At 40.1% G+C, this 57,744-nt stretch overlaps 1 pseudogene; it reads left to right on the top strand.

Annotated features, from left to right (window-relative positions):
• The first annotated feature begins 450 nt into the window (after positions 1-450).
• On the top strand, positions 451-49,159 carry LOC117097400 (annotated as a pseudogene).
• Positions 49,160-57,744: the final 8,585 nt, after the last annotated feature.

Raw genomic sequence — 57,744 nt, 5'->3', positions numbered from 1 at the left:
GTATGCATGAACAAATAGGAAATTTCAACTAAATATCAGTAATTATGTGAATAAAAATGAACTAAACACTGCATTCAAAAGGCAGAGATCAGGAGAATGGATTTAAAAAAATAAATATAGGCCAGACATGGTGGTTCATGCTTGTAATCCCAGCAATTTGGGAGGGCAAGGTGGGCAGATCACTTGAGGCCAGGAATTTGAAACTAACCTGAACCATAGTGAAACCCTGTCTCTACTAAAAAATACAAAAAATTAGCCGGGCATGGTGGCACGTGCCTAAATCAAAAAAGAAGAAAAACTTCAAATAAACAACCTAATGATACATCTTAAAGAACTGGAAAAGCAAGAGAAAACAAAACCCAAAGTTAGTAGAAATAAAGAAATAATAGAGATCAGATCAGAAATGAATGCAAAAGATCAACAAAACGGGGGGTGGGGGAGAGAAATGTCATGACTCGGGATGGAGAAATTTACTGTATAAACAATAAGAACAAGACCACCTCTTGGCTAGACCCAAGGCTTGACCCTCGTTTTGCTAGGAACCAGAGAATCAGAGTACTCCAGTGAAACAGCCACCACCCCTGGTTCCCCAGAGCCCACAGGGAGGTGTCATGGTGGCAGCAACTCCAACCAGCAGCAACAGATGCAGCAACTGCAGATGGAGGAGAGGCTGCGGCTGAAACAGCAAGAACTGCTTTGGCAGAAGTTAGCACTGCGTAGCCAGTTACCAACACTGGAGCAGGACGGTGGGACTCAAAATCCAGTGTCTTCACCAGAGATATCTCAGGATGAGAACAATGACGACCAATAGCTCACATCTTTTCCTTAACAGTGGCACTTATCATTCTCGAGATGAGTGTACAGACAGTGGACTAAGCATGGGCAGCTAGTGTCCCTCGCACCACAGATGACATCCTGAACAGCATTCATGAGATGGATACAGGTGATACTATCAACCAAAGCACCTTGCCCTAACAGCAAGACCGTTTCCCCGACTACCTGGAAGCCATTCCTGGGACAAAAGTGGACCAAGGAACACTGGAAGGAGATGGAGTGAACATAGAAGGAGAGGAGATGATGCCAAGTCTGCAGGAAGCTTTGAGTTCTGACATCCTTAATGACACGGTTTTGTTGGATCCTAGGCAAATGACCATATTAGTGAATCTGTTCATAGTTGTAGCTTGGGACAGTTATTGTAGTTGTTTTGGTAAAATCTTCATTTCCAATTTTTTACCACCTTATTTAAATCTTGATTATCTGCTCTCTATTTTATATACATACACACACACAAACATAACATTTATAAGAGTGTGGTAGCAGAATGTATCCTTTTTTTAGGTTTCCCTGCTTTCCAGTTAATTTTTAAAATGGTAGCACTTTGCGTGCATTTAGAATACATGACGAGTAGTTTATATTTCACTGGTAGTTTAAATCTGGTTGGGGAAATCCACAGACGTTTGAAGTAGTTCAGTGTTCTAGAAAGAGCTATTACTATGGATAGTACCTAGGGAGGTGCTCCACGCCCTCTGGGCATATGATAGGTATTATCCGATGAATTGGAAAGGAGCAAACCAGAAATAGCTTTATTTTCTCCCTTGGACTAATTTTTATGTCTTGGTTGGAAATCACTGAGTAGGTTCATAATGTTCATGACAGAAATAAGCTTTATAGTGGTTTACCTTTATTTAGCTTTGGAAGTTTGCCTTTGCCTTAGTTTTGGAAGTAAATTCTAGTTTGTAGTTCTCATTTGTAAAGAACACATTAAAGACTAGATTAAAATATTGCCTTCAAGATTGTTCTTACTTATAAGACTTGCTCCTACTTCTGTGGTGAAAACTGACCCTGGATAGAATACTATAAGGTCATGAGTTAGCCGGAAAAGTGATCAGATTAATAATGTATATTGACAGTTGAATTTAGCAAAGAAATACAGATAATCATGATTATATCTTTATTTTTACAGGAAGAGATTATGTAACTAGAGTATGTGTCTACAGGGATGATAATGGTTTCCAAAGAGTTTTTGTTTTTTTTTTTTTTTTGAGATGGAGTCTCGCTCTGTCATCAGGCTGGAGTGCAGTGGCGCAATCTCGGCTCACTGCAACCTCTGCCCCCTGAGTTCAAGCAGTTCTTGTGCCTCAGCCTCCCGAGTAGCTGGGATTACAGGCACATGCTACCACACCCAGCTAATTTTTGTATTTTTGATAGAGATGGGGCTTCACTGTGTAAGCCAGGATGGTCTGGATCTCCTGAGCTCCTGATCCACCCGCCTCGGCCTCCCAAAGTGCTGGAATTACAGGCGTGAGCCACCGCGCCCGGCCCCAAAGAATATTTTTTTAAAGGAACAAAATGAGCATGAATTAACTCTTCAGTATAAGCTATGAAGTCAAAGTTGGTTGTGAATTAAAGTTGCACTGGCTAGCACCTCTATGTTTTAATGGTCTTCCAATATATCTAGAATAAGCCCTTATTTTCAAGGGTTTATAACAGACATAAAATCTCTTCTGGCAAAAGCTGCTATGAAAAGCCTCAGCTTGGGAAGATAGATTTTTTTCCCCCAGTTACAAAATCTAAGTATTTTGGCCCTTCATTTTGGGGGAGTACAAAAGTTGGAAGTAAGAAGTTTTGTTTTAAACATTTTCAGTGCTCAAAAAAATGCAATCACTATGTTGTATATAATAGTTCATAGGCCGATCACTCATAATAATTGACTCTAAGACTTTTATTAAGAAAACAGCAGAAAGATTAAATCTTGAGTTAAGTCTGGGAGGAAATGGCCACTGTGCAGATGGAGTTTTAGAGTAATAATGAAATTCTACTCAGAATGCAAAATTGGGTATATGAATTATATAGTGTGTGGTTGGGAATTTTTTTTAATGTGCAGAAGATCAAAGCTTCTTGGAAGAAGTGCCTATAATTTGCCAGTAGCCACAAATTAAGATTATATCTTATATATCAGCAGAGTAACTTTAGCTTAAGGGGAGGGTGGGAAGGTTTGGGGGGTTGTGAAGATTTCAGGGAACCATGATAGAGAACCTTATAAACTTCTTTCTCTTTAATAAAGACTTGTCTTACATCTTGCTGTCATTAAAGGCAGCTGTTCCTAGAATTTCAATCACTTAAGTACACCCACAAAACAAGAATATGGAGATCTTCATTTCTCCTCGACTTTAATTTGCCCATTTATACCTCAGTGTTGTAGCAGTACTGTGATACCTGGCACAGTGCTTTGATATTATGATACTCTCTGTACTGACCTGAAGGAGACCTAAGAGTCCTTTCTCTTTTTGAGTTTGAATCACTGCCTTGATGTGGTGTCTGGTTTTATGTCCTTGTTCCTGATGTAAAAGTGATTAACTGCTTCTTGGTTGTATTGGGTAGCACTGGGATAAGATTTTAAGTGGGTATTCTTGAATTGTTTTTATAATAAACCAATTTTATAATCTTTAAATTTATCAGCTTTTTACATTTGTGTTCTTTTCACTCAGGGATTCTTAGATCTACTTATGGTTGATGGAGCACATTGATTTGGAGTTTCAGATCTTCTAAAGCACTATTTGTTGTAATAACTATTTTCTAAATATAATGCCTTTAAAGGAAAAATGAACATAGGGAAGTGACTTTGCTATAAATAATGTAGCTGTTTTAAGTATTCATATTAAATAGATGCCTTCTGTATGGAACATGGCAGAAAGACTGAAAAATAACAGTAATTAATTGTATAATTCAGAATTCATACCAATCAGTGTTGAAACTCAAACATTGCAAAAATGGGTGGCAATATTCAGTGCTTAACAATTTTATAGCATTGGTGTATGTGAGAAATGAGTGATCAGATGAATTTTATCCTTTCAAGCATGTTTTTATAAGAATTGCAGTTGTACCTATCATAACAATTGTTTTCTGTATCTTGAAAAAATATTCTCCACATTTTAAATGTTTTATGTTAGAGAATTATTTAATGCACATTTGTTAGATAGATAGATAGAGAGATAGTACCAATGTTACCTTTTTATTTTTTGTTTTAGATGTAAGAGCATACTCATATGTCAGATACTCACATAAATTGTTACATTATTTTTTCTTATGTAATACCTTTTTGTTTGTTTATGTGGTTCAAATATATTCTTTCCTTAAACTCTTTTTTTTTAAAAAAAGGAAGTGATTGCTAATGGGTTCAAGGTTTCCTTTTGGGCTGATGAAAATGTTTTAAAATTAGATAGTGGTAATGATTTAAGAATATGTAAATATAACTAAAAATCACTGAAAAGAATGCAATTTATATAATGTGAAATATTTACCAAAAAAATCAAGGAAAATTATTGAACCACAAAAGACCCCAAATAGTCAAAGCAACCTTGAACAAAAAGAACAAATCTGGAGGACTCATACTATCCAACTTCAAAATATACTACAGAGTTATAGTAACAAAAACAGCATGGTACTGGCATAAAAACAGACATATAGACTAATGGAACAGAATAGATAACCCAGAAATAAATTCACACATTTGCAGTTAATTTATCTTTGTCAAAGTTGTCACATACACACAATAGGGAAAGGATAGTCTCTTCAATAAATGGTTTTGTAAAAACTAAATATCTACATGCAGAAGAATAAAATTAAACCATTATCTTACATCATATACAAAAATAAACCCAAAATGGGTTAAATGCTTAAACACAAACCTGAAACTATAAAACTGACAGAAGAAAACACATGAAAAATGCTTCTTGACATTTGTCTAGACAAATGTCAATATCCAAAGGACAATGACTTTTGGATATGGCACCAAAAGCACAGGCAACAAAAGCAAAAGTAGACAAATAAAACTGTATCAAACTAAAAAGCTTCAGCAAAGGAAACAATCAATGAAATGAAAAGGCAATCTACATAAAGGAGAAAATATCTGCAAACCATGTATAAGTGGCTAATACCCCAAATTAAACACAACTGAGTAGCAAAAAACCAAAAACTTGATGTAAAAATTGGCAAAGGACCTGAATAGACATTTCTCAAAAGAAAACGTACCAATAGCCAAGTTATATAAAAATATTCAACATTACTAATCATCAGGGAAATACACATGAAAATCACAATGAAATATCACCTCATACCTGTTAGACTGGCTGTGACTAGAAGGACAAAGGCAACAAGTGTTGGAGAAGATGTAGAGAAAGGATAACTCTCATACACTGTTGGTGGGAATGTAAATTGGTATAGCCGTTATAGAAAACAGTATGGAGGTTCCTCAAAAAATTAAAACTAGAACTACTGTATGGTCCAGCAATTCCACTTCCACTTGTGGGCGTACACCCAAAGAAAATGAAATCACCATCTCAAAGAGATATCTGCACTACCATGTTCATTGCAGCATAATTCGCAATAGCCAAGATACGGTACCAACCTATATATCTATCAATAAATGGATGGGTAAAAAAAGGGAACATATATAGAAAGATACATAGATAAGCACACATATATAGGTGTGTATATATGTGTATGTATATACACATACATATAATGGAATATTATTCAGCCTTAAAAGGAAATCCTACCATTTGTGACAACATAGATGAACCTGGAGGACATTATGCTAAATAAGCCAGGCACAGAATAAAAATGCTGCATGATGTCACTTATATGTAGAATCTAAAAAGTTGAACTCATAGAAGCAGAGAGTAGGGTTATTGCCAGGGACTGAGGTGGGGAAAATGGGGTGATGTAGGTCAAAGGGTACAAAGCTTTAGTTATGCTGGATGAACATGTTCTGGAGATTTGATATACAGCATGATGGCTATAGTTAATAATACTGTATTATGTACTTGAAATCTGCTAAGAGAATAGACCTTAAATGTTCTCACTACATGCTCATAACTATGTGACAGGATGGATATGTTAATTAACTTAATTATGATAATCATTTTGCAATGTCTACATGTATATCAAAACATCACATTGTATACTTTAAGTTTATAGAATTTTTATGTGTCAATTATACCTCAGTATGGCTGAAAAAATATATACTAGAAATAAAACACAGTAACACAGATGCAGACTACCTTCAATGGGATCGTTAGGAGAGTAAATACAGCTGAGGAAAACAATCAATGAACTTGAATATAGGTAAATAAAAATTACCCAAACTGAAAAATAAACAAAAAGAATAAAAATTTATTTCAAAACTGCAGAGAAAATAAAGAATTGTTTAAACTAACAAAAACTGAATGTCATTTTCTGTAGAATTGCACTAAATGAAATGTGAAAGTTATGCAGAAGAAATATGTTATCTGACATAAACTTGTGCCTACACAAAAATTAAAGAGCACTTGAAAGCACAGTGGCTCATGCCTGTAATCCCAGCACTTTGGGAGGCCGAGGTGGGTGGATCACCTGAGGTCAGGAGTTTAAGACCAGCCTGGCCAACATGGCAAAACCCCATCTCTACTAAAAATACAAAAATTAGCCAGATGTGGTGACTTATGCCTGTAGTCCCAGCTACTCGGGAGGCTGAGGCTGGAGAATTACTTGAACCCAGGAGGTGAAAGTTGCAGTGAGCTGAGATCATGCCATTGCACTCCAGCCTAGGGATCAGAGCAAGACTCTATCTCAAAAAACAAAAAGGTAAATATAAAAATTTTTAAACTTATTCTTAATTGCTCTAAGAGATAATTATGTGCTCTGTTGCTGGGTAAAATGGAGTATGCCTGCTCCACTTTGTCTTTCCAGCTAAATGCAAATATAAGAGATGGACAGAATGCAAGCAATGTTTGACAATGCAGGTGTGTTCAGTGTGGCAATCATCAAGTTGGAACAACTATGTGAGAACTCTGAGAAGTTAATAAAAGCAGTGAGATCATGGAAGAAGCATAGAATTTAAACTGCTATCAATCTGGCACCATTTCTCCCTGATCTGAATACAAAAACGTAGCATGAAACCTGGAACTAGGCACTTAGATAAAGAAAGAAATCTAGGAGTGGCCCCCTAATACTAGCACACAGAGTAGAAAAAAGAAACTCACAATGCCCAGAGAATGCAGATACCAATTAATTTTTATTCTGCCATATGATCTCTTATATTACAGCCTCGAAGCAATCCTGTGGGGACAATGGCAGAAGCCACCACAGAAGATAGTTTGAACCAAATCTCTAAGACAGGAAATTTTCCCCTCCAATCAGAGAACTCCAGTGCCTTTTTTCCCCTCTGTCTCAGTCCTTTCACCACTTGACCCCAGATGTGGATGCAATTACAAAATTTTGTGAGCATGTAGGTTAAATAAGAGATATCTGCACTACCATGTTCATTGCAGCATAATTGCAGCTTTCTGACTGTGGGACCAAATAGAGGAGCCCTAGAGTATAAAAAAGCTTCTCCAGACATGGAGAAGCTCAGCAAAGCAATCCTAGAAATTTGCTTATAAACACCTGGGCTCACCCCTAAGTTGTACATACATGAATCTGATCATAATCAGTATACACAAAACTTTAAAAGTGGAGTTAACCTGGGGTCCCAGAGAGAACAATGATTGGTGTACACATGGAATACATGGAAATAATCTCAAAGTCTAGCTAGCATTGGAATTGCAAGTCATAAAAGGTGGGTTAGAACTTGCAGCCTGAACTCAGACCTGGTCAATTGCCTCCTAAAACAAAAATATCCACATATTCATAATATTTTTAAAAGGCCCCCAGATCTCATAATATTCAAAATGCCTAAAATACAAACCAATATTACATGGCATCTAAAGATTTGCGAAAATATCAAAAGGAAAATCAACATATATGAATATTAAGGTAACAAAGATTTAGAATTATCTCATATAGACTTGAAAGCAGCAAGATGTGGTAGCTTACACCTGTAATCCCAGCACTTTGGGAGGCCAAGGCAGGAGGACCACTTGAGCCCAGGAGTTTGAGGCCTGGGCAGCATGACAAGACCCCATCTCTACAAAAAAATTAAAAATTAGCTGAGCATAGTGATGCACATCTGTGATCCCAGCTGCTCAGGAGGCTGAGGTGGGAGGATCACTTGAACCCAGGAGTTCAAGGCTGCAGTGTCCTATGATTGCACCTCTGTACTACAGCCTGGACAACAGAGCGAGACCCATCTCTTTAAAAACAGAAAGAGCTTGAAAGCAATTATTTATTATTATTGTTATTATTATTATTACAGATACTCCAACAAACAATCATGAACACAATTAAAATCAATAGAAAGCTAAAAACAACTCAACAAAAAGTATGCTACAAAGAATTACAAAATGACAATAAAATTTAAATTTTAAAATGACATAAAAAATGTGGCAGCAGAAAACTCATTGAATAGAATGAATAGAAGAACACAAACAAAAAGAAAACTGGAGTGCAGATATTAATATCAGACAAAACAACTTTCAGAGCAAAGAAAATCAACAAGGATCGAGAGAGACATTTCAGAATCATAAAAAGTTCAATGCCACAAGAAGACATTATAATCCCAAATGGGTATACACCTAATAACACAGCCTCACAATACAAAAAGAAAGCTGACAAAACTTGAAGGAGCAATAGACAAATCTACAATTATCATTGCATATTTAGACACTCTTATCTCAGTAATAAATAGAACTAATGGAAAAATCAGCAATAATACAGAAAAACTGAACACCATCATCAAAAACCTGGACATAATTGACACTCATAGAACACTTCACTCCGTAACAGCAAAATGCACATTCTTCTCAAGAGCACAAGGAACATTCACCAAGGTAGACCCCATCCTTGATTTTAAAATGAACCTTAACAAATTTAAAAGAACAGAACTCACACAGAGTGTGCTCTCAGATCCTAATATAACTAGACTAGAAACCAATAACAGCAAGACAACAGAAAATTCCAAACCTTTGGAATGAAACAGTACACTTCTAAATTATCCATGATCCTATCGGGGGAACTACCCCTGATAATTCAATGTAGGTTCTTTTCTATTTCCCTAAGTGTTGGCTGGTCTGAGAAATAAAAGGAAAGAGTACAAAAGGGAGAAATTTTAAAGCTGGGTGTCCAGAGGAGACATCACATGTCGGCAGGTTCCTTGATACCCCCTAAGCCGCAAAACCAGGAAGTTTTTATTAGCAATTTTCAAAGGGGAGGGAGTGTACGAATAGGGTGTGGGTCACAGAGATTACATGCTTCAAGGGCAACAAAAGATCACAAGGCAGAAGGTCAGGGCGAGATCACAGAGTCAGGGTGAAACTAGAATCACTAATGAACTTCCATGTCCTGCTGTGCACGCATTATCATTGATAAACATCTTAACAGAGTTCAAGAGCTGAGAACCGGTCTGACTAGAATTCACCAGGCTGGAATTTCCTAAAAGCCTGGGGGCGCTGCAGGAGGCCAGGGCGCGTTTCATCCCTTATCTGCAACTGCATAAGGCAGACATCTCCAGAGTGGCCATTTTAGAGGACTCCCCTGGGAATGCATTCTTTTCCCAGGGCTGTTAATTATTAATATTCCTTTCTAGGGAAAGAATTCAGCGATATTTCTCCTACCCGTTTTCGGTAATAAGAAAAATATGACTCTGTTCCACCTGGCTCCCAGGCAGCCAGACTTTAGGTTATCTCCCTTGTTCCCTGAAAATCACTGTTATCCTATTCTTAAAGTGCCCAGATTTCATATTGCTCAAACGCACATGCTTTGTGAACAATTTGTACAGTTAATGCAATCATCACAGGGTCCTGAGGTGACATACATCCTCCGCTTATGAAGATGACGGGATTAAGAGATTAAAGTAAAGACAGGCATAGGAAATTACAAGAGTATTGATTGGGAAAGTGATAAATGTCCATGAAATCTTCACAGTTTATGTTCAGAGATTGCAGTAAAGACAGGCTTAAGAAATTATAAACGTATTAATTTGGAGAACTAACAAATGTCCATGAAATCTTCACAATTTATGTTCTTCTGTTGTAGCAGGCGGGCCGCAGATGAAACCTCTCAGACACCAAGTTGTAAATTCAGCTGGGAGCATCGGCAAGCTACCATCTCAAAATCCGAGCTCCCCGAGTGCACAATTTCTGTCCCTTTTAAGGGCTCACAACACTAAAGATTTCATATGAAAGGGTCGTGATTGATTGAGCAATCTAGGGGATACGTGACAGGGTTTCATGCACTGATAGAGAGAACAGAACAGGGCAGGGAGTTTCACAATGTTCTTCTATACAATGTCTGGAATCTATGAATAACATTGGTTTCTAAGTTATGAATTGATTTTTAACTACTGGGTTTAGGCCAGGAAGGCCCAGGCCTGGTTTTGGGCCTGGCGCCGGGCTGCCTGTCTTTGGTTTTACTTTCTTGTTTTTTCCTTAAAACAGGTACTGAGTATAAAACAATATAAAAAATGTGATAGGGTCTTTTTCTTTCCTCACTGTCGTGGCTTCAGCAGATCCCTCCATTCAGGGTCCCTGGCTTCCTACAACAATCCCAAGAGGAAACTTCTAGGAAAATTAGCAAATATTTTTAACTGAACATAAATGAAAATACATCATACCACAATTTATGGGATGTCATTAAGGTAGTATCTAGAGGAACACTTTGCCATGTACTTAATGTGGTCAGCATCATTCTGATTATAAAGTGAGACAATGACATTCCAAGAAAGGAAAACTATAGACTAATACCTCTTGTGAAGACAGATGGAGAGTAAGAGAAAACAAGTCAGTGTCCCCATAGTTCCCTGAAGGGACAGGACCCCACTGAAGAAGAGGGGATTTCTCTGAGCAGTCTACTGCTGCCACTTATAGAAGCAAAAGAACTGAACCAGATCTCCATGCTTTCATATACATTATCTCCCTTTAACTCAATTAGAGGAATTTCCAAGGGGACCACAGAAGATTGACACTAAACCCAAAAACCAGAGAAGATGGATGGATACAGAGTAGACTATGTTTAAGAACTGCAGGCATATTTAGTGTAGAAATCACCAATTTGAGGGACAATAAATGAACTGACTATACATTTGATCACTACAGGCCAAAGAGTTCATCAATTTCTGCACAGCTTTAATCGAGGACAGTCCCAAAGGCTTTGGATTTATGCCATGACAGTTAATACTTACACACCACTTACTTGTGTCAAGCCCGTGTCAGTACTTTAAATATACAATTTCACTTAAGTATTCACAATAACTTTACAAGGCTGAGTAATATTACTATTCCTATTTCACTGATAGGGAAACTGAGGCTCAGAATATTTAAGTAGGAAAATCTTTTGACTCTAAAACCTCCAGAGGCTACTAACACTGTTCTCCACTCACCTCACACCATCCAAAAGAATGAAATTGTATCTTTTACAATTTTTTTAATGAGGTGAAATTCTGACTGTCCTTACAAATCTTGGTTAACAAAAACAATAGTCCTGCTGTTCTAAAATCGCTTAGAGCTGTTGTTTAGGCCAGAGAGTAAACTGGAACTTTGTTTTTGCAGTTCTTCTATCAGAAGTGTGCACATGTCTGTTCACCGGCAGCAAGCAAAGCCCAAAGTACTTTGCATGAGGATTAAAGTTTCTTTTGAATAAAAATTTTGATCAGTAAAAAAATATTTCAAGCATTGTGAGGTCATTGGTGCCACATACACTGGAGTTTTAAAAGAACTTACAGCTTAAAAGCAAAGTAGAAAAAGCAAATTTTTAAAAATGCCTAAAAATTGTTCACTGAAACTGAACTCCAATTATTATTTTGGGACTTTGAGACCTCTGTAAAATCCATGCTTCCTCTCCCCAATAATTTTTGAAGCACTCAGTGGTAACTCAAAAACAAGTCACACAACCTCCTTAAAGCACCCATCATGTTTTTCTTTCCAACTTAGATCAACTTGGTGGAAAATGCAAGCGTCCAATATATGCCCCCTAGGCCTCTTCCTAAGGCTAGAGCTAGGCAGGGACCTCTGAGGTCTCCTGGATGCTGGTGCCACCCTGGGGCCTGGGCAGAGTTTGCGGCTGCTTCTCTTGGCTGCCTCTGTTTCTCGACATGCTGAGATGGGGGCCAGTACTGCCTGTGCCCCAAAGCCTTACAGAATATTTGGTACCAGTGGCTCCCTTCCTTTCTATGTGTAGCCCTAAAGTGCAGGTTCAGGCACAGATCTTAGGGCTTGGATGAGGTTATTCTTTGCATTAGACATCTCATTAGCCTTTCTCACCTTCTCCTATTAGCACATATTTGCCTTCCTTCACTGAAACCTTACTGTTTTTCTTTCCTGTTATCCACCGCCCCCCGGGTTTCATAACCCACCCTTTAACATGAGACCTGGGCTTCATTTGGAAGCCATCACTGCATAAGTGCAAACGTTCTGATGTTTTCACTGGGTTCTGAAACCCAGAGTGGAGAGTGGGGATCCTAGTTGCCTCTACTATGTGCACGTGATAGGCTGTTTGTGTGGGTCAGCTGTCTTCTCAGAGGGTCTTCTATTAAAAGCACATGATTAGAGCATGCACCATCCCACCAAGAATTCCCTAATGGAACGCTCTTCCCTCTAGGTGACTACTGCCACTGCGCATCCTGTGCACCCTCGAGGCTGCAGAGCCTGTGAGTCATGGCACTGTTTGGATCTGCTCTACTTCAGGCTTTATGACTGTAGGGTGGAACTAGAGGCTTAACAAGGTTTGCACTCTACTTTTGAACGCCAAAACTGCGAAGACAGCCTATCACAGGGTTCTGATAGGTAAAATGCAAGAGCAACAACGATCAAGATAATTTCTCATTTTTTAGAAGACAGCCTAGAAACCATGCTCTAATCCTCATATTCAGAGCAATTATGAATATATTTACTTAGGATTATCCAACATCATAAATCTAATTCATTTCAGCAGCTCCACGGGAGCCCACCTGAAGGCCCCTTGCCTTTCTGTCATCTGACTTCCAAGCCCTGTATCTTCAGGCCTGCTATGAAGGTTTGCTCTCAGCTCAATCCTAATTCTCCCCGCTTCCAGAGGTCACTCTGACTTTGAACTCAAGTGTGTATCCTGATCAGACCTCCCTTTCTCGCATGGGTCACTCCAGCCTTAATGTTTTGTATAGACCCTGCTTCAATTTCACTTTCCCAAATGAATTGCCATGGTTTGAAATATATGTGTATGTTTAGCTTCCTCTGCACAATTGCCTCTTCAATGCCTCTTCCTTCATGCTTCCCTGGGTCTATTACTCATCCTCCTACCTCTGTTCTGGCAGCTGCTCTGATAGCTCCACTTGCTCCACTTTCACCCCTTTCAAACTCACTTGAGAATATCCCATCACCTTTTTTTCTAGTTATTCCTTCTGTACCACTTGTTCTTTATTTCCATCCTGTTTTTAACAAATGTGTCTTTAGACTTTCATGTTCAAAACAGAAGAGGCAAGCAAACTCACCTTCATTATGTGCCGGGGGCTTTCCAAAGTTCTCATTTAATATTCTTAACTATTTTATAAAAGAGCAATGATTGAGCGGAGGAGGAGGCTTGAGGTTTATGGAAAGAGGTTTAACAAACATGTCCAGGGTTATAAGGGGTGGAATTTAGATTTAGTCAGATGTATATGATTCCCAAACTCCTGTTGTCTTTTCCTCACACAACACTGCCTTTAAAACGTTATTTATATTAACAAAATTGAATTTTAACCAAAAGTAGCCAGAGACATTGATATGTTTGAGTTCTATTCGTAGTCCAGTGCAGTATTTCAAACTGCACAAAGGTGATCCCTTAGCAAACAATTTCTTAAAATCCAGGGTCTTAGGCATGGAAAGGACCTGAGAGACCATTCTATGTCATAGTTGAGGAACTTAGGAACCCTGGGAGATTGCATAGGTTGCAGTGCTGAGCTCCAAAAAGTCAGGTGCCCTTAGAAAGTGTATCACAGTTTTTACCATCTCTCGCCAGTTAGAATGGTGATCTTTAGGAAACAACAGATGCTGGTGATGATGTGGAGAAATAGGAATGCCTTTACACTGTTGGTGGGAGTATAAATTAGTTTGACCATTGTGGAAGACATCATGGCAATTCCTCAAGGATCTAAAACCAGAAATACCATTTAATCCAGCAATCCCATTACTGGGTATTTCCCCAAAGGATCATAGATCATTCTACTATAAAGACACATGCACACGCATGTTTATTGCAGTACTATTTACAATAGCAAAGACTTGGAACCAACCCAAATGTGCATCAATGATAGACTGGATAAAGAAAATGTGGCACATGTACACCATGGAATACTATGCAGCCATAAAAAAGGATGAGTTCATGTCATTTGTAGAGACAGGGATGAAGCTGGAAACCATCATCCTCAGCAAACTAACACGGGAACAGAAAACTAAACACCACATGTTTTCACTCATAAGTGGGAGTTGAACAGTGAGAACACATGGACACAGGGAAGGGAACATCACACCTCGGGGTCTGTCGGGGTTTGCGGGGGTAAGGGGAGGCAGGGCATTAGGAGAAATACCTAATGCATGCAGCGTTTAAAACCTAGATGACAGGCTGGGCGTGGTGACTCATGCCTATAATCCCAGCACTTTGGGAGGCTGAGGTAGGCAGATCACCTGAGGTCGGGAATTCGAGACCAGCATGACCAACCCCCACTCTACTGAAAATACAAAATTAGCTAGGTGTAGTGGCTCATGCCTGTAATCCCAGCTCCTTGGGAGGCTGAGGCAGGAGAATCACTTGAACTCGGGAGGTAGAGGTTGCAGTGAGCCGAGATTGTGCCATTGCACTCCAGCCTGGGTAACAAGAGTGATACTCTGTCTTAAAATAAAAACAATTTAAAAATTAAAAAAACAAAACCTAGATGACAGGTTGATGGGTGCAGCAAACCACCATGGCACATGTATACCTATGTAACAAAACTGCACATTCTGCACATGTATCCCAGAACTTAAAGTAAATAAATAAAATAATTTTTAAAAGTGTATCACGGCTTTGTGAGTCCAGGGAGGTGTCTCTTCTGGCTGGAGAGAATCTCACTCAGTGGCCCCACATCTTGAGCTAAAGCCCCCGGAGGGAGCTGAACCGATGGTCCGTTTTCCAAGACGCCCTCGGGTCTCTTCCATCACCCCAGCCATCTGTTTTCACTCTGTCACTACATGATGACAGAGCCAGATCACCATCACCACCGCGATTCCATTCCCATACTTATTCTCCCATTCCTTTCATAGATACCCCCAGCCCATGCATACACGTCTTCCGAATTCCTCTGTGCCTCCTAAAAGAACCATCATTAGCATATTTCCCTACTCCTCGAATGGTTCACTTCCTTCACTTAGCTACTCTTTGTCCTGACAGCACTTCTGCTGCAACCCTCAAAGTAGAAGCTGCTTTTGTTTCTCATATCCCAACTCCCCAAGGGCCTAGTAAAAGAGTAGGCATTCTGCTTAACTCTCCTTATTTTCTTGATCAAAATAACAATTAGATGGGAACTCCCTCATCTTCCCACCATACAATGTGCCAGCCTACCTGCATTGGACTGGTTTCTTCTGCCATGCTTCTGTCTCAGCAGGAATGTTCCGGCTCTGATGGGGACACCCTCCCTGCTTCTGCATGGGATTCTGTCTTTTGTGCCTCCTCAAGGACTTTGCCTCCAATCTTTCCCTCTCCTTCTATATCATGTCACCTCTCTCTTGTGTTCCCTTGTCATCAGCACACAAATAGGCTCTAATGTCTCCTATATTTAAACAGATACTCCCTTGACCCTGGGCCAAACCTCCACAGTTTCACCGTTTCACAGCAAAATTATTTGCGTTATCTGGTCTCATTGTCTCTATAATTTGTTTCTCTTTACTCTCACACATCTCACTTCCATTCTCTTAAAACTGCCGTTGCGGATGACTTCCAGTTTATCAAATCCAATGAGGTCTTCCCCGCTTTCAGTAGCCTTCAAGGTACTTTCTTCTCTTGGCTTCTAAAACACTACCTTCTAATTTTCTTCCTTCTACACTGGATTTTTTTCCCTGTCTTTGTTATTAACTCTTCCTATACCAATTGTATGACACATTCTCTATTTACACTAAAACCCTTGGTAATCTCATTTAACCCTTTGAACCCCATGACTTCAAAATTTGCCTCTTCAGCCAAGATCTCTGAATGACAGGATTCCAAATGGAGAAATGCATTTGACGTCACAAAGTTAACACATTCAAAACAGAACTTCTATGCTTTGGAACTAGCTAGAGGTGGAGGTTGCACAACATTGTAGATGTACTAAATGTCACTAAATGTTCACTTTAAAATAGTTTATTTTATGTTATGTAAATTTCACTTCAATAAGAAAAAGAAAAAAAAAAAACAAAACAGAACTTGTGATTTCCTTCTTCACCTAAACCTGGTCCTCTTGGTAGCAGCAGGAGGCAGACAAATCCTAGGCAGATGGGGTCAGTCCCTGGTGAAACCCGACCTTCAAGCTGAAGACAATTTAAAACCTAGTTGCCAGTCCAAATCTACGAACCAGATTAAGAACCTGCCTTATCCTTTGGCATGCTTTCCTCTGATCAGTCCTCACCTTCCATTTTACACATACCTACCTTCCCTAATTGTTTTTTTACACTGTCATGCCCACCTTTGAGTGGTGCCTTTGTTTTAATCTTTTTTTGCATACTTACAAACCAGTCAGCATGAACTCACCCATCCTGAGCCCATAAAAGCCCCGGACTCAGACACACAGGGAGAGAGACTTCAGATGGTCTGACTTCACAGTCCCTCTCTGCTGAGAGCTGTTTCATTGCTCAATAAAGTTCTTTTCCACCCTTCAACTGTCAGTGTAGCCTCATTTTTCTTGGATGCGAGATAAGAACTCAGGATCCACCAAACACGGGTGCAAAAAAGGTTATAATACTGTAGCCCCCTGCCCTCCAACTGGTGAAGGGCAACCACCCTATGTGATGGGAAGCAGTAGCATGGCCAAGCCAGCCCTGGAGCCCTGGGCCAGAGTGGGGCGACAGGACTCACTGAGATGTTAACATGCCACCATCCATCTGGCTGCAGACACTGGGACGAAAAGAGCTAATTAGCATAATGTAACATCCCCTCTGGGGCTTCAGGGTCACAGGCACCCCTGTCTGGGCACCACGACATTCCCCTTGTCTGGACTCTGGAGTCCACTGTGGGAGTTGCTTGCAACATGCCTGGTCCAGCCACAAGCCCTGCAGGGACCCAGCTCCTGTACCATTGCTTGAATGGCCAGCTGGACCCCACACTTGCTCACTCAGACACCCCCTACCACCAGGGGCTGAGCGCACAGTCGTGCTGGCCACAGGATCTGCACCAGACTGCGAACCAGGTGCAAGCCTAGAGGGCCGAGCATTCAGGGCATCTCCTGTGGTGAGCATGGGCTCAAGCAAGACTGGAAAAGTGGCCAAGAAAAATCTTGCATCACTTTCCTGGTATTCCCCATCTCAATAAATGGCACAAGCACAGCCACCTTCCTCAACCTCCCAAATCCCCTTAATTTCAAATTGCGCACAAGTGCTGTCACCTTCATCTCCATAGCTCCTCTACAAGCATCTGCTCCTCTCCTTTGCCATGGAGGCCTCTACCATCTACCCCTACAACTCTGACAGATGCCCTACTTCCTCTCTTGTCTTTCTATAGGATGTTCTCTGTAGCAGTCAACATGACATTTAAAAAATGTAAATCAAACCACCTTACTCCCTGGGGTTCCCATAATACTTAAAATAAAAGCCAACTCCTGACCATGGCCTACAGAACTCTGTGATTTGACCCCTGTGTGCTGCTTCTCTGATCTGAACTCTTGGCCCTTTTCTCTTCCCCCCACTATACCTCAATCACACTGCTCATCTTTCTTTTCCTTGAAAATGCCAGTTCATTTCTGCTTCTTTCATTAACTTGTGTGTCTTTCTTTCTCCTGCTGAAGGTAAGCTATAGAAACAGGGACTTTACTAGTCTGGTTTAGCCTTGTGTCTCCAGTAACTAAAAAGTCCTAGACACATAATAGGTGCGAAATAAATAAGTGTTAAATAAACAAATTAGGTCCACACTCTTTCTGGCTTTGTCTTTTCACAATAGCTTCAAAGATATTGTTCAAAGCACTATTATTTAAAAAAAAAAAAAAAAAGCTATAGAAACTAAAACAAAAGTGTAATTTCCAGATGGATTTGGGTTACATCAAAAGTAATACAGACAAACATAAATAAATATATTAGAAGAAAATGCTAATATATGTACAATTATCTAATGGTTGAAATTTTCCTTAGCAACAGAGGAAATTAAAGCCACTAAAGAATAGACAAGCATATTTACCTCTAATATACAGAAAATTGTATTATGCAGCATAAAACACAGTTAAGTTTTTTAAATTATATTGGGAAAAATATTCACAGCATGTATGATAAGATTAAAGGTAACATTTCTGGCCAGGCATGATGGTTCATGCCTGTAATTCTAGCACTTTAGGAGGCCGAAGTGGGTGGATCACTTGAGGTCAGGAGTTTGAGACCAGCTGGGCCAACATGGTGAAACCCCATGTCTATTAAAAATACAAAAAAATTAGCTGGGTATGGTGGTGGGCACCTGTAGTCCCAGCTACTTGGGAGGCTGAGGCAGGAGAATTGCTTGAACTTGGGCGGTAGAGGTTGCAGTGAGCCAAGATCATGCCACTGCACTCCAGCCTGAGTGACAGAGTGTGACTCCGTCTCAAAAAAAAACAGTAACATTTCTAATGTATAAGAAGTTTCTACTATTGGTGTTATGTACATGTAAGTTCACCACTTTATTTCTACTTTGATACATGTTTGAAATTTATGTAAAAAAAGAAAACAAACAGAATAAGAACAGAAAGATATTTTACATTGAGATGATGGCCTTAGAAAATTTATTTTTATTTTTATTTTACTTTAAATTCTGGGATACATGTGCAGAATGTGCAGGTTTGTTACATAAGTATACATGTGCCATGGTGGTTTACTGCACCTATCAACTCATCTTCTAGGTTTAAAGCCCCTAAGCCCCACAAGCATTAGGTATTTGTTCTAATACTCTCGCTTGCCTTGTCCCCCACCCTTCAACAGGACCCAGTGTGTGATGTTCCCCTCCCTGCGTCCATGTGTTCTCATTGTTCATCTCCCACTTATGAGCGAGAACATGTGGTGTTTGGTTTTCTGTTCCTGTGTTAGTTTGCTGAGGATGATAGTTTCCAGCTTCACCCATGTTCCTGCAAAGGACATGAACTCATTCTTTTTTATGGCTGCATAGTATCACATGGTGTATATGTGCCACATTTTCTTTATCCAGTTTTTCATTGATGGGCATTTGGATTGGTTCCAAGTCTTTGCTATTGTAAATAGTGCTGCAACAAACATGCGTGTGCATGTGTCTTTACAGTAGAATGACTTACAATCCTTTGGATATATACCCAGTAACGGGATTGCTGGGTCAAATAGTATTTCTGGATGTAGATCCTTGAGGAATCACCACGCTGTCTTCCACAATGGTTGAATTAATTTACACTCCCACCAAGAGTCTAAAAGCATTCCTACTTCTCCACATCGTCGCCAGCATCTGTTGTTTCCAGACTTTTTAATGGTCACCATTCTAACTGGCATGAGATGGTATCTCATTGTGGTTTTGATTTGCATTTCTCTAATGACCAGTGATGATAAGCTTTTTTTCATAGTGTGTTGGCTGCATAAATGTCTTCTTTTGAGAAGTGTCTGTCCATATCCTTCACCCACTTTTTGATGGGGTTTTTTTCTCTTGTAAATTTGTTTAAGTTCTTTGTAGATTCTGAATATTAGTCCTTTGTCAGATGGATAGATTGCAAAAATTTTCTCCCATTCTGTAGGTTCCTATTCACTCTTATGATAGTTTCTTTTGCTGTGCAGAAGCTCTTTAGTTTAATTAGATCCCATTTGTCAATTTTGGCTTTTGGTGCTATTGCTTTTGGTGTTTTAGTCATGAAGTCTTTGCCCATGCCTATGTCCTGAATGGTATTGCCTAGGTTTTCTTCTAGGGTTTTATGGTTTTAGGTTTTACATTTAAGTCTTTAATTCATCTTGAGTTAATTTTTGTATAAGGTGTAAGAAATGGGTCTAGTTTCTGTTTTCTGCATATGGCTAACTTGTTTTCCCAGCACTGTTTATTAAATAGGGAATCCTTTCCCCACTGCTTGTTTTTATCAGGTTTGTCAAAGATCAGATGGTTGTAGATGTGTGGTGGTATTTCTGAGGCCCCTGTTCTGTTCCATTGGTCTATATATCTGTTTTCGTGCCAGTACCATGCTGTTTTGTTATTGTAGCCTTGCAGTATAGTTTGAAGTCAGGTAGCATGATGCCTCCACCTTTGTTTTTTGCTTAGGATTGTCTTGGCTATACGGGCTCTTTTTTGGTTCCACATGAAATTTAAAGGAAATTTTTATGATGTCTTCCAAGTCATTGTCTAGAGCTAGAGAAATGGGGGTTGGGAGATGATGGCTAAGTGGAACAGGATTTCTTTTGGGAGTAATTAAAATGTTCCAAAATTGATAGTGGTGATAGATATATAACTCTGTAAATATATTAAAAGCCATTGAATTGTACACTTTAAGTGATTTAATGGTATTATATGTTAATTACATCTCAATAAAGCTATTTTAAAAGGAAAAAAAAGAAGCCCCTACTAATTATCAAGAAAATGATATAGCCGGGCGCGGTGGCTCAAGCCTGTAATCCCAGCACTCTGGGAGGCCGAGACGGGTGGATCACGAGATCAGGAGATCGAGACCAACCTGGCTAACCCAGTGAAACCCCATCTCTACTAAAAAATACAAAAAAAAACTAGCCGGGCGAGGTGGCGGGCACCTGTAGTCCCAGCTACTCGGGAGGCTGAGGCAGGAGAATGGCACAAACCCGGGAGGCAGAGTTTGCAGTGAGCTGAGATCCGGCCACTGCACTCCAGCCCGGGTGACAGAGTGAGACTCCGTCTCAAAAAAAAAAAAAAAAAAAAAAAAAAAAAAAAAAAAAAAAAAAAATATACAACTCAAAATAAGCAAAATATGAATAAGCACTTCATAGAAAAGGTGATTCCAGTGGCAAATAACCTAGAAAGATGTTCATCTTCCTCTGCACTCATGGAAATATAAAAAGTAACAATGAATGGCCTGTTTTTACCTGTCAAATGAACAATATTTTCAAAAAGTTTTACAGAGTGATCCAGGCTGGGAAAGATTCAGGAAACAAGTTCTCTTTGTGTCACTGATAATGGGCATTTGGGGTATATGTGCTCTCCACCCCTCGAATCTGTGCCAGCCTTAAGTGACTTGCTTGACAAACAGAAAATGGAGGAAGTGACTGTATGGGGGTTTCAAGGTTAGGCTCCATACAGCCTGGCTCCACCTGAGCTCTGGGACTGCCACATTGGAGAGGCCTCTGTTTTGGAGGTGACATGGAGGTCCTGAGAATACATGGACAGAGAGAGCTGTCTGGCCAGACCTTAGCTGTTTTACCCCCAGCCATCCATGCTATCCCCCTCTGGGCCCAGACACTATGTAGAGCCAAAAACAAGCCATCCCCCACTTAATTCTGCTCCAATTGCAGACTCAAGAGGAAAGTCCTTAATTGGTTGTTGTTTTTAGATGCTGTTTTAGGGTAGTTTTTTATGTAGCAATGAATAACCAAAACAAGATTGACTTGCTACAACCATTATGTAAAGTAACCTGGTAACACTTTAAAATTAAAAGTATAACCTCCATCATATGAGAAATACTCCTCCTTGAAATCTATCTCAAAGAAATAAAAGCATCAGTACATAGGATGCTTATTGCAGCACTTTTGTTGCAGGGAAAAGCATAATCTAGGAAAAAGATGTAGTCCATCATTAAAGGAATATTGAGTATATTACAATCATGTTTTTTAAAAGGAACAGAGTGAAGCTAGTTGTCTTGGAGAGATTTCCACAAAGTAAAAGAGAAAGCAAAATGCATAAAAGCATGGGAAACAGAATCTTGTTTTTGTAAAACAAATAATGAAGGAAAAAAACCCCAAACATACATATGCCTACCCTATTTCGTTAAATCTCAGATGGTAAGAAATTGTAGATTCAGAGATATTAAAATGTGAAAAAAAATGACATCTCAGATTTGATGTAGTACAGTCTGTATGCATAGTACATCGACCAAATAAAAGCAGAAAGAGACACAGCAGTTTATTAACATAGCTTGAGAAGCCTCGTGTTTAAAGGATGAGAAAGTCCATAGGGAGACTAACAGAAAAGAAAAAAATAAATAAAAAATAAAGGCTGAACTTAACACACACACACAATATAATATTTCATTTCTATGAAATACATGTGTTTACAAGAAACTAGACTGAAAAAGAGATCTATGTCTGAGATTAACTTGTATGAATGTCCATGAGAAATTCTCCAAAATAAAACAAATTATAGGGTGACGAACACAGTATGATTCTATGTGGATAAAAACAAACAAAACACCTGCATATGCTCATATCGTTATGGGTATGAAGAAGGTTGTGGAAGATTATACTCTAGATTGGGCATAATTATTTTTTATATAGTCCCACTATTGATAAGCAGTACTACTTTGTGATTTTATGAAACTAAATAAAATAAAAATAGACAAAAATTGAGGCGTCTTGGACATCTTGCCATATAGCTAAAATACATTTGATTTTTTCATTTGTATTACAATTGTCTCTGCCAATAACCATTATTATCATCTCAAGACCATAATAAAGGAATGAGAGATCTGCTAATTCCTCAGTGATCAATGACAACATTCAATGAGGCAGTCCCCATGGTTTATATATCTTAATGTATTGTTAACATTCTTGTCATCCTAATTACTCAGTTCAAACATTTTTAAAAACTGCTGTTGATCATGCAAAAATTAAAGGCTTTACTCAGATCTTATAGAAAAAAAAATAGTTCGTTACTAGAAAGAAGAGACTAACACGGAAGTAAATTTGCCCCAGGTGTAACTTAATATTTTGTTTCCTGCATTGGGAGGTCACTAAAAGGCCGCTAAAACCAGAGTCAAGAGTTGAGGCTGATTCTCGGTTGTCTAGCTTTCCTGCTGTGTGTGCCATGGGCAAATCATTGCTCCCTGGGAAGCTTAGTAGGCCCCTTCGTAAAAGGACCATGAAAATCCTAGCCACGCCTATTGAAGGTATCATTATGAAGACTAAATGTGAACACTGTGAAAATGTGGGTGAAAACAGCTTTAATATGTCTGGCATCTGAGAGTACTTGCTAGATTCCAAGAGTCTTTTTATTTTATTTTTTATTTTTTTGAGACAGAGTCTAGCTCTGTCACCCAGGCTGGAGTGCAATGGCACAATCTTGGCTCTGCCTCCTGGGTTCAAGTGATTCTCCTGCCTCAGCCTCCTGAGTAGCTGAGATTACAGGTGTGCACCACCATGCTTGGCTAATTTTTGTATTTTTAGTAGAGATGGGGTTTCACCATGTTGATAAGGCTGGTCTCAAACTCCTGACATTGTGATCCACCCACCTCGGTCTCCCAAAGTGCTGGGATAACAGGCATGAACCACTGCGCCCAGCTTCCAAGAGTCTTATTAAGCATATAGTGGGAAGAGCAAAGGAGTGAGAATCAGAGACCAAACTGTTTTCTCAGCCACTGTCTCAGCGGGTGACTGTGGCCATCTCAGGTCACCTTTTGTGGACTTGATTTCTTCAGCTATAAAATAAGGGGTTGTTCTGATGATCTTTTCTAGTACTTTACTTCTAATATTTATATTAGGTTGGTGCCATTAAAAGGAATGGCAAAAACCATGACTACTTTTGCACCAACCTAATAGAAAAAATTCAATTCTCAAGTCTCTAAGTTTAGAAAATTTTTACGATTTGAACATTTGTATTTCCTTTTGGGAAGAAAAGAATTCTTAAATTCTTTAACCATCCCCGTAAACCTAAATATTACTTTAGTTGAATGTACTTTATGCACATTAAAGACACCAAAACTATTTCTTGATTACTAAATGATAATGAAAAGTATTTCACAAGGTCCAAATAACAAATGAAGACAAATGTTTCTATAATCCTCTTTCCTTGAAAGTACACAACCTTCATTTGTCTTCAGGGATGACATCTATTCCTTTAAAAATATTTCCTTTATTAGATGCATTTTAGTGTCTGTCTGTGCCTCTTCGTGATTCTTACATCTATTATAAACTGCCGAGCCCTCAAATCTCTCGGCTGAGACGCGGTTCTGCTGACTTCCCACATTCCGGTTGCTGATTGATGGGCTTCTTCCTAATGGAGCTGCCAAATGGGCAAAATGCACAAATTGTACTTTGCCCCTATTAGGACTGTGGTCCAATAGAACTCTTGTCAAATACTTTATTTCACATCTGCCTCTGCCCACTGAAATGCAGGTTTTATTTTATAATAAATAACATGTTTTTATATGAATATAGAATATTGCATTTGTGCTAACTTCTCAGTTTTTTCATTTTGTTTTGTTTGTAACTAATTCAGTATCTTTCTTGACACAGCCTTGTGTATATCACTGATCTGTCTAATACATCCAATGGCTCAGGCCAGACACCTCTGTGATGGTCAGTTTTGTGTGTCAATTTCACTGAGTGACAGGCTGCCCAGATATTTGGCCAAACATTATTCTGAGTGTGTCTGTGAAGGTGTTTCTTGGATAAGATATATATTTGAACTGGTAGACTGAGTAAAGCAGATTGGGTCTAATCTAATCAACTGAAGACCTGAATAGAACAAAAAGGCTGAGAACGAGAGAACTTCAAGCCTCGCCACTTGAGCTGAGACATTGGTCTTCTCCTGCCCTGGAACTGGAACTTACCCCATCAGCTATTCTGGTTCCCAGGCCTTTGGATTCAAGCTGGAACTGTAAGACCAGCTTTCCTGGGAATTCAGTTTATAGACTGCAGATCCTGGGTTTTTCTACTCTCCATAATTCTGTGGTCAATCCTTATAATACATATATATATATAATCTCCTATTATTTCTGTTTTTTTTTTTTTTTTTTTTTTCAGACGGAGTCTGGCTCTGTCTCCCAGGCTGGAGTGCAGTGGCCGGATCTCAGCTCACTGCAAGCTCCACCTCCCGGGTTTACGCCATTCTCCTGCCTCAGCCTCCTAAGTAGCTGGGACTACAGGCGCCCGCCACCTCGCCCGGCTAGTTTTTGTATTTTTAGTAGAGATGGGTTTCACCGTGTTAGCCAGGATGGTCTCGATCTCCTGACCTTGTGATCCGCCCATCTCGGCCTCCCAAAGTGCTGGGATTACAGGCTTGAGCCACCGCGCCCGGCCTATTTCTGTTTTTATGGAGAATCCTAAGACAACCTCTACCCAGGTTTCAAGGTCTTCCTAATTCAACCCCGTCCAGTCCCATTTCAAAAGATTAATATTACTATATTAACAGTTTACAGCATGCCAAGCACTGTGCTAAGGGTTTTATATGCATGATCTCAATTAATCTGTATGACAATACCCTGAGGTAGGCCTATTTTTATTTCCCTTAAGAGATAAGAACACTTAGACTCTGAATAAGTCTGGGAATTTAGCCCAAGCCTGCCTGACTCCTAAAACTGTATTATGAGTCTGAGTCTATGCTATCTCCACAACCTAACAAATGAGCCCTTCTATAATCAGGTTGAAACTTCCAGTTCATTTTGGTCTCCATGTCTTAGAAAGGTAATTATTTCTAAACTTTGACGCATAACAGAATGACCTGGGGGATTTTTTTTTTTTTTTTTTTTTTTTTTAATGTCTAAGGTGCTCAGCTCTAACATTCAGAGCCACGGTTGTTCTGTGCTGTGGTTCAGGAATCAGCCTTTTAAAGTTCCCAGGTGATTCTAGTAGGCCAGACTGCAAGTCAATATTGGGAATAAGGGCCTTAGGTTAGGCCAGTGGTTCTCAATCTTTAACCTGTATCAGAATCACCTGGAGGTCCTGTTAAACCACAGACTGCTGGACCCTGCCTCTCAAAGTTTCTAATTCAGTAGATTTGGGGTACAGTCCAATAATCTGCATTGTGATAAGTTTCCATGTAATCCTACTACTGCTAGTCCAGGGACCACACTTTGAGAACCACTGGGTAAAGCTCTTCTCCTTGCTTTAAACACATTCTTTGTACCTTCCTCAAATCCAAATTTCTGCTTATCCTTAAAGCCAACTTCGCCATAAGGCCAGCCCACCTCAGAACTTCCCCTCCTTCCTCTTCCGCTTCCTGAGGCCTCTATTTACCCCATGTCATCCAAGCTGGCAGGTTCTGGCAGACCAGGTGAACACCAAGATGAGAAAATGCATTTTGGCTATTTTTTTTCTTCCCTGTGATTGCAAGGTGTCTAACTTCGCAGTTAAAAAGCCCAATAAATCTGTTTAGGAGCTGCCTGGTGTGTCCGTGTGTGTACATGCTCTCAGCCACAGCGGAACGCCTCCTTCCTCTTGTACCATTTATCTGCCCCAGTCTCTCTGAGGATGCTATGAAGGCTGTCTGGACGTGGCTCTGAAAGCCATTATGAAGACTGCAGGAGCCACAGGACGGCCAAGTCCCCAGCGCTGCCTGTGCCAGGCCTGGCCCACCTGCTGCTGGCACTAGGGACTCAGCACTTTGCGGGAGCTTGGTAAGACAGCCCTCAGTCAACGTCCCCACTGGCTAATTTCCACACTCTGAACCAGGTTCCTCTCCCTGGGAGCGAGGGCTGAACCCCAGGTACGCTCCATGTGACAGAATATTGTGTGTCCTGATCCTCAACCCTGAAACTTTTAGGCTGTGACTGATACTTCACTTAGGGTGCGTTCTTTCTTACAAGCCACGTTGGTCCCTCTTGCTGATAGAATCCCTGAAAGGAACACCCCACTAATCCTCCAAACCCAGCTACACATGCCTGAATCAGAGGACGAATATAGCTTAGGCTTTTTTTTTTTTTTGAGACGGAGTTTCACTTTTGTTGCCCAGGCTGGAGTGCAATGGCATGATGTCGGCTCACTGCAACTTCTGCCTCCCGGGTTCAAGCAGTTCTCCTGCCTCAGCCTCCCAAATAGCTAGGACTACAAGCGTGTGCCACCATGCCCAGCTAATTTTGCATTTTTAGTAGCGATGGGGATTCTTCATGTTGGTCAGGCTGGTCTCGAACTCCCGACCTCAGGTGATCCACCCACCTCGGCCTCCCAAAGTGCTGGGATTATAGGTGTGATACCGCCCCTGGCCAGCTTAGGCTCTTGATGGGACTCAAACCACACATAACGCTTGAGAGTGACTCTTTCAAAAGAAAATAAAATTCCTTGAAGTTAGGGATTATTCTTTATAGTGTAAACTTTTTGCTCCTTACATTTGGCCTACAATGCCAAGAATAGCATTAAAAGGTGTGCAGTCATCTCATAATCTGTCCCCAACTTACACCCCAGCCCTCCAACACCTTCCATCGCTTTCCCTCCTCCACTTCCAAAAATCACTACACTTTTCCAATCCTTCTCTTACAAGGCCAACTCAAATGCCTTTACCTTTATGAAACTGGCTCCCCATCCCATCGCCAGCAGATTTCCTTGTCCTTGGTCATCAGTTTGGGAGCCCCCTGTATCATCTGGAGCCCAACCTCTTTGTACCCTTCCTCTTCCAACCCACCCCCAACGCCGGCAGACCACGCCTGCCTCACAAAGGGGGCTATAGAGACTGGTCTCTGACTCTCAGGCCAGGCTCCATCTTCCTCCTCTCTAGGGTCCTGAGAATGAGCCTATAGCTCAGAGACTTGGGGGTGCAGGCAGAGGATTGTCCCAAGTCAGGGAGAATCTCCACTCTCCTACTTGAGGCCATTGCCTCAAGAGAACTCTTGGGCTCCCTTTGCCAGTTGCTAGCCCCTAGAGGCAGAGCCTTCATTCTGGATCAGATGTTTTGCTCTCCACTGCCTTTCAGACCCTTCTCAGGTCCCATGACTGAGACTTCACTGATCAGGAACCCAAACCTCCAAATCCCCACACCGAAGGTCATCCCTGTGCCCCTCACCACTGACTTCAATTTAGTTTCATAATTAAAGACATTTAAAATTGGTTTTGCATGGATCTTACCAAGACAGCTCAATCCATATTCTTTCTGCTTATATAAACATACAACATACATGTGTATGGCTATGTCAATGCATGTCCAACAGCCAAGAGTTTAGTGTTTGGGTTATTCATATCAGCACTAGATAGAATACGGTCTTTCTTTTCAATTGAATTGGGTTTGCATAACTTGAGAACCCTCTTCCTTTACATCATTCTTGACACAACTGTTGCCCTGTTGTTCCTGGGCTAGTAACTGGGTCCAGTCCTTAGACTTATGCTGTGTACTTTTCTGGGTCTTTCCTCCTCTATCAACAAGCTTTGAAGTCTCTTCAGGTTTTAGGTCTCTATTTGTTCTGCAATTCTTATTATTACTATTATTTGAGACGAAGTATCATTCTGTCACACAGGCTGGAGTGCAGTGACGTGACCTTGGCTCACAGCAAATTCTGGCTCCTGGGCCCAAGTGATCCTCTCACCTCAGCCTCCAGTGCAATTATTTTTAATTCGCAATTTTGTTACTTGAAATATGACTCCATATTAAAAACCCCTCTCATCATACTCAGGACTCTGACCCTGCATCCTAAAACTTACCAAAGGAAACTTAAAAATACAAACACCTCAGAAGCGCTTTCTTTTTCTTTTACCCTCATTCCACTGGACTATATCAGGATGGGCTGAAGGATGACAGCAGATCTCATAACACAGGCTAGAAATTCAGGGACTGTGAATTCTGGTTGTGGCTTTGACATTCGCATATTTATAACCCCAGGGAAATTATTTAAGCTCTTTCTCTGGTCCGTGACATACTTGTCAAGTCATGTAGGATTTATGATAAATGTCATGTGTGATCTATGCTAGATACTGAAAACTAAACATGGGCTTATCTTCTTAGCAGGATAAAATAATTAGCACATTCATTTATTAGAGCAGTAGCTTCCCCCAAAATTGCAGATATCTGAATCCCAACCAAACCTGCTGCATTTGATTTTTAAGTAGGTTTCCTGATGCATAACCCGGTTTGAGGAAGCTTGGAATTGCAGAACAGGCTTGAAAACTGCTTCTACAATGGAGACCGACCATCCATCTTTAAAAGACATTAGTTCAAACTTTCGTTCTCCTGCCTAATTTGTCAGTAACTACTGAAAGATGACCATGTTTGAATCATCACAGACGTGCCAAGTTTTGAGCCCTTGCAGTTCACAGCAAGATCTAGGCTGTCAGCTGCTCATGCACATTCTCGTGGAACCAGACATGAGGGTTTGACTTAAACCAGTTCATGAGTACGCTTTGTTTAAAACAAAACTATAAAATGAGGAAGGCAGAGTCAATGTTTTCTATTGTATAGCTTTCTTTTGTATATTTCAAGACCTCAAAAGTTTTGGATGCAGTGCAATTTCACTAACTTATTACACCCCCCTAAAGAAGACTCTCTTAAAAGAAAAAGATCTCAGATGTGGATGTGTGCCTTTGTGTACCAGGTTATAATGATATTTCTCAGCAAATTCACCACTTCTTAGATAAGTTTCTGCTAGAAAAAAATAAAAATTACTGATGAAAGCAGACTTCCCCAAAAGGATGTATTTTAAAAATGTTTTTCCAGCTGTGCCCACTCCCACCCTCCGTCTGCCGTTTTGTATACTCTTTTTTTCTTCCTCCTCAAAATAATACTTTGAGCTAGTGGCTTAAAGGGCACCAGGATTTTAATCGCTTCTAACGCAATAGAATCATGAGTTCTAAAGAATATTTGTAATTGGCAAATTTTTCTGGATCAAGTTGCCCAGTCCTTGAAATCCCCCTTCCCAAATGAAGAGTTTATTTTGAAATCTGTGTTCCTCTAATAACTCAAGTCACTTCAGACTGGGACTATAATCTATGTCTTGGCTTAGGAGCAAAACATTTTCTTAGAGTCATAGGACTCTTAATAGTAGTGTTGAGTTCCCTAATTTCTATCTTACACTTTACTTCCCAAATATCTCTAACATTTGCCTCCTCGCCTCCTTTCCCAAAGCTTCTGCTTTGCTAGAGACACCCCACCTGGCTATTTACAACAGCCTTCTAAATTCTCACTTTTCTTTCCAGGCCATCCTGTATGCTACAGTCAAAGTAATCTAGTCTCTTCTATACACATCTGACTGGGCTAATCTTTCCTTAAAATCTTCTCAAAAACTCCCCAACCTCCATGGCAAAGACTTTTAACATGTTTTATGTTCCAACATATCTAACGAAAATCATGAAGAAACACATCTAAGGAAAACCATTACTGCTAACAATGGTGGCTCTGTGGTCAACAGAGTAGAGCATAGTCTCCAAGCTGTTCATGGGCTTGTGCTCATTCTCATACTATGGTTTGGATGATTGTCCCCTCCAAAACTCATTTTGAAATTAATTGCCATAGTGACAGGGTTGGGAGTTGAGAGCTTTAAGAATTATTTAGGTCATGAGGGCTCCTCCTTTATGAATGAGATAATGTCATTAAAGCAGGATTAGGTTCCTTACTGAGGGAGTTGGGTTCACCCTCTCTTGCTCATGCTCTCTCCCCTTCTCATTGTCCTTCTGCCGTGTGATGTCCTCTACCATGTGATGATGCAGCAATGTCTGAGACAGATGCTTCCACCTTGATCTTGGAATTCTCAGCCTCCAGAACCATAAGCCAAGGCATTTCTGTCTGTTATAAAGTTCCTAGTCTCTGGTATTCTGTCATAGCAATATGAAAGATACTAAGCACATTCATCCTTTCTAGTCCTCCGTGAGACTGATTTAGCCACTCATTTCTAATAGCTTTTGGGTTGTAGGGACTGCGTTTGCTGCTATATTGGGTTTTTCCAGGGAACAGTGAGTTGTGTTTGAGACTGGGAATCTTTCCCATGGGATTCTTTAATGTCAACAGAATAATTCAGGATGAAATTGGAAGATTTATTTTGAGACTGGGACAAGGTCTTGGTGGAGCTAACTGTGGAGGACTGTGGAGGACTGGGAAGAAGGACATATGGACTTTATTTGGAGATTGTTTTCTTTACACCAACTTTCCACTAAAATAAAAGATTTAAAAATGAGCTAAAATGCTAAAATGAAAAACTAAAATAAAGCAAATATAGTGAAAGAGAAAAAGGATAAAATAGATTAAAAATAATAAGAGATCATGTCAAGCAATATCCTTAAGCTGATTTAAATAGCTTAAAGTGGCCAAGCACAGTGGCTCACACCTGTAATCCCAGCACTTTGGGAGGCTGAGGTGGGTGGATCATTTGAGGTCAGGAGTTCAAGACCAGCCTGACCAACATGGTGAAACCCCGACTCTGCTAAAACTACAAAAATTAGCCAGGTGTGGTTGTGCACACCTGTAGTCCCAGTTACTTGGGAGGCTGAGGCAGGCGGATTGCTTGAATCAGGGAGATGGAGGTTGTAGTAAGCCAAGCGCACGCCACTGCACTCCCGCCCAGGCGACAGGAGTGAAGCCCTGTATCTCAATAAATAAATAGCTTAAAGTTACCAACAACTTCTCAGAGGAATGGAGGTTACCAAGTTGCTTGGATGTTTTTAGGGGAGCAATTGGTTAGTCTGGAAAGTGGGTACTTCTTTTTTTTTTTTTTTTCTGAGATGGAGTTTCACTCTTGTTGCCCAGGTTGGAGTGCAATGGTGCAATCTTGGCTCACTGCAACCTCCGCCTCCCGGTTTCAAGTGATTCTCCTGCCTCAGCCTCCCAAGTAGCTGGGATTACAGGTGTCCATCACCACGCCTAGCTAATTTTTTTATTTTTAGTAGAAACGGGGTTTCTCCATGTTGGCCAGGCTGGTCTGGAACTGTCTACCTCAGGTGATGTGCCCATCTCGGCCTCCCAAAGTGCTGGAATTACAGGCGTGAGCCACTGTGCCCGGCCCCAGGTACTTCTTACTCTTTTTGGTTTCTTATTTAGTATGCCTGTCAGGCATCTGTATTTGAATAGAACCCGAAGCTAGGCCTCGCTAATTCTGTGTTTGAGCTAAAACAAACTACCATGCTAGAGTAGACTCGGCCTCTCCCTTTGTCCAGGCCACTCAGATACATCTGGAAATGACTGCATGTTTCTGAAAAGAATGGAAAGCAGGTCAGCAGCAGGCACTAAAGAGCCATTTAAATTTATTCTGAAAGAGTAATCAGCTCCAAACTGCAGCCTAAAGCTGTGAGCTATGGGCACGTTGAAAGTTGATGTCATCATCTCCTTCCTTTGCATCTATGAACTGAGAGTCTTTCCTTCTATATTAAAACAAAAAACAGAACACGAGAACCTAAATGGATTTGTGCTATGATCCTGATGGCCACATGTCACAGTACATGTTCTCATCTGTACTAAAGCACACAATGAAATTATTTCACAAAAATACTGCCACTCATCGTGATCAGATTAGAGTCTCACAAATGGTAAGATATAGCAAGAGCATTTCTGCTTTCATCTTCAAACCTATGTCAACCATTTCAGCAGTGTAAACTTGGGGACTCTTCGTTGATAGAAACATAGTAGTGTCACCTTGTATGCAGAGCCATCCCAATGACACATCTTTTGGGGAAACCAAATTTAACATCTTTCTCAGTCAAGTTGACCCTATTCATTGAGACTTCCTTACTTAAAAATCTTAAAAATCATTGCCCTATATTAAATGTAAACCCTTCCTCACAATTCTAATGCCAAAATCACTCACCAATGAGACAGCACAACCAACAAAGGGTGCATGGACCCTCAGAAAAATTGCCTTGTAGAATTGACCAACCCACCTCATTACATTTGAAATGTAAGCATGGGTTGGCATTTAGCAAAACATTTTTTTTTTGAGACTAAGTCTCGCTCTGTCACCCAGGCTGAAATGCAGTGGTGTGATCTCAGTTCACTTCAGCCACCGCCTCCCGAGTTTAAGCGATTCTCCTTCCTCTGCCACCCGACTAGCTGGGATTAGAGGCATGTGCCACCATGCCTGGCTAATTTTTGTATTTTTAGTAGACATGGGGTTTCACCATGTTGGCCAGGTTGGTTTTGAACTCCTGGCCTCAAGTGATCCGCCCGCCTCAGCCTCGCAAAGTGCAGGGATTACACGCATGAGTGCCTGGCCTAACAAAACTTTTTTTAGAGGATTGTTGGTTTACCAGTTACTTGAATATAGCACAGTTTCCGGTGTGGGGCTGCTCTCAGTGAGAATAATTAGGCACCTAGGTAGTTTCATAAAAGGGAGGGCCCTGTGGCTTATTCACTCTCCGTAGGCAGCCTGGGGAATAGGACATGCACTGTCCACCTTGCAGCTGCTACTAGGAGCCAGTGGAGGGCTTGCTGGGCCTTCCTAGACCAGGAAAAGAAACTTAATTAATTTTTAGTTAGGCAAAATATATAGGTATAAAGTCTTATGCTATAAAGGTTTACTAAGACCAGTCACAAGGAGGTCACATTTTCATACGAAATTGTTTGAACTAAACCAAAAAGAAAAACAAAACAAAACAAAAAACCCCGAATCTTCTTGAAACGACAACACTCCTTAAAGGCTAAGTCCCTTGGATGGCCATATATTTGCATAATAACTTGCTTTTTGTTCCTTTGTTTGTTCTCAACTAATTGCTTTCGAATACCTCTTTTATTCTGCCCTTTGTCATCTTGATAGAGCCCAGTCCTTTGATATGGACAATGGGATCCTTAAAGGCACAGTGTAAAAAAGGCAGCCTGGCCTGGCCTGTGGAGCACAGGAGAACCACAACCCGGGGGGAGAAGGCTAGATGGATCCCTGGAGTTTTCCCTTCAGGTCTTTCTGGTTCACATCAAGAGAAAAGGAGTTAGAGGATTTGGAGGGAACTTAGACCTGAATACCTTTCTCTCTCTGGACTTCAAGGTCTTCCAACTATGAGTGAATAAAATCTCCTAAATTGCCAGAAACCAATTGGTCCCTGACTCTACCAAGTTCCCTGGACATCTATGAGTCTAAGACTATAGTTAGGATGGTTCTAGGCCTGGCACTAACTTCCCGGAAATTCAGAATGCAACTGCACTGAGCTCACACAGGCCAGGCCCAAGACGTCAAACAATGTTTGCTGAAGTAAGAACTCTTTGTAACTGACCACCTTTTGTCCTAAATTCCAACCTGAGCCTTGTTATTTTTATTAGTCCATTCTCTTGCTACTATAAGGACATACCCGAGACTGGGTAATTTATAAAGGAAAGAGGTTTAAATTGACTCACAGTTATGCAGGGCTGGGGAGGCTTTAGAAAACTTATGATCATGGCAAAAGGGGAAGCAAACATTCTTCTTCACACAGCAGCAGGAGAGAAAGTGTAGAACAAAGGCAAGGCAAAAGCCCCTTATAAAACCATAGATCTCATGAGAACTCACTCACTATCATGAGAACAGCATGGAGGTAACTGCTCCCGTGATTCAATTACCTCCCAACAGGTCCCTCCCATGATACATGAGGAGTATAGGAACTACAATTCAAGAGGAGATTTGGGTGGGGACACAGCCATACCATATCTTTTGGCCTTCTTTCCACTGGCCTTGGCACACCCAGTAAAATCCCCTCTGGCCCTACCTCTATTGGTTGTATAATTGTCAGGATTAGAGATTAGGCTTGCCTCATTCTTGCTACAGGCTGTCTTGAAGATAAAAAAAAGATGGCCCTCATCTTGCCTTTGTCCATTATTCCTGTTTTTGTAAGTTCACGAGAAGCCCAAGACTACTACTAGGTCACCATGCATCACCACATGAGTCTGTACATCCCCTTAACCAAACTGTGACCCACACAAAGGATATGAATCGTATGCCAACCAGGACATCCTATATAGACATACTTACTCTCACTGTCTTAGTCTGTTCTGGCTGCTATAACAAAATACCACAGTCTGGATGGCTTATAAACAACAGAAATCTATTTCTCACAGTTACAGAGGCTGGGAAGTTCAAGATTAAGACACCAGCAGATTTGGTGTCTGGGTGAGGGGGAATGTTTTATCGTGGATGACCATTTTCTTGTTCTAATCTCACATAGTGGAAGGGCAAGGGGTCTCTCTCTGGCCTCTTTTATAAGACCACTAATGCCATTCATGAAGTCTCTGTCTCCATGACCTAATTATTTCCCAAAGGTTCCACCTCCTAATACTATTACCTTGAGGATAAAGATTTCAACATATGAATCTCAGTAGAACATGAACATTCAGACCATAGCACATACAAATGTATCATGTACACATACACACATACACTATGCACACATAGGTGCACCACACATACCCAAAACCATACACACCACACCATTCACATATGACAACACCCAAACACATCCTATATACCATATACGCATCACACATAACATGTCTACAAGTACATACCACATGCACACATATACTTGAAACAAAAGATTCATAAAACTGGACTTAATTCCACTATCTATAATCTGCTCATATTGTTCATGTAATCCTGTTTTATTTTTTAAAACTACTAATCACAATGTGCTAAGTTGATTCCACAAAATGCTAATATGTGGCAACGTGCCGTTGGAAAATCATTGTCCTCGTGATGAAAGAAGTCCATTATCAGCAAGAACGTACCTGTATCAGTGGCTTCTCTTCACTTTCATCGCACCTGAGCCTGGCTCTCCTTTGAAGACATCATGCTTCTGCCAACACTCTCAAGTGGAGACTGCTTCCTCTTTAACCACTTTTGTTCCACTGCTCCTTGAGGTGTTCCTCTTGTTTCTCTTTGCTGTTTCCAGATTATTCTTGCTCTGTCTTCCTTAAAAGCCCCCACTTTCATTCTCACATGTTATAGACTCTACCACCAAATACTTTTCTCTTTTGTTTTTGTCATTGTCTCTCCATTGAAGTTTTCAGCCCTTGAAGGCTTTAGCACAGCCATGCAGTCTAGTACCTCTTCCATGATAATTCTTTGCGATGTCTGTAAATATCTGTTCAATGACTGAGTGAACTGATTTTTTCTTGGTTTGATTTGGGTGATCTCAACTGTATAGGGTATACCGCAAATGAGTCTAGCTTTCACCTATGGATTTCCTACTCTAAGACAACCTATCTGAGGCTAAAGGAGTGTTTGCCAAAGAAGGCCATATTCGAGCTTTTTCAATTTATAAAATATGCTCTCCGTGTCACCAGAACTCATTCAGGCACAATGGATGCTGGGAACTGCAGCAGCAAGTCTAATACCAGATGGCACAAGTCAGCATGTATGACCCTGTGAGCCTTTAACTGCATTTCATTCTTCATGAGGATTAGGTCAGGAACTATGCCAGGCAAGTTTGCTAGTGCCAGTCCTCCAGCTAAACAGGATCTGCAAAAGAGCAAGCTTAGTTTTACATGAATCAAGATGGATTTTTCTCTTGGGTTTTTATTTTTGGCATTTTAGAATTATTATTCTAAAGGTCAATAATAAGAGCAGCTGCCTGTCAGTTACCTGGCACTGTGCATGGCATTTTTCATATATTATGTAATGTAAACCTCTCAATAATCACAGAAAGTAGGAGCTTATTATTCTTAGAAATGGCCGAAGTCAGCCACTCAAGTCACAACCTGATTACAGATGTGCTTAGCTGATTAAAGATGTGCTTAGCTTGAACAAAACAGGGCCAACAAGGGGCAGAAGGAGGCCCTGAAGGTAAAGGACACACTCTGCAGTCCTCTACCAGGTGGGACTTGGCAAATGCTAGTGGAAAGAAAGGCAGGAGAACAATTCTTGAAGGTCTTCAAATCCCTGAGGTTCTCAAGTCTCCCTTTTCTAAGTGGGGGACACTTGCTCTCAGCTGTGTGCCACAGGACAGAAGCAAAGCTGAGAAGGTCATGCCTCTGTCTTCCAACTATACGGCACTCAGGGAGGAGGCTCAGGGTTGGCATTTTAGAAGCCTTATTGATTACCACCCAGATGTGTCTTTACCCTCTCCTAGTGAAGCATGGTCACCCAAAATTCAGACCAATATTTAGATATTCATCGAAAATATGCTTATAATTTTAAGTCTATAGGCTTTTTTTTTTTTTTTGACAGTCTTGCTCTGTTGCCCAGGCTGGAGTGCGATGGTGCCATCTCGGCTCACTGCAACCTCTACTTCCTGGGTTCAAGCAATTCTCCTGTCTCAGCCTCCCGAGTAGCTGTATTTTTAGTAGAGAAGGGGTTCGCTATGTTGGTCAGGCTGGTCTCGAACTCCTGACCTCAGGTGATCCGCCCACCTCAGCCTCCAAAAGTGCTGGGATTACAGGCGTGAGCCACTGCACCTGGCCAAGTCTATAGGCTTTTACTAACTTAGTAGTTTGGTGACACTTGAAGGGGATTCCTTACATGATCCCTTGAGCCCAGGAGTTTGTCGTGAACTGCATGCTTGTGTCCCCCTCTCCAACATTCATATGTTGAAACTTTAACCCCCAAAATGTTATTGACAAAGATGGTGTCCTTGGGAGGAATTAGGATTAGATGAGGTCATGAGGGTGGGGTGACCCATGATGGTATCAATGCCCTTATAAGGAAAGGAAAAGAGATCAGAGCCTTTCCTCTCTCTACCATGTGAGAATACTAGATGATGGCTGTCTGTAAACCAAGAAGGGAGCCCTTACCAGACACTAGAGTTGTAGGCCCCTCGGAATTCCAAGGATTGTGAGAAATAAATGTGTACTGTTGAAGCCACCCAATCTATAGTATTCTGTTATGGCAGGCTGAACTTACTCAGAGAGTATCTCAGGCCCAAAAGTGAGACTCCTGGTGTTTTTACATAACTGGATTCCTCATCAGTTGTAATGATGGAATTAAAGTTCAGAGGAGTGAACAAAGTTTTTCATGGCATTGCCAACATAAATAGCAGAGGAAAACTGGAATCCATGTACTTTCTGCTGTCACCAGCATAGACCAGCTAGAGCAGGTGACTGCTGAAGATTCCTTGTGTAATGAGATCTTCAAGATTGCTTCGTATTTCTCCCTGAAGTAAACTTCTCTCTGGACACAGTGGCTCACACCTGTAATCCCAGCACTTTGGGAGGCCAAAGCGGGTGGATCACCTGAGGACAGGAGTTCGAGACCAGCCTGACCAACATGGTGAAACCTCGGCTCTACTAATAATGCAAAATTAGCACGGGGTGGTGGTGCATGCCTGTAATCCTAGCTACTCAGGAGGCTGAGGTAGAAGAATCGCTTGAACTCAGGAGGTGGAGGTGGCAGTGAGCTGAGATCACACCATTGCACTCCAGCCTGGGCAACAAGAGTGAAACTCCATCTCAAAGAAAAATAAAAATATAAAATAAACTTTCATTTCTGGTGCCAATTAAATGGGTGCAGTTACTGAATCCATCTGAAATAACAATGGATCCTTAAAGAATGCCTTGGGAAATCTTGAGACTTGTTTCTGAAGTTAGGCTTTAGACTCTTTCTCCCCAACAGTACAGACCAATCCTTTCCTGGGAGGTTTCTGCACAGTGACAGGATAATGTTAAGGGAAGTGACACAAAAGGGAGCATCTTACATATTCATAAGCAGCTTCTAGCAACTTCAGATAGGCTGTTAAAATCAGGTTGGTCTTAAGCTTGTTAATGGACCTATAGAAAACAACTGTATCAGTTATTTTGATCAATTATGGATATACCAAATCCAGAGTCTTTTCATCTTGCCCTCCTGGCTGTTGGTGAGTGCTTTTATAAATACTGTAGTAAGCAGAGGCAGGTGGCTCTGAACTGACCGTTGTGTGAGTAATTGGCATCGCCAGATACCAGGTGATTTGATCTGTCATGATAATGTCTATGCACCATTTGAATGAGATGAAATAGTACATTTACTCAAGGACAACTTTTTTCTTACTGAATCTTCAAAAAGAATGTGGGTAGAACCCTCTACTGCCCAAGTGGTTTGTAGAATGTGTCTAATATTTAAAAGGATGATTGAGGGTATCCTTGGAAGAGTGGGACAGTAGAGAGTGGAGAAGCTAGATGGTTTAATGGAGGAGTTCCTGTTCGGGAGAGGTCCTGGCTGGGTGGGTGATGGTGGTGTAGAATGGTGCTGAGGGTGTTGTTTACCCTGTGGGTGACTATGCAGAGCATCCAGGCTCTATGCTGAACTTTCAGCCTGTGTGAAGTGTCAGGTGTATCCTTCACACTACTGCATATATGATTCCTGCCTGCCCATCTGCTTCTACACTCATGGGGACTTGTTGTAGAACAACTGAATTAAACCTTCAAGCCTTGGTTCTGGCAATTTCTAGACTTATCATCCTCTCTATAAGCCCATACCTTTAATAACCCAATGTACCTCATAATTTAGTCTATATTCAAGAAGCAATACAAAGACCTGGAGCTTCTTACCTTAAAACAAAACAAACAAACAAACCAAAAAAAAAAAAAAGAAGCAAATCCTCAGCCTGACTAGAAGACGCAAAACTCTTCAAACTTCAAATTACACACAAGTAGAAAACTGCGCACCGAGCTATCAGTAGTGCCTTCTCTGAAGCCCACGCCATAAACCCCTGCAGAAAGCAAAGGAGAGGGGAGGGTCTGGAAAAACTAGACCGAAGAGTGAAGAGAGGGTTGTGCTGAAATCATTCCCAGAAAAAGAAAGTCTACTCTAAGTAGCAAAATAGTGAAAGAAGGAAGGGAGTTACCAATATAGGAAGAACGAAGAGTAGAATGAACACTGTGTTGTAGGATTGGAATTGTCAATATCCAAATAAACCTATGGCTTTCAATGGATGGATAGATAGATTGCTAGATACATACATGGATAGATAGAAACAGAAATACATATATTAGGTTGGTGCAAAAGTAATTGTAGTTTTTCCTATTACTTCTAATGGCAAATACAGCAATTATTTTGCACCAACCTTATATACATGTATATATGTATGTATAGTGTGTGTGCATGATAAACACATACATGTATTTCCTATTTCTGTCCTTTTAGAGGCCCCAGAAGCAGCAATACTCTGACAGCAATTAGCAGATCTAATGCTCACATCTTGGTTTTAAATACCCTTTTCCACCGACAGGGACAAGGTTTCTCAGCAAAATGACTGAATCCAGGACTGTGATTAGGAGAGTATAAGATGAATCTGGAATATCTTGTGACACTGAAAAGTAAATGTGTGCTTAGAGGATGATTGGGGACCAGTCAAAAAGATACAAGTGATAAATTAAAAGCCACATCTGCACACCATGACACCATGGACACATGGACACACAAAAAAATAACGATAGTAACAGATAATATACCACTGAATAAAATAACTCATGAGTTCATCCCAATATAAATAAATGAATAAACACATAAGTAGGGGAGAAAGAAAACCCTTTGTTATGGAAGCTCTTAGATGCCAACTAATAAACATAGAATGATGGAATTAGAATTTTGCTATTTGACACCCATCATAGTAAACATGACAGCTTAAGAAGTATCAATGGATGTTAAAACCAGTAGGTGAAAGTTTGACAAGGAAGAGAACATTTACATAGTACCAAAGCATCTTCTATAAATTACTTAATAGTTAGAAAGAGAAAATAATAACAGTGGGGAAACCTGGCTGGCAGACACCACCTTAGCAAAGTGATCAAATCATCATTCCTGAGGTATCCCTGCAAAAAATGCAAAATCAAGAAAAAACATAAGACAAACCCCAAATGAGGAATGTTCTACAAAGTAACTAGTCTTTACTTTTCAAAAAAATCAAGGTCATAAAAGACAAAACCACATTTTTAAAAGATAAGTAACTATTCCTGATTATAAAAAGATGAAAGAGACATGATAACTAAATGTAGTATATAATTTCAGTTTGGATTCTGGATCAGGAAAATAAAATTATTTTAATTTCTTTCTTCTTTTCTTTTTTCTGTACGGAGCATTATTAGGACCACTGGCAAAATTTGAATACGGTATCTTGTTTAGAAGGTGACATCAATATTCATTCTGTAATTTTGATAATTATACTGTCACAGAAAAGAATGTCCTTTTTCTTAAGAAATACATAATGACATTTTTAGGGTGAAAAGAGAATGAGAACACAGGTGGGGCAAAATGTGAACAATTGAAACGATGTACGATTCTTGCAACTTTGTTATAAGTTTGAAATTACTAGAAATTTCAAAGTTATAAAATTGAACAAAAGTTTAAAGATTCCACTACATGTAAAGTGCCTAACAGCAAGGCTGACCAAGAGCTGTCAAGCTTTGGCAAAATAAGTAAATAAGAAAACTCAATTTCTAGTGAATTAAATAAACATGACGCAGTCATAGAACTAAAGGAATTGCTTTATTTTTTCATTTTATTTCCAATTTGATATGTTAGAACAAATAAAATTCACTTATCTAGAATACTAAAGAATAAAGGTATTAAACAGTTTTGATGCGGACAATTTTGCCCAGTTTCCCTAGGATGTTATCAGAACAGATGTGTTAATCGTCCCAGGGCATCACAGTAACTAAAGTGGAAAGATAATCTCCATGCCGGATCTCAGATAAAGGTGACAGAAGAAACAGATCGTAGCATCTCCCATCCTGAATACCTGTAGAAGTGAAAAAGAGAAGGGCTCCTCTATCTTGCCCCCAGCCCCCAATTATCAGTAGAGCATTCCTAAGATAAAAGGAGAGACTTACCCTTCAAATTTCAAAGTCTGAGGAGCAGAGAAAAAGAAACGTTCTGTCACAGCGGGGCATTTTAGAACTCCGAAGTGGCAATGAGGAAAGATTCCTTTATAAACCCTTAAATAATTGTCAAAATACCTTTCCAATTCTGCCTGTTCCCCTAGCATGCTCCCACTTCCACACACTCCCTGCAGTATCCTAATTTGTAGAGAAGTAATCTAAAGGGCTAAGTAAGCAGACTGGAGAAAAGTCAATAAAAAAAACTTGTAGAATCTCCACAAAGGTAGGAAGTACTACCCTTTCTTCCCAGTTCCTGAGGTTCTTGCTCAACTGGGGACCCTTAAACCTCCTGCCTGGATGGGTAGGCACTGGCCCAGGACATCTAACAGCACAGCCCAAGGCATCTAACCAGGAGCACATCCAGCCCCCAAAGAGCCTTCCCTGCCATCTCTTATACCCTTAGCCCACAAACAAGTACATACAAGTCAGTTCTTCGTAAGTAGCTCAGGTTACATGTAAGGTGGGGTGGGGAGAGATGAAATCTCCAAAACAAGGTGGGGAAGGACATCGGGGAGAATTCACCACATTATGCAAGAGCAAAGCAAAGGTCTGAATACAGCTGCTCAGGTTAAGCAGGAGCAAACTGACAAGAAATGGCACGGCAGCTATGCGAATGAAACCACCCTTGCAAAAGTTGTATCAGTGAGAAACTTAGAACAGTAAGCTAAGCTAACCCAACCCCCATCTTGCCTTTCCCTTAATTATTCCTGGGCCACTGGACCAAGCTAACTTCGGAAGACATTTAGGGTACAGTTTAAATGATAATGTTGTAGGTGTTGTTAAGAAATTATTTTAGGCAGCTAGAGAGGAAAAGGGGTCCTTGGGACATTTTCGTTTTAAAAGCTGCTCCAGAAACGTTTCCTGTAAAGCCCTGGCTCTTACAGCCAGGCTGGCAACCTTTGATATGCAAATACAGGCCATTAGAAACTGGGTCCACCCAAACACGGCGATTACTGCTGCCTTCTTGCCCTTGCCCTACATGGCTGCCCCCACATATTTCCAGTGTGTAGAACATCAAGGCACCCTGCATTTGCATATTAAAAGGCTAGGGTGGGATGGCCAGCTTTTTCACGGGCTACGTGAATGACATGCCTAGTCAAAGCAATCCCCTGAGTCCTATAAAAATCAGACACCGCCTCCTCCAGCCTCTGCGTATATACCTGGCTTGTATCCGTGGAAGGTATGTTTTCCTCTCTCGTCTTTGGAGCCCCCCCTCCCTCAGTCTCTGTACGGAGGAGGTTCTTCTTTCTTCCTTCCCCCTTCCTTCTTGCTTATTAAACTCCCTGTTCCTTAAAACTACTCCACATATGTCCGTGTCATTTTTTTCTCATTTGACTCGAGACGAAGAACCTAGTGTTCTCCACTCATTGGAGCCATATCAATGATAGGCCTTGCTCAAAACTCAGTAGCTTTTGTAAAGCTAATAGGAGGCCATCAGGCTGAGGGGAGGAGAGGAGCCTGCGACCTGCTAAGGTGCAGATATTATTCCGGAGGTTATAAGATATGCAACTGCCCCGATTACTCCTGCAAATAACACCACTGCTATAGATTGGACTTTGGAGATACCTTTCCAGGTTTTCTGCATGCCTGACACCCATGGCTCCACCTGGAACCGATGACTCCACCTGGAGAGACAACCCTGCTCCTGTGGCCCCACCCTGAAGCCATTCAGCTGGCATGAGGAGAGCATCAATCCCCTATGATTTCTTCTCTGCCCCAACCAATCAGCAGCAAGCACCTGTTACCTGGCCACCCCCACCCCTTCCCCCAAATTGCCTTTGAAAAACCCCTAACCTATGAGCTTTGAACAAGACGATTTGAGTAGAATCTCCATCTCCCATGTAGTGTGGCCAGACTCACGTCTACTAAACTTTTTCTACTACAGCCGGAAAGGAGTCCAGATTCAGACCCCAATAGAGGGTTCTTGCATCTCACACAAGAAAGAATTCAAGGTGAGTCAATACAGTGAAGTGAAAATAAGTTTATTAAGGAAGTAAAGGAATAAAGAATGCCTCTTCCATAGGCAGAGCAGCCCCGAGGGCTGCTGGTTGCCCATTTTTACGGTTATCTCTTGATTATATGCTAAACAAAAGGTGGATTACTCATGCTTCCCCTTTTTAGACCATATAGGGTAACCTCCTGACGTTGCCATGGCATTTGTAAACTGTCATGGTGCTGGTGGGAGTGTAGCAGGGAGGATGACCAGAGGTTACTCTCCTTGCCATCCTGGTTTTGGAGGGTTTTAGCCAGCTTCTTTACTGCAACCTGTTTTATCAGCAAGGTCTTTATGACCTGTATCTTGAGCTGACCTTCTATCTTGTCCTGTGACTTAGAATGCCTAACCTCTTGGGAATGCAGCCAGGAAGTCTCAGCCTCATTTCACCCAGCCCCCATTCAAGATGGAGGCACTCTGGTTCAAATACCTCTGACACCATGCTCTTTATGCAGTGGGCAGGAAGAACCTCTTCAGCAGTACAATAACATGCCACAGAAATGAATAAGGAGAAAAGGAAACACAGCATGCTAGTAACACCACAAATATATGTTTTTAATATTTTATATATAGCTTAAAACACAACATTTATAAAACTAGAGCTGAAAAATAGGATGATATATTTGAGAAGAAAAACTTTGCAGGTCACAGGAAACACATTGAATACAGTTTTACAGAATTAATACATGTATTAAAAACAGAGAAGAACAGATAGACACAACAAAAAATTGAATTCCCACTGTGAACAAAAGCCATGAGAGAAAAGCACGTCATGATTATAATCAAAGTCAAGGAAAATTATGAAAACGATTAGTAAAAAGTGATAGTTCTGGGACTAGAGAGTCAACATAAAGAAAATAGTTATATCTGAAGCAGAGAAACAGATAGAACAAAGAAAATATTTTTAAAAAAGTAATCTGGGGAAATTTTCCTGAAATCAAAACAGACACACACACACACAACTGAATATACAGATTGAAAAAATCACTGTACACTGTATTTTGAGAAAAACAGTAGCCAGATTAAATTATTAAAAATCAAGGATAAAGTAAACAGACGTTAGACATATAGGAAGAAAAAATAATTTACTACATAAGTAGAAACATCAGGCTGGCCTTAGACTTCACAGCAATATTTGGTGGAAATTTTAAAGTCCTAAGAGAAAGGAAGGGTGATCCAAGATTATTATAGATGTGAACCTTTCATTAAATCAAAAGACAATAGACTTTCCTAAACATGAAAGAGTTCCAGAAATATGACAGCTATGAGTTCTTTATAAAAACAAAACCAAAACAAAATAAGCAAAAACATAATGAACAAAAAACCCCCAAACCCATTGCTTTTACATTGTAATGGCAGTGATGGTCAATATGTGGAGATGTGACAATATCTCCAGTTGTCTGATCAGACAACTGGGGTAGCTTTGGGTGACAACAAAGAAGAGATCATGTAACCAACAAGGCCAATCACCCTGGGCATCCAGACTTGGGAGCCAACTCCTAATTCTCTACTTCTGGCAGCAGTGGAGAGTGAGCACCAGAAAAACTGAACCTACCAGAGGGCAACATAGTGAAAAGTTACTCATCGTGAGACATAAGAAATACTAATTATCCTAAAACTACAGCTCTATGAGCTACTTACCTCTTTGGCAAAAGAAAACATCTGCAGTTTACAGTAGAAAAGCCACAGAAGTAAAATGACTAGGTCGGGCATAGTGGCTCATGCCTGTAATCCCAGCACTTTCAGAGACCGAGGAGAGTGGATCACCTGAGGTCAGGAGCTCTAGACCAGCCTGACCAACATGGTGAAAGCCCATCTCTACTAAAAATACAAAAATTAGCCAGGTGTGGTGGTGCATGCCTGTAATCCCAGCTACTCAGGAGGCTGAGGCAGGAGAATCGCTTGAACCTGGGAGGTGGAGGTTGCAGTAAGCCAAGATTGCACCACTGCACTCCAGCCTGGGCAACAGAGGGAAACTCCATCTCAAAAAAAAAAAAAAAAACAGGTAAAATGACTAGAAAGCAAATAAATGCAGAGAGAATGTATAACCCCCTATTGTACATATATGACATCCTATGTATAACAAATATTTGCAGTTGAACCTTGAACAATGCAGGGGTAGGGTTGCTAACCCCAAACACAGCTGAAGATTCACATATAACTTTTGATTCCCCCAAAACTTAACTACTAATAGCCTACTGTTGACTGGAAGGCTTACCAACAACATAAATAGTCAATTAACATGTTTTGTATGTTATATGTATTATATGCATATTCTTACAATAAATTAAGGTACAGAAAAGAAAATGTTATTTAGAAAATCATAAAGAAAAGAAAATATATTGACCATTTATTGAGTTTGAAGTGGATCATCATAAAGATCTTCGTCCTATTCATCTTCATATTGAGTAGCATGAGAAGGAGTAAGGGAGGGATTGGCCTTGTTGTCTCAGGAGTAGCATAGGTGAAAATAAATGTACCTATAAGTGGACTCACCCAGTTCAATCCCTATTGTTCAAGAGTCAACTATATATGTGTACCTATGCACACAAATACATATTGCAATGAATGTGTACAAGTTCTTTGACTTGTCTTCAAATTATCAAAATCCATATGGCCAAAGAGAAGGCCAGCCATTTCCTGTACTGATAAGAAAAACAACAACAACAACAACAACAACAACACACACACATGCACACACAAGGTAAGTTATTACGGAGAGGCTATCTATCTGCTTGGTCTGTCACCATGCAGCTTCTGATGACAATTTTCTTGGTTCTGTAAAGCTGGAGTGAGCAGCAGAGCCAGAGCCCCCTCTGTTAATGTCTGTTTTCTTGGCCTCTGAGCAAACATAAAGTTCCAATGGGATATTTTCCCAAGTTGGAAGGACCATAAAAATCATGCCTCCTACCTTGCAGACTTTGGAGAAAGCTCTTTCCAAGCCCGTCCATATAGGAGGCTGCACAGTGGTAGTCTCAAGAGAAATGGCAGGTGCAGCAGGTTTTGCAGGAGGCAATGCCGGGAAATACAGTCACACAGTTTTAGGAGGTGGCTCTTAATGGTGTTAGCATTAAACAAATAAAAATTTCACTTTGTTTTAAGGATGTTTGTTCAAAGGTAAAAAATGGGGAAAGACCATTGGCAACCAGATATCATTTGGTCCCATCAATCTGTGCAATTTTTGCATCTGGAGAGAGCCAGATGGGCTGTGAGAAAACCTGCACATTCATTCCACTTTCCCCCAGAACGACTTGTATGTCTCTTCCGAGTGTGTACCCACAGGTGCTTGCCAATAACAAAAGGTATCTAAGTCAATGGTCTCCAAAATGAGGCTTCAACTCCACAGGAAATGTGCGTGACAGAACAAAGAGGGGCAGCAAGAAAATAATAGATTAACTATTTGTTTTATAAATGTGCTGTTTCTGTGACATTTATACATGTATAAATACAATTTTTTTTTGCATGGGGTCAGGCACTCCAAAACTGTAGCAGGACAAGTCGCAGGCAAAACCCCTCAGACACAGAGTTAAAGAAGGAAGGGCTTTATTCGGCCAGGAGCTTCGGCAAGACTCACGTCTCCAATGACTCAACTCCCTGAGTGAGCAATTCCTGTCCCTTTTAAGGGCTCACAACTCTAAGGGGGTCCACGTGAGAGGGTAGTGATCAATTGAGCAAGCAGGGAGTACGTGACTGGGGACTGCATGCCCTGGTAATTAAAATGGAACAGAACAGGACAAGGATTTTCACAGTGCTTTTCTATACAATGTCTGTAATCTATAGATAATATAACCAGTTAGGTCAGGGGTCGATCTTTAACTACCGGGCCTAGGGTGTGGCGCTGGGCTGTCTGCTTGTGGATTTCATTTCTGCCTTTTAGTTTTTACTTCTTTCTTTGGAGGCAGATATTGGGCATAAGACAATATGAGGGGTGGTCTCCTCCCTTAAAACTATTTATCAAAGGTGAATGATAAAAAGGATAAGCACTACTGACTCTAAAGCCATTCCGATTCGTAAGTTGCACTTGCAACTTCAAAAACCTGACCACATTAAACTTGTTTCTGCTGTGAGACTCCTGCACTTTGGGGTTCCCAGGCCTACCACATGACCCCCACATCCCCCGCTAGCACACCACCCAGATGCATCCTGTGAACAGTGGATGAGACTCTGAGGAGCAGAAGCAGCTTGAAAGCATTGGCACAGCCTCATGGTCTCAGGACTGTTACATTATTAGCGAGGAGGGATTGTGGATTTAAATTAGAATGACACTGATGCCCTAAATATTGTTCATTAAAATGTTATCTTATTTTTCCCCAGTGTGATCTCTATTTGTCACTTAGTTTTAATAAAATAAAAACATTTCATAGAATTTGTCAACCCATAGCAAACATTTTAAAAAGTAGAAAAAAATTAAAAAGCCTCACTTCCTGAAGACTATTTATTACTGACAAATGATTTCACTCAGAGATTATGCTTAACTTAGGTAGTATTAGTGTGCTTAGTTTTAAAAAAAATTTATTAAAGCTTTCCTTGCTGCCAATTGTTGCAGCCTGAATTTTATTCCCTCCAAAATGCATATGTTGAAGTCATAACTCCCATTATCTCAGAATGACTGTACTTGGGGATATGCTCCTTAAAGAGGAAACTAAAGTTAAATAAGATCACTGGAGTGGGCCCTAATCCGATATGACTGGTGTGCTTATAAGGTGAGGACATTATGACACAGACAAGCATAGAGGGAAGACCACATAAGGAGAAGACCACCAACAAACCAAAGAGAGAGTCCTCAGAAAAACCAAACCTGCTGACACTTTGATCTCAAACTTCTGGCCTCCAGAACTTGAGACAATATATTTCTGTTGTTTAAGCCACCCATTCAGTGGCACCTTGTTATGGCAGCCCTAGCAAATGAACACACCAATCAAGAAACAAGTAAATTTTAGGGACACTATTTCAACTCTTACTGCATTAACTTTCATCACTATCAGAGCTCAGTGGTCCATAGACCTATAAAAGGTTTCTATAAAAGTTTTCTCTCCATCAGCATTTAACATGTGACTTAAAATAGATGATTCAACATATTCATAAACATGGAACATGTTATTTGTTGAAAACTTTTATTTATCAAATTATAATTTCTTGTTCCAATAATTCATACCTTATCACGAGTAGCATCTTCCTCTTAAAACAATTCAGAATAGATTCTTTTTGCTACAGGGAAAATGTTCAAATATGAATTACATCATTGAAAGAAAATATATCACTATACAGTGAGGTATAAAATAGCCAGGGATTGACTTGATGTCCTGATGAAGAAGGAAATTGGTTGATTCACATAATTAGACATCCAGGATTAGGATATTCGACAGGATGAATGTAACTTAGTGGCTCTATTTCTCCATAGTTTCTCTGACTTTGTGCAAGTCCACATATAGATGTCCTTCTGGAGAGAAAAGCCAGATGACTGCAGCATTTCCAGAATTCACGGCTGTTCACAGCCACACAGGGGCTTCAATGGGCTATCTGTGGAAGAGTGAGAAAGAGCTAAATGTCCGTCAGTGGTAGACTGAATAAAGCAAATGTGCTGCATATACACCCTGGAATACTATGCAGCCATAAAAAAGAATGAGATTATGTCCTGTGCAGGAACATGAATGGGGCTGGAGGCCATTATCCTTAGCAAACTAACACAGATACAGAAAACCAAATACCACACATTCTCACTTATAAGTGGGAGCTAAATGACGAGAACACATGGACACATAGAAGGGAACAACACACACTGGGGCCTGTCAGAGGGTAGAGGGTGGGAGGAGGGAGAGGATCAAGAAAAATAACTAAAGGGTACTATGCTGAATTCCTGGGTGATAAAATAATCTGTAAACAACCCCCCATGACACAAGTTTACCTATATAGCAAACCTGCACATGTACCCCTAAATTAAAAGTTAAAAAATATGGGGTAAATGTTAACAATAGGCACATTTAAGTAAAGAATATACAAGTGTACTATTTTTATTTTTACAACTTTTTATAAGTTTTAATTTTAAAAAAAGCTTTTCTAGTCATGACAAATATCACACCACATTTCGACGTGTAAGGCACATACCTGATCTGAAGACTATAATGGGAAATGGATTACTCTTAGATTAAGTTCTTTCCAGAGGATGAAATGAGCCTTCTCTGAGGAGGCTTAAGATGAGATATAGTGAAAGTCTAAGACAATCAAGGCTCTGTTACAGAGGAGGAAGGAGGGGAATGCGACAGGGTTGGCAAGTTTCTTTGCACCACACCAGATCATTTATCCATAGGGGTGGCACAGGGCATCAGTGAGAACTCAACCATTGGAGCTATACTGGCTGGATTTAAATCTCAACTCTTCCCCTTATTAGTGATGAGACCTCTGGCAAGCTACTTAAGCTCTGTGTAGCTCCTTTTCTGATTTGTGTGTGGGGGGGGAATTAAAATTAATAATACTGCCTACCTAATAAGATCGTTGGAGGACTGAATCAGTTATTATATGTAAAGTATTTAGAACAGGAATTAACACATAATAAACAATTGTCTCCTCGGATATAAAGTTCAAATGTAATCATGTTCTCAAGAAAATGAACACCTGGAAATTCTTATGTCCTCCAGTGATTACCAAAAGAATTACTATTTAATTTCTTGAAGAAATATTTAAGTCCAAGTAAACCCATTTCCCTATTCAGTCATTTTATGAGTTTTTATGATTAGAAAGGGCTAATTCCATGAGCAGAACCCTAAAGGCATCACTACAAAAGTGATATAATTACCAGGAACCTTATTATGACAGTCTCCCAAACGGAACTACCAGAGATATGACCTCAGTGTTAGTCCATGATGTCTTTACTTGGGAACTGCCTCCATGTCTAGCTGCATTCCTACCATGGTTGGTAGTAAGGGAGTAGGAGTTGTCAGAAGAATACCAAGTGTCTCAGCTCCATCTAATAGAGACACCTTTCAATTGCACAGTGGCAACTTTTTTAAAGCAGGGAAACATTTTATTTCCAATATAAAACCCTACATACAATGCCCCACCCATGAAACAAATATGAATGAGGTTTCTCTGGTAAAGTGGGGAGCGGAAGATCCCAGCATTCTTCTAACCCCCCCAATCCTGCACAGAGCTGGAGAAGTGGCTCTAATCTGAAACACAAGCAAGCAAACAAGCAAATACAATGCAGAGAATCCTAACCCAAATGAACAGATTCTTTTATTAAGGTTTGCAGTTGTATCTTGTGGATGGCAGCAAGTACTCTGTTGTGTCTTTGCTACACTGGCCCTGCTGATTCTTGCTGTGTGCTTGGAATCTAAATGCTACCAAGAGTGGGCTGTAGGTTCTTATGAAGGTCTAAACCATTATCAGTTTACTTAGGTGCAATGTTGAACGCTGATGTTTCAGGAACCAGAGATCTTCTTTAAAGAGTCATAAAGGGACAGAGATCAGGAGTGAAAAGGCCACAGTTGGGATAAGGAAAATTCAGCACCCGAATTGATCACATCAGGCAGAGTAAACTCACAGTTCCAATTTGGGCTATCACTAAAGTGACCTATAATTTACTGCACAGTTGAGGATGCTTTAGAGATTGAAAGGAGTTTAATTACTAATCATGCCGGGACACAGTGTAGCATGTGGATTCCTGTCCATTATCACCCCCTACTCCAAGCACACCCTCCTGCACACCCACATATGCCATTCATGACTCCACTGATTTTTTCACTTGGTCTGAACAACTTTGCATCCTCTTATATCAATATTGAAATTGGGCTCTGTACTCCTAAAATGTTCATATCTTCTTATAGGTAACATTATGGTGAGTTGTCAAGACTTTCTAAATGAATCACACACCAAAAGGCTTTCTCTTAGCAACAAAAATGCTGATCAGACAATGCACTCAATGATAGCTATAAAATGCTTCATAGAATGAAGACACTCTGAGGTCAAATGGAAATTTTGTTCTTTAGAATAAACCCTTGGAAATCTCTGCACTGAGATTCAGACTTTTTGAGAAAGGTGACTGGGATGTTGGCCCATCTATTAAACTCGTACAATTATACCCAAGCTTCTTTGGCTCAGTGGTCTCTGAAATGCATGGCTTTGTTTGATTGCTTTTCAGAAACTTTTGACGCGTATTTAGTTATATAATAAGTGTGATTTCTTTTTAAACTGTTTTTGATATTGCTTCCAAGAAACATTTTCAATTCTTTTTCCAAATGAGCAACAAAAGCCCATTTATTGAGAGCTCTCATTTTACTTTCTCTATTATTTGCTGCCTAAAATCTCAGATTTAGGTAGAGCAAAACCACCATCGGTTTGTAGGATTTAAAATTTCAAGTTTCAGTGCTCTTATTGCTATGATTATAAGAAATTACAATTTAATTATTTTATCTAGGGTAAATTGAAAATTATTTCATACAAGTAATTATTAGCTCCTTTTAATAAACCTTACATTTCACAGTGAATTTTTGCATGTGTCAATTTACTTAATTTTTGCAACAAACCCATGATATGGGTTGCTATTATGCCATCTTAAGGCTGAAGAAACAAAGATCAGACAGTTTGAGCAGCTTTCCCCAGATGACACAGTCTGGAAATATCCAAGCTGAACTTGCACACAGTGGACTCGGATCCATTCCATTTCTCAAGACATCGCCGTTCACTCCTCACACTTCATCTCATGATAAATTACACCTGAATTCTGAATGAGCAGATCTACTTTGACTCATACATGGGAATCTCTTCTGACCTTTGAATTGTACTCAAACTACAACCCATTATCTTCTCCCAAATTCCTTCTGTCTCTTCTTTCCTTTGAATTATATAATTTTCTCTTGCACCCTCATGGCTATTTCTGCTTTCCATTCCATCTTCACAGTAATAAAAGGGATTTGCCTCTGGATCTCATCAAGTAGAGCAGTGGACTTATTTTAAGAAGTTTCAGCCTAGAATGCACATTTTCTAGTTTGGGGAAGCACTTACAGAAAATTAAACAATCTCAGAAAATCTGTTTAAAGAGAAAACTCTTTGTTCTTTCTTCTGTCTAACCCCTTCCTCTAAAACTCCTTTTCTAAAGAAATCTAACAGACTCAAAATTCCTTGCATAAAGGTTTGTTTTGAATATTTTTCTCCAAAATAAAGGACACAGTATAGTGATATAGTGATCTTCAACCATCTACATTAATGCAGCCAATTTATAGTACTATTAAACTTGATGTCTTAGTGTTAGCAAACCTTAACTTACATTAATGTAGTCAATTTGTATTATTAACCCACATTAATGAAACCAATTTATGGTATTGTTAACCTTGGTATCTTAGTGATTTCAAACAGACCTGCATCAGAATTACCTAGAGTGTTTGCTTAAAGTGCAATTCTTGGGCTCAATTCAAGATTTACCGAATCCAAATATCTAGGAAAGGAGCTATAAAATCTGCACTTTAAAGAAAGGTTATTCTCAGGTCAAAGTCTGAGAAACGCTGTCTAGGAAGCCAAGGCCACCAGCATACACAGTGCTACCACCACAGAGTTCTCCCAGAGCTTGGAATTCATGGTACTTTCATGAGTTTAATGGACAGTCCAACATCCCAGTTGCCTTCCCAGTCCATTAAACTCATTATGACTGGAGGGACCTCAGTGGGATTATAGTTCAAATCCAATATGCAGATGAGAAAACTGAAGCCCAGGGAACATAATAAATTAGGGAAAATTTCTTTCTAATATTATTCACAGTACCAAACAAAACACTTTCTGTGAGGCGTGGGCAGTCCTCCAAGGAAGAGTAACCCCATGTCTCTTATTATTATTCATAACTTTTGTCTTTACAAGTGCTGAGTTTAGATGCAGGTGATTAGTTGACATAATTTTATATCTTCTAGATACTTATTCAAACATTTGTTAGCATTGATTAATTTGATTTAGCAGTTGTCCTTCCAAATATGAAGTCTGTCTTATGTGTCCCATGGATTAAAGATTCCTGGCATCTAATGTGACCTTGGAGAACAGTGATTTAGTACAGAATAGCTGGTTGTCAGGCAGTGTCTTACAGATCTCAAATCTCAATTTTCAGTTGGCAAATTTTCAGTTTCAGAAATGGCTGAATTCATTGACCCAAAAGTCATCAGGCAAGCACACTGACAAAGACAGTGGTAAAGTGGAAACATAGTAGATCATTTGCAATGAAAAAACACAATAGTCAATAATTCCCAATATTTATGTCATCAGTGTAGCACATAATCATCTCTGGAGAGAAAATGACTTAATTAATTAAGTTGGGAAGTCAGCCTAGTGATTATACATCTGAAAATGAAAAGGATTTCTTCTTTGGATATTTCCTTGCCAGGGAGTGTCTGGCTGTTTTGACTGGATATTTGCATTTGTAATCCAGGACAGGGTTTTCTAATATTTGATGGGATTGCTGGGTTGTATAATAGTATTTTCAATTTTGTAAAAACCTGTTACTATAGGCTGAATTTTTTTTGATGGTTAATTTATGTGTCAACTTGACCCTGGCCTGTGTCTCTGGAGAATTCGGACTAATAAAATTTGCATCTCCCCAAAATTCATACACTGAAGTCTGTTTCCCCATGTGTTGGTATTTGGAGGTGGCCCTTTGGGAGGTGATTAGGTTATGAGGGTGAAGTTTTGTAAATGGAAGTAGTGCTGTTATAAGAAGAGATGCAAGAGAACTTGCTTCCTTTCTCTCTCTGTTCTGCACCACTGAGGATACAAAGATAAGACAGCTGTCTGCAAATCAGGAAGCAGGACCTAAAGAGACACTGAATCTGCCAGTACCTTCATCATGGACCTCTCTCACCACTTCCTATTCAACATAGTATTGGAAGTTCTGGACAAGGCAATCAGGCAAGAAAAAGAAATATAGGGTATTCACATAGGAAGAGAGGAAGTCAAATTGTTTCTGTTTGCAGGTGACATGATTGTATATTTAGGAAACCCTATCATCTCAGCCCAAAATCTCCTTAAGCTGATAAGCAACTTCAGCAAAGTCTCAGGATAGAAAATCAATGTGCAGGCCGGGCGCGGTGGCTCAAGCCTGTAATCCCAGCACTTTGGGAGGCCGAGACGGGCGGATCACGAGGTCAGGAGATCGAGACCATCCTGGCTAACACGGTGAAACCCCGTCTCTACTAAAAAAATACAAAAAACTAGCCGGGCGCGGTGGCGGGCGCCTGTAGTCCCAGCTACTCGGGAGGCTGAGGCAGGAGAATGGCGTGAACCCGGGAGGCGGAGCTTGCAGTGAGCTGAGATCCGGCCACTGCACTTCAGCCTGGGCGACAGAGCGAGACTCCGTCTCAAAAAAAAAAAAAAAAGAAAATCAATGTGCAAAAATCAAAACCATTCCTATACACCAATAATAGACAAACGGAGAGCCAAATAATGAGTGAACTCTCACTCAGAATTGCTACAAAGAGAATAAAATACCTAGAAATGCAATTTACAAGGAAGTTAAGGACCTCTTCAAGTAGAACTACAAACTACTACTCAAGGAAATCAGATAGGACACAAACAAATGGAAAAATATTTCATGCTTATGGATAGGAAGAATAAATATCATGAAAATGGCCATACTGCCCAAAGTAATTTATAGATTCAGTGCTATCCCCATCAAGCTACCATTGACTTTCTTCACAGAATTAGGAAAAACTATTTTACATTTCATATGGACCAAAAGAAAAAAAAAAAAAAGAACTCGTATAGCCAAGACAATCCTAAGCAAACAGAACAAAGCTAGAGGCATCACACTACCTGACTTTGATCTATACTACAAGGCTACAGTAACCAAAACAGTATGGTACTGGTACAAAAACAGATATATAGACCAATGGAACAGAACAGAGGCCTCAGAAATAATGCCACACATCTCCAACCATCTGGTCTTTGACAAACCTGACAAAAACAAGCAATGGGGAAAGGATTCCCTGTTTAATAAATGGTGTTGGGAAAACTGGATAGTCATATGCAGAAAACTGAAACCGGACCTCTTCCTTACACTATATACAAAAATTAACTCAAGATGGATTAAAGACTTAAATGTAAAACTCAAAGCCATAAAAACCTAGAAGAAAACCTAGGCAACACCATTCAGGGCATAGGCATGGGCAAAGACTTCATGACAAAAACACCAAAAGCAATGGTAACAAAAGCCAAAACTGACAAATGGGATCCAATTAAACTAAAGAGCTTCTGCACAGCAAAAGAAACTATCATAAGAGTGAACAGGCAACCTATAGAATAGGAAAAAATTTTTGCAATCTATCCATCTGACAAAGAGCTAATACCCAGAATCTACAAAGAACTTAAACAAATTTACAAGAAAAAAGCAAATAACCCCATCAAAAAGTAGGTGAAGAACATGAACAGACACTTCCCAAAAGAAGATACTTACGTGGCCAACAAACATATGAAAAAAAGCTCATCATCACTGGTCATTAGAGAAATGCAAATCAAAACTACAGTGAGATACCACCTCACGCCAGTTAGAATGGCAATCTTTAAAAAGTCAGGAAACAACAGATGCTGGCGAGGCTGTGGAGAAATAGGAATGCTTTTACACTGTTGGTGGGAGTGTAAATTAGTTCAACCATTGTGGAAGACAGTGTGGCGATTCCTCAAGGATCCACAACCAGAAATACCATTTGACCCAGCAATTCCATTACTGGGTATATACCCAAAGGATTATAAATCATTCGACTATAAAGACACATGCACACATATGTTTATTGTGGGACTATTCACAATAGCAAAGACTTGGAACCAACTCAAATGCCCATCAAAGATAGATTGGATAAAGAAAATGTGGCACATATACAACATGGAATACTATGTAGCCCCAAAAAAAGGATGAGTTCAGGTCATTTGCAGGGACACGGATGAAGCTGGAAACTATTATTCTCAGCAAACTAACCAAGGACAGAAAACCAAGCACCACATATTCTCACTCATAAGTGGGAGTTGAACAATGAGAACACATGGACACAGGGAGGGGAACATCACACACCGGGCCTGTTGTGGGGTGGGGGCCTAGGAGAGGGAGAGCATTAGTAGAAATACCTAATGTAGGTGACGGGTTGATGGACGCAGTAAACCACCATGGCACGTGTATTCTTATGTAACAAACCTGCATGTTCTGCACATTTATCCCAGAACTGAAAGCATAATTTTTTTAAAAAAGAAGAGTTTCATGTACATTTTTTGGGATAATTTGTGTTGACAATCATATCTTCTGCAAACAGTGACACTTTTATTTCTCCCTTTCTATCAGTATGTTATCTACCTAGCTAGCTAACTATCTCTATCTTTCATTTCCTGATTTCAAAAGTTACCACAAAGCTACAATGACAGTGTGGCATAAAGATAGACATGGAGATTCATGGTCTAGAATTGAGCATCTAAAAAACCCTCACATTTATGGTCTATTGATTTTTGACAAGCATGCCAATTTTTGACAAAGATAGCCATCTATCTATCTATCTATCTATCTATCTATCTATCCATTCATCCATCTGTCTATCACCTTGCCTAATTGCACTGGCTAAGACTTTCTGTACTATGGTCAATAGGAATGATAAGGGTGAACATCCTTGCATTGTTCCTGATCTTGTTTATTTTCTTTTTTAATTTTACAATTTCAGCTTGGTTCTTTATTTATATCTTCTTTTTTTAAAATTTGTTTCCAGAATGTTCACAATTACTAGTTGAAGAAAGTGGCATGTGCTCATTCCATCTTTCGGAGAACAAAAATCTTTCATTGATTTTTTTTAAAAAACAGCTCTATTGAGATATAATTTGCATAACATAAAATTCACCTGTTTAAGGTATACAATTAAATGACTTTTAATATATTCAAAAAGTGACACAACCACCACCACCATGAATTGTAGGACATTTTCATCACCCCAAGAAGAAATTCCATAGTCATAAGCAGTCATTTCCCATTTCTCCTAACCTGTGTATCCCAGCCGTAGTCAACTACTAATCTACTTTGTTTCTACAGATTTGCCTGTTCTGCACATTTCATATAAATTGAAACTACAATATAGTATTTTGTAACTAGCTTCTTTCAGTTATCATAATATCTTCAAGGGTCGTCTATGTTATTGCATATATCT

Source organism: Trachypithecus francoisi, unplaced genomic scaffold (assembly GCF_009764315.1).
Source record: "Trachypithecus francoisi isolate TF-2019V2 unplaced genomic scaffold, Tfra_2.0 Lachesis_group15, whole genome shotgun sequence".
NCBI lineage: Eukaryota > Metazoa > Chordata > Mammalia > Primates > Cercopithecidae > Trachypithecus > Trachypithecus francoisi.
Note: the sequence above shows the minus strand (reverse complement) of the source record. Positions and strands in the feature narration are given on the sequence as shown.